Raw genomic sequence first — 65,180 nt, forward strand, 5'->3', positions numbered from 1 at the left:
GCCTCTCAGATTCCCTGTTCGTTGGGCGAGGACTTCATTGGCTGTGGCCCATCCTCTGCTGAGATCAGTTGCTTCTGAGCCCCTTGGAGTTTAGACCTTGTCCTGATGGCTCTGGGGAAGACAGAACCAGAATCTCTGGATGCTTTCCTGGGGGAAGGGAGCCTGTTTGCCTCAGGTGTCTTGTCTCCAGCAAGCCTGGCTGCTTGGGGCTCTTGCAGCTCTAGGATTTTGTGGAAATACAGCCTGGCATAGGCTGGCTCCTCTAGGGAAAGCCTCCCCGTGGCATAGGTGTAGGAGGGAGGGCAGAGGCCTGGATGGGGACTGATGGGCTGTGACCGCTGTGCTTTCAGGTAGAGCACGTTCTGATGGAAGGCGCCAGGGCTGCAGGCGTCGTCATTTCGGCTGTTGTGGATGGCATAAAGCCCAAACCGGTAACTGCCCAAGGCCTGCTAACCCCCCAGAGAGGAGGAGCTAGTGACACCAGCAAGGATGCCATGCCTCCTCCTTCCCTCCCCCTGTCTTCCTCTCTCAACGGCCCTCCTTCAGAAAATCAGGAGCCTCTAGAACAATCTAGAATATTTTTCCTCTAATATATGTGATAAGAGATGCATGGACTGGCAGGAGAGGAAGAACTACTGTGCTTTGCCCATCAGTTAAGAACCGCCCACAGTGCTAAGTACTTCCTATACTTATTTAAGTTTCCTCTCTTTGCAGGAAGGAGCCTTGTTTGCTTCTTAGGCCAACTCTAGTCTGCAATGCTGGGAAAGCTTCAGGAACATCATGGAGAGCTTCTGTTTAAACATTTCCAATAATGAAGAACTCTTTGCAGAAGTTCTTTCCATTCAGTGAAAATGTCTCCAGTTTCTTTCCATATAACAACCTCGCCCTTTTGGGCCCACAGTGTAGTTTGTGGGAGAGGGGAGGAAGGGATCGCTGTCAGTGCCAACTGTGCTTTAATCGGAGAACTCATTGCCAAGGACTATTTTATTTCTAAAGTTGTACATTAACTTTATTCTTTTTTTTTTTTGTCAGTCATGGAGCTTGAACTCTGGGCCTGGGCACTGTCCCTGCGCTCTTCAGCTCAAGGCTAGCTCTCTACCACTTGAGCCACAGCATCATTTCTGGTTTTCTGGTGATTAATTGGAGATAAGAGTCTCACGGACTTTCCTGCCTGGGTTGGCTTTGAACAGCGATCCTCAGATCTCAGCCTCCTGAGTAGCTAGGATTATAGGTGTGAGCACCCAGCCATTAACTTTATTCTTTATTGCTTAAAAATATCCAACTTAAAGTGTAATTGATAAGATCCCCCCTTCTAGTTTTTCTACCTGAGAATTAGCAGAGAATTTGAGATTTTTATTCTGATTCCAGATGAATACTTCAAACATTTACATGTTGACTTCTGCTGTGAATGAACAAGAGGATAGACTCATTTTTTAACATGTGTTGTCTACTATATTACTTATTAATTTGCTTACTTATTATTAGCATTACAGGAATTTGAACTCAGGGATTTGTGCTTGCTAGGCAAATAGTAAGCCACCCCATCAACAAGAAAGTGTTTTTTTCCTAGTCCTGAGACTTGAACTCAGGGTCTGGGTGCTGTCTGATTCACGTTCTAGTTCCAATCACTCTATTGTCATTGTTTATTTTGAGCCCACTACTTAAAGACAGGACTTAAAAACCATTTGTAGGGATGGGAGACACATTGAGTGGCCAAAGTGAGCTGTGTTGATTCTGAGCCCTTATTAATGTCCTTGAAGCATATGGGTGGAGCTGAGCCTGCAGAGAGCAGGATATCTGCGGTATGGCTAAGTGATCAACATCCATGCAGAACAGAGCACTGACAGGTAATGTAATAAAAATGTGCAGACTCGAAGCATACAGATCCATGATGAAAATGGAACAGCTATTCAAAGCATATTTTTTTCAGTTAGGGGAATTTTCTCACGTGAGAATTTAAGGCAACCTATGCCTAGGGAAGGTAAAATGGAGGCCAACTTCTGTCATGACTTTCACATTCTCTACATAAATACGCCTTTTCAAATCCTTGCTTTCTATGGAGTGGGGCAGTCTGTCCTTTCTATTTGGGATGACCATGCATACACCTGACCAAAGTGTTTACCCAGTCCTGATCTTCTCAGAGATACTTGGTCTTCAGTGGAATGACCGGGTAAATGAGAGGCTTAGTAAACCAAACATTTGGACAAATGTTTGTGAACCCAAAGTCAAATATTTGCCTGTTTCACTTGGACATTTCCCTTCCAGTGACATGCGGACTCCTGTGTAGGTTTAATAATTCACTTGACCTGGAAAGAACAGCTTTCCTTAGGATAACCATTAGACAGACAATGAGGCATTTATAATAGAGAAAGAGGACCCTGTTATAATCATGCTCAGATAACAGATAACAGCTCTAAACTCTTTCCACTCTAGGCTATGTAAGATGGTGGTCATCTTTGTGCATAAGTGAAGAAATTTAATGGAGGGGGGTGAGGGAGAGGGAAATGAAAGGGGGAAGGGAGGGAGATGAGTTAATATTTTAAAATACTGTCTCCATGTAAACATTTTAGCATGTAACATCACTGCTAAATACCCTAGATCTTTTGTTGATGGTACATCATCAAAAGAATGATGTTGGTGATCCTCAGATCTCAGTCTCTTTTTTTTTTTTTTGGTCAGTTGTGGGACTTGAACTCTGGGCCTGAGTGCTGTCCCTCAGCTCTTCACCTCAAGGCTAGAGCTACACCACTTAAGCCACAGTGCCACTTGTGCTTTTCTAAGTGGTTTATTGGCTATAAGAGTCTCACAGACTTTCCTGCCCAGGATGGCTTTGAATCTCGATCCTCAGATCTTGGCCTCCTGAGCTACAGGGTGAGCCACCAGTGCCTGTGTTCATAATGCCTGATGATTTTCTTCTTTCCTTAGCAATAATTTTCTGAGACCAACAGCTTATCTCCCTCCCTCCCCCTTCTTTCCTCCCTTTCTCCCTTCTTCCTTCCTCTCTCCCTCTTACCCTCCCTTTCTTCCTCCCTTTCTCCCTTCTTCCCCCTCCCTCCTTCTTTATACCACTTTCATTTTTACATTTTGCACTCACTTCTGTAAAATTATTTGTTGCCTAGTAATGTTGTTAGCCATCTTTTCACATATCAGTCCCTGCTGACATTCCTTAACTCAGAGCTCACTAAGGAGGTTGGATTCTAAATCAAACATTTGTCATTCAGCACATTTGTTTTTGTGCCCTTTAACTTGAGATTGTACTTGAGTTATCCCTTTTCCCCATTTTTTTCCCTTTTTTCCTTTTTCTCCTGGGGCTTAAACTCAGGGCCTGGGCACTGTCTCTGAGCCTCTTTGTGCTCAAGGCTAATGCTCTACACTTGAGCCACAACACCACTTCCATCTTTTCTGAGTAGTTTGTTGGAGACAAAGAGTCTCATGGACTTTCTTGCCCAGGCTGGCTTCCATCTGTGCAGGGTTATAATAGCTAAGCAGACAGGCAGGAAACATGGAGGGAGCTTTTAGATGGAGAAAATAGCCAATTCCCTTGGTCTCTGGTCATGGCTGAATAATCATGAACTCCATTGATGTGTTTTACATGATGTATCTTTGGCCTTAGATTAGCTATTCATGGTTAAGGAGGCAGGAATAGAAACCGTGTAAGGTTCTGAATGAACAGTTCTCTCCAAAGAATTTAAGACTTGGCTGAAGGAGAGGCACTGAGGAAGAGCTGGCTGGGCTGGGTGATTTGAGTGGATTCAGCGAGGTTTCATATTCCTTCTGCTCAGGCCTCTGAGATCCCCTTGTCCCTGCCTTTAGCTGGTTCCATCTAGAAGTGTCCAACACACATAAAACTTGTTTGATTGATCAGGAATTGCTTCTCAGCTATCAGGGAGACTTCCTTTCTTACTGGAGGAAACCTGTAGTGAACCAGTCTATGGTGGGCCTATGTTCTCAGAAAGAAGATGTCTAGATCTGCTATGGAACACAAGGGTGTTTTACTCACCGTGCACAAAAGGACAAGAGAATCAAGGGCATGTCTTTTGGGGCAAGGAAAAAGATCTATTCAGTAAGCCAGCAAGACTAAGAAGATGGTGAACCAGAGCATTAAGCACAAGATTTTAAAGCTCTTTTTTCTTTTGTAAAAATCTTTAGGAGGCTATTATGAAACTGGTATATGGTAACCTGCTTCTTTGCATTCAAACCAAACATAAATCTTGTGTATCTGGTTTAAATGATGAGCAAGGACTGTGTATCCAGGGAGTCATAGACTTATTTTTTTTATAACAATATGGATAGAACTGGGGAAATATAGATGAATATATTATTGTGATTATCTTGATTGGTTCATAGGATCCAATATCCCCAATTGACAAAACTCTTCATGCATGATAGCAATCTGCCAATTGAAGCTATCTTAACCTCGAAAGGGAAATCCATAAAACTCTGAAAATAATGTATTTCATGATGAATGGCTAGATCAGGGGCAAGGCAAATATGTTCACTCTAAGCAGTGTATGAAGAAAATTCTTTTTTTTTTTGGGTCCGGTTGTGGGGCCTGAACTCTGGGTCTGGGCGCTGTCCCTCAGCTCTTCAGCTCAAGGCTAGCACTCTACCACTTGAGCCACAGCACCACTTCCGGCTTTTTCTTTTTGCTTATGTGGTGCTGAGGAATTGAACCCAGGGCCTTGAGCATGCAAGGCAAGCGCTCTACCACTGAGCCACCTTCCCAGCCCTGTATGAAGAAAATTCTACAGAATCTCCAAATACACTCTTACAGGATGATAATTAGATATGTTCAGTAAGGCTTCCTATATAAGAAGTCAATGTGGTATTTCTATGTATTAGCTATAAACTATCTGAGCATCTTTAGAAAATAATTCCATAAGAACCTAACAACTCAGGAATAAAGTCATACAAAAAAAGTGAGACTACAACATCTTGGTAGGAGAGATGAAAGAGGATTTGAAATGTTAGCTTCCTTTATAAATCCCATTGGGTGTTGGTGGCTCATGCCTATAAGCTACTCAGGAGGCTGAGATCTGAGGATCACGGTTCAAAGCCAGCCCAGGCAGGAAAGTCTGTGAGACTCTTATTTCCAAAACACCACCAGAAAATCAGAAGTGGCGCTGTAGCTCAAGCGGTAGAGCACTTGCTTTGAGCTGAAGAGCTAAGGGATCAGGACCAGAGTTTAAGCCCAACTGACCAAAAAAATAAAAAATTCAGGGACAGTGCCCAGGGCCTGAATTCAAGCCCCATGATTGACAAGAATATAAATCATGTTGTGAATTAAATGCTATATTCATTGATGTATTTTCCAGACAACTATATTGTCTAAGAGATGACCTTCCTGCTTGCTACTTGTGACATGCTACAGGAAGCAGGGAATGCGCCGTGGCCAGCTGTGAATGTGTGCACACACTGTCCTTTCCATATTGAAGCCCAAAGGAGGCTGTTATCTCACTTCAGAAAGAACGGGAAGGGGCTGGGAAGGTGGCTTAGTGTAGAGCGCTTGTCTTGCATGCATGAAGTCCTGGGCTCGATTCCTCAGCACCACATAAGCAAAAAAAAGCTAGAAGTAGTAGTGTGGCTCAAGTGGTAGAGCACTAGCCTTGAGTTGAAGAGTTGAGGGAGAGCGTCCAGGCACAGATTTCAGGCTCCATGACTGACAAAAACAAAACAACACCCCCCCCCAAAAAAAAAAAAACCAACCTCAAAAACCTAGGAAGATATTGAGCCATTCGATTGGACTGTCCCAATGGGAAATCAGTAAGTTCCCTTTACATTAAGTCCAGCCCCTCCCAAATGAGGCCTTTGACACCGTCATCCAACACAATTACCAGCAAATACTTTATACCAGATGAGATACAGTGAACGTGGTAACAGAAGGAAAGCTTTCTGTGTCTCCCAGGCTGGCTTTTAACTTCTGGACTCAAGTGAACCCCTCATCTTTTTTCTGAACACCTCGCACAAGGACCCATGTCATTTCACTTAGCTAATGTTTGTTTTATGATAGTCTCCCCCCATCCCTGGTTCTGGGGCTTGAACTCAAGGCCTGTACTCTGTCTTTGAGCTTTTTATGCTCAAGGCCAGCACATACTATTTGAGCTACCTCGACTTCTTGGCTTTATAGTGATTTAATGGAGATAAGAGTCTGATGAGGGCTGGGAGGGTGGCTCAGTGGTAGAGCGCTTGCCTTGCATGCATGAGGCCCTGGGTTCGATTCCTCACCACCACATAAGCAAAAAGAAAAAAGCTGGAAGTAGCGATGTGGCTCAAGTGGTAGAGCGCTAGCCTTGAGCTGAAGAGCTGAGGGGCAGTGCCCAGGCCCAGAGTTCAGGCCTCATGACCAGACCCCCCCAAAAAAAAAAAGTTTGATGAGCTTACCTGCCTGGGCTGGTTTTGAACGGCAATCTTCCTGAGTAGCATGAGTCACATACACCTGGCTTCAGTGTATTTTCTCTTACATTTTTAATTAATTTTTTTGTTGGTCATGGGGCTTGAACTCTGGGCCTGGGCGCTGTCCCTCAGCTCTTCAGCTCAGGGCTAGCGCTCTACCACTGGAGCCACAGTGCCACTTTTGCCTTTTTTTTTTTTTGCTTATACATGCAAGGCAAGCGCTCTACCACTGAGCCACCTTCTCAGTCCTACATTTTTAATTGTTATTATGAAGGTGATGTACAGACAAAGGAATTGCAGTTATGTAAGTCAGGTAAAGAGTACAGTTCTTACATTTCTTTTTTGGACAATGTCACCCCTTTCCTAGCTTGCTCTCAGAAGATACTGATTTTTTTTTTATGTGATTATTGACCACTTGTAGTTTTTTTTTGCCAGTCCTAGACTTGAGCTCAGGCCTAGGCACTGTCCCCAAGCTGCTTTTGCTCAAGGTTAGCACTCTACTACTTGAACCACAACACCACTTCTGGCTTTTTTTGTGTATGTGGTACTGAGGAATCGAATCCAGGGCTTCATGTATGCTAGGCAAGCACTCTACCACTGAGCCACCTTCCCAGCTCCCATTTGTAAATTTTTGAATAGTATCTGTTCAGTTGACTTGTTTATTTTTTGATTGGATTGTTCAGTGTTTTTTTTTTTTTTTAGTTCTTTATATTTTTTGGATGTTGGGTGGATAGATGGCAACTATTTTTCTTTTCCTTTTTTTTTTTTGTTGGTCCTGGGGCTTGAACTCTGGGCCTGGGCGCTGTCCCTCAGCTCTTCAGCTCAAGGCAAGTGCTCTACCGCTTGAGTCACAGCACCACTTCTGGTTTTCTAGTGGTTTATTGGAGATGAGTCTCACGGACTTTCCTGCCCAGGCTGGCTTTGAACCGTGATCCTCAGATCTCAGCCTCCTGAGTAGCTAGGATCATAGGTGTGAGCCACCGGAGCCCAGTTGAGTTGATATTTTTGAATGAGGTTAGAGATAGGATCTAATGCTATTCTTATACATGGGAATATCCAATTTTATTGCTTATTACAAAAATTACTTTCTCCAATGTATGTTTGTGGCAACTTTGTTGAGAATGACATGAGATGGCAGTAGATTCCTAGGTTTTTTTTTTTAACATTCATTTTTTGCTAGTCCTTGGACTTGAACTCAGGGCCCGGGCACTGTCCCTGAGCTTCTTTTGCTCAAAGCTAGCACTCTACCACTTGAGCCACAGCTCCACTTTCAGCTTGTTCTGTTTATGTGGTACTAAGGAATCCAACCCAGGGCTTCATGCATGCTAGGCAAGCACTCTACCACTAAGCCACGTTTCCAGCCCCAGTTTTTAACATTTTAATCAGTTTTCTCATTTAGAACCAAGGCTAGTTTCTAGATATTTATGCAGATATTTCATGTTAGTTTTCTTAAAGAACTATAATTCTTTTCAAACTTTTTCATTCTATTACTTACACCACAACTCCACTTCCAGCTTTTTTTTTGGTTTATTGGAGATAACAGTCTCACGGACTTTCCTGGACTTTCCTGCCTGGGCTGGTTTAGAACTATGATCCTCAGATCTCAGCTCCTGAGTAGCTGGGATTACAGAGATGAACCACCAACACTTGGCTTCATTCATAGGGATTTTACATTTAGTACTTAGTATCCCAATTGTAATTTTAAATGTCCTCTTTTCCATTATTTATCTTATTTATTAGTTTTCCAGACTTTACCAGTTGCCATGAAAGATTCTTTTAATTAGTCAGCAGCCAGTTATTGGAATTGGTTAAAACCGTGTCACCTTGATGAAAGTGTCTTTCTGTTTTGCTTTTCTGGAGGCTTGTGTCCTGTGACAAACACAAAGAAATTAACAAAGCAATAAACACACTCATGAAAAGTCATAGAAAATATACCTACACACATGCATAATTTAGAGTGTGAAGATCACCACCAGCTTGGGTTAAAGCTGTGGATTCTGCCAGGAAAACACAGCAAAAGGCCTCCCACACAGGTCAGGACTAGGAAAGATAGCTTTGCTGCCCTAAATTCTAGGGCACTGGCCAAAGGGGTCTTTGGAAAAGAAAAGGGATGCATACAATATTTTAAAAATCCTTTCCCACTATTAACTTAAAAAAAAAATCACTCTCTTTCCTACACCTCCCTCCTTTTCCACTCCCTCCCCCTCAGGGTTTTCATTCTAGAAGGCAACACATACCACCTGAGACGTATTGTCATTTGTGAGAGGGGTTTTAGTTCTGTCTCCAGATTCTCGAGAGACCAAGACTGTCCTCAGGCCTTTAATACTTGGCAGTACCATGAGTTCACTGGGTGGAAGGGTGCTGGGTTTGGTGTGTGTCACATTAGGGCAGGCAGGAAAGAGGAGACCTAATTTTCTCCTGTTTTATCACTAAACTTACTGGTACAGGCTGCACAGAGGTAGCCTGTGTGGGTCTCAGTGTACACATGAGGCCATTGTTCAAAAAGGATGAGACCATTCCAAAGGCACTGAGTGCTGGAGAGAGCCTGGAGAGAGCCTGTGGCTCCAGGTTCCATCTTGTCTTCTCACCACAGAGCATTAACACACAACTTCTGTAGGGGTAGCTACTGGTGTTACTCACTCATTTTCGATGTCTTGGATGGAGTCAGGCAGAAGCTGGTTTCTGGTCTCAGGAAGGAGGAGGACCGCAAGGCTGGCCAGGAGGGAGAAGCCTCCATAGATGAACCAGGGCCAGGATGCAGAATATATCGTCAGCATCATCAAGAGGGGAGCCAGGGCCGACCCAATGCTCCCAGTAAACCCAATGATTCCTGAAGCTGTTGCCCTTAGAGCACAGACAATACAAAAATAAAAGTCAGGCACCTGGGGCTCACGCCTGGAATCCCAGCAACTCAGAAAGCTGAGATATGAGGATTACTCTTCGAAGCCAGCTTGGGCAGGAAGTCCATGGGACTCTTATCTCTAATTACTACAAAAGAGCCAGAAGTGGAGTTGTGGCTCAAGGGGCAGAGTGCTAGCCTTGACCAAAAAGAGCTCAGGGATAACACCCAGGTCCTGAGTTCAAGCCCCAGGGCCAGCACCAACCAACACAAACTCATACTTTGTGACTTACCAATTTGCATCAATCATGAGAGATATCACAACTAAGTATTTAGAATCAGAATGCTTAGAATACAATTGTGCATTTGAAATATGCTCTCTTATTTGCTAGCATATTTTCTCAAGTTGAGAGACTTTTTTGTGTGCTGGTCTTGGGGCTTGAACTCAGGGACTGGGTACTGTCTCCGAATTATTTTTTGCTCAAGACTAGTACTCTACCATTTGAATTACAGCTCCATTTCTGGCTTTTTCTGGGTGACTAATTGAAGATAAGAGTCTTATGGACTTTCTTGCTCAGGCTCACTTTGAGCCATGATCCTCAGATCTCAGCCTTCTCAGTAGCTAGGATGACAGATGTAAGCTACCAGCACCAGGCTGACAATTCTTTGTCACTTAAAAAATACTATATTACTCCTAGCTCCTACCTTATTAGTGACTCATAATATAAAAAGAGATGTATATTAATGGTACGTAAGTGGACTTAATACCAGGAAAGTATTTGGAAAACTTGGGCTATCATATTTTTTAGAAAAATCACAAGGGAAGGCACAGAAATGGAGCTACAAAGGGCAAACAAATTCAGCAGTACTCATTAGACACTATATTGAAAATATAACTTCTAGGTAGAGACAGGAAGGAGAAACGGGGAGAGTGTGGGAGAGGGGTGACATTGTCCAAAAAGAAATGCACTCCTTACCTTACTATGATCACTCCATATCACCTTTATCATAGCAATGAAAAAACACCAACCACAACTGATTGCGTTTGCTAACTACCCAGTACTGGTTTTCTTCCTTCAGTGAATCCATGATCTGAGAAAGGTCTGTTTGGATCCTAACAGGAAACACATGAGGTTCTGTACCTGATTACGGTGGGGAGTAGTTCATTTGAATGCGTCAGACAACAAGTAATGGAAGCATACAGAAGGCATCCTCCTAACGTTGACAGAATCAGGCGCAGGGCCAGCATTTCTGGAGAGAGGAAGAACCAGGAGAGTCAGGAAGTCCCAGCTGCTGGAATCCGCATTCGCATCACCCTTATTGGAGTGGGCACCAGTATAATATACACAGTAGAGAAGCTATATAGAAGCAGTTCCTGCAGCGGCTAATAAGGTAAGACACGAGACATCTGCTTATTTTGATAATGGTAAAGCAAAGGTTCTAAATAAATGTATTCATTCTTCTTGCACCTGGATAAAGATGGAGTGAGATATTCAGAACTTCACTATCTTTTCCTTCCTTCCCTCCCTCCCTCCCTCCCTCCCTTCTTTCCTTCCTTCCTTTTGTCCTTTTCTATTCTTTTCTTTCCTTTTTCTTTTTGTTGGTTGTGGGGCTTGAACTCTGGGCCTGGGTGCTGTTCCTCAGCTCTTCAGCTGAAGACTAGCGCTCTACCACCTGAGCCACAGCACCACTTCCAGCCTTTTCTGTTTATGTGGTGCTGAGGAATCAAACCCAGTGCCTTATTCATACAAAGCAAGCTCTCTACCACTGAGCCACCTTCCCAGCCCTTTTTCATTTTTTTTTGTATGTGTGCAGGTCCTGGGGCTTGAACTCAGGGCCTGAGCACTGTTCCTGAGTTTCTTTGCTTAAGGCTAGCACTCTACCACTTGAGCCACAGCTGCACTTCCAGCTTTTTGGTGGTTAATTAGAGATAAGTTTTACAGATTTTTCTTGCTGGCTTTGAACTGTGATCCTCAGATCTCAGCCTTCAGAGTTGCTAGGATAACAGGCATGGACCATTGGTGTCCAGCTTTGTTTTTTCATGTCAAGATAATTCCAGAAACCAGGGTTGCATTTGTGTTGACCTAAAAAGGAGACCCATGAGTGGACACACAAAGAATTCAGGAAGGAAATTTGTACCTAAAGCTGGAGGAACAAGATAAAGCTGGACAGAGGAAATGCCAGCATGCTAGACTCTACCCATCTGCTTTGACACGTGTGACTAACATAAATTTTAGACAGCAATTTGTCCTATTTATTTATTTATTTTGTCAGTTGTGGGGCTTGAACTCTGGGCCTGAGCCCTGTCTTTGAGCTCTTCAGCTCAAGGTGAGCGCTCTACCACTTGAGCCACGGCACCACTTCCTGTTTTCTTGTGGTTAATTGGAGATAAGAATCTCACGAACTTGGGCTGGGAGGGTGGCTCAGTGGTAGAGCGCTTGCCTTGCATGCATGAGGCCCTGGGTTCGATTCCTCAGCACCACATAAGCAAAAAGAAAAAAGCTGGAAATGGTACTGTGGCTCAAGTGGTAGGGCACTAGCCTTGAGCTGAAGAGCTGAGGGACAGCGCCCAGGCCCAGAGCTAAAGCCCCATGACCGGAGGCACCCCCCCCCAAAAAAAAAAAAGAATCTCAGGAACTTTCCTGCCCAGACTGACTTTGAACCTTGATCCTCAGATCTCAGCCTCCTGGCTTTTTCTTCTTTGTTTTCTTTTCTCTTCTTTCTTTTTTTGGTATGGGTCCTGGGGCATGAACTCTGGACTTAGATGCTGTCCCTGAGCTTTTTGTTCAAGGCTAGAGCTCTGCCACTTGAGCCACAGCTCCACTTCTGGCTTTTTTGGTGGTTTAGTGAAGAGGCTCAGAGACTTCCCTGCCTGGGCTGGCTTGGAACGGCAATCCTCAGATCTCAGTCTCTTGAGTAGTTAGGAGTACAGGTGTGAGCCACTGGTGCCCTTCTTAGGCCTATTTCTTTTCTTTCTTTTTTATTTTCTTAGGCCTATTTCTTATAGAGGTGATCTGAGGGAAAGGAGAGAACGTTTTCCTTTTTTATCCTGTGTGTTTTCCTCACCTTGAGGCACAAAGATGTTGGCCAGAATGGATATCCCCGCTAGGGACGTGAAAAGGACTTGACTTATTCGACGGCCCAGGTGATTCATTGCAAGAAATGCTACATAATTGGCTGGTAAATTCAGTACACCAAAGAGAATCTGCAGGAGGAAAACATTACTCCCCAAGTCCTGGAGGTTGAGAAACAGGCCAAAAAAGGACACACATATTGCACATCTGTAGTGAACAGAGAGAAAGAAGTTTAAAATTGTACAACTGATTGTCGTATTGGCCCAGGCAGCCAGCTGTTGCTGTTAAAATAGAAATGTATGCTGGGTGCTGGTGGCTTGTGCCAGTAACCCTAGATACTTAGGAGGTAGACATCTGAGAATCACAGTTCTAAGCCAGTCCAGGCTTAGATAAGAGTCTGTGAGACTCTTATCTCTAGTTAACTACCAAAAAGCTGGATAGCTGGATGTGCAACTTTGGCTCAAGTGATAGAACACTAGCTTTGAGCACAGAAGCTCATAGACATGCCCAGGCCTTGAGTCCAAGACTCAGGACCATTGGACAGATGAACGGACACACACACACACACAAATATATGTATATATAAATGTATATCTTTATATGAATGTTCCTTTATAAGTAGTAATGTTAGGTTTGCCATACAATGGTTCTCATTGTTATGGTTTTGTTGTTTTGAGGGGGAACATGTATTGTGGAGGATACATTTGATCTGATTTTGATCTTACTGATGGTTATTTACATATGGAAGCATTGTTGAGCCGTACTTACTTTTCCTTTGCTATTTTGCCTTCATTACAGTGGACACAAACAACAAAGCTATCATGGTCTACACCTTAATTGTAGTTCTTAGAATCGACTGCTGGTGATCCAGAAAACTCAGCATAGTGAATTCTGTGTCAGTGCTTCAAAACCCTCTCACCGCTGGGCACCATTGGCTCATACCTATAATCCTAGCTACTTAGGAGGCTGAGATCTGAGGACCACAGTTCAAAGCTAGCCCAGGCAGGAAAGTCTGTGAGACTCTTTTCTCCAATTAACCACCAGAAAACCAGAAGTGGCACTGTGGCTCAAGCAGTAGAGTGCTCGCCTTGAGCTGAAGAGCACAGGGACAGCGCCCAGGCCCAGAGTTCAAGCCCCATGACTGACAATGCCCCCCCCCTAAAAACCCACAACCCTCTCACCACCTCTAACCCAAGCGATACATATTGTACCCTTGGAAGGGAGACATAGCGTTCCCTCTCTGCTGTTCTCATAGGAACTGTGTGAGGCCCACCTCGTAAAACACAGGAGGCAGATCCGCTTACACAGGTTGAGGTTGTAGAACAGATCACTCAGAGCACGTTTCATCTGTGCGGCCTCCAGCTCCTCCTTCATGGTGGATCTCAAAACCTGCGATGGCCATCACAACAACAAACTTGAAATTGTCTCAAAATGGTGGACACTGTAGGGAACACCAGGCACCCATGGTGGACAAGATTGGTGACTATTATTTCTGCCCAGTGGGATGTGTAGACATTGAAGAGTCATACAATTGGTGTAAAATGTGAACACAGTAAATTCTGTCACAAAGTCAAATGACCAGGAGACAATAGAGAAGAAAAGAGAGTATAGGTTTGTTTATCTAGCTACAAAGAAAATGTCAGCTGGTGGCTCACACCTATAATCCTAGCTACTCAGGAGGCTGAAATCCTAGGATCATGGTTCAAAAGCCAGTCTGGACAGGAAAGTCTGTGAGACTCATCTCCAATGAACCACTCCAAAACCAGAAGTAGAGCTATGGCTCAAAGTGGTGGAGTGTTAGCCATGAGTAAAAGAGCTCAGGGAAAGCACCCAGGCCCAGAGTTCAAGCCCCAGGACCAAACAAACAAAAAAACAAACAAATTCCAAAGTTCCTGCTTCACACCCAATCATGAGGATTGTGTGTGGCTTACAGGGAGAGGTAATCACTTCAAGAAGGCTTTCAACTGGGGGACTGAATACAACTCCATGTCATTGATTTCTGAGCCTTGAACTAACCAGAGATGTTGCCCATGTCTGTTTAACAGGATCACAGAAAACATCTGATTTTTTCAGTTATAGCATACCCAGAAAACTGAACAATTTTCACCCAAATATTTAAGTGCCAGAAATGATTTCCATCTTATAAAACATGAAGATCTTGGATTGTCTGTATTACACACAGGGCAGACTCCATTAACTACACAGTCCAAAGCTGGTCCTTAATTACTTTGCACACAATTTCCAATTTAAGTATATTTTTCCTCATATGTAGAAGATAGACCTAAATGATATACATATATACACACATATATGTGTATGTACCTATATAATATATACATATGCACATATAAAATATATATATATATGTATATACATATACATAGATACACACATGTATCAATGTATATCTATGCACACATATATACTCATAGATCATGTTTGTAATTGTAGGACTATTTGAGGGCATTAGGGTGTCAAGGAAGGATAAGAAGAATGATAAAGTGAATAAAATCAAAATACATTATATCTCTGTGTGAAGATGGCATAACAAACCCCACTGTAAGCTGTTGGATTAGAGAGTTAAGGGGAGAGGTAAGAGGACAGAGAGGATTCATGTGATTGAAATACAACATATGCATGTTTGAAATGTCATGAAGGGTCACCTTTGAGCAACCAACATACACTTAGAAGCCAATGAGAGGGGTGTAAAACAGGCACTGTTCAGGGGTGGGCCCTGTGGGAGGGGAAGGGGCTACCAAGGAGGGTAAAGGAGAGCTGATATGGTGGAAGCCCTTTACCTACATGTATACATTCAAGAAGTGGGGGTATTGAAGGAGTGTGGTGACGCATGTGATTGGTGGGGTACAGTACGCATGCATGGAAAGTGACAATGAAGCCCTTGTGTACAACTAATGTATGCTAATAAAAATGTGAAAATCAAGGATAAAATCATGGCGGGGGGGGCAGCATGTACACACTTTATGGCTAGGTGAAAGGAAGGACATTATGTTAAGTGAAACAAACCAGATACAGAAAGATAAACTGCCACAAGATGTCACACTCATCTGTGAAATCTAAAAATATTGACTTCACGGGGGGGGGGGGTGGAATATGCTGGAAGTTACCAAAGCCTGGAGTCATGAAGGGAGTATGAGGGTATTGGGGAGAACTTGGTCAAAGGATGCATAATTATAGTGAGATAGGAAGAGTAAGTTCCAAGGAGGCCCTTCCACAGTCATATGACTGTTACCAATGTCAATTACTGTGCTCTTAGCAAATGTAAAAGAAGTGGTGTTCTGTGCTCTCACCACAGAAAGGATATGTGAGGGAATGAATTTAATTAGCTAGATTTGACCATCCCACCATATAAATCTACACACACACACACACACACTCACACTCACACTCACACACACTCACACTCACACTCACACACACTCACACACACACGCACACTCACACACACACACACGTTTCTAAACATGTTGTTGTAACAAAACAACATTACCTATCAATTAATAAACAATGAAATAAATATAAAGCCTATAATCCTGTGCTGGAATTTTTGGAGATTAAATTCAAAGGAGCAAAAGGAAGAAAAAAAGAATCAAACGTTGTTTCTTTGGAATAAAATACATGTCCAGTATTCTTTACTGATAGTACATTGAGCTTCTGGACACCAAGTAATACATATGTGTGTGTGTGTGTGTGTGTGTGAGAGAGAGAGAGGGGGGGGAGAGGAGAGAGGGAGAGAGAGAGGTTAAGTCTTTCCTCTATCTCATAACGGCTGCTGTCCAGCCCACTCACCTCCACAGTTAGCGTGTCTCTATAATTCTTCACTCCATTTATGCGCGCAGCTCTCCACAGCTCCTTTAAGGCTTCCTGGGGTTTGTTGGTGATAATCAGCCACCGAGCAGACTCTGCCAGACACCTGATCAAAGACGCCATGGAAGTGCAGCCAACTCTTACCTGCTCATTTCCCCATTACCTTTAACCTGTGGGCTCCATTTCTCTTTAATATCAAATCCATCACTTTCTCAGTTACATCAGGAAGTATCACTTTATGTTGTTTGTTACCATAACGAGGAAATGGAAACAGAGATCTGCAAAGGTCTTGGGCTCCTATCGGAGTTGGATACAAATTTACTGTGGAGATCAGGAGCTGGAGTCTGAGGGACACCTACTGGTATAGACTTTACCAACTTCCTTGCAGGAGCAAAAACATAAACATTCATAGTTATAAGTGAACCAATTCTGCCTTCTTTTTTTCTGAAATAAGAACCTCCCACACAGAGAGACCAAAGGAGGATACTCTTAGGTTAGGAACAAAAAGGCACAAAAACCTATGTGCATCTGATCCTACATATTGAAATGAACTCCAGGAAATAGAAGCTAGAGGTTTATTAGTTTGTAGCAACAACCTTTTTGTCTTGTTTATTTATTTATTTATTTTTTTGTCGGCCGTGGGGCTTGAACTCTGGGCCTGGGCACTGTCCCTCAGCTCTTCAGCTCAAGGCAAGTGCTCTACCACTTGAGCTACAGGGCCACTTCCGGTTTTCTGGTGGTTTATTGGAGATAGGAGTCTCACAGTCTCTCCTGCCCGGGCTGGCTTTGAACCGCGATCCTCAGATCTCAGCCTCCTGAGTAGCTAGGATCACAGGCGTGAGCCACCAGCGCCTGGCTTGTCTTGTTTATTTATCTCTGTCCTTGGGAGGGTAAGGCGGGGACATAGATGTGGAGGGACAAATGCAGCAGTGGTACTCACTACACACTATGTAGAAAATGAACTGGACAACATGTAGGTCGAGACAGGAGGGAAAAACTGGGAGAGACTGAGGGAAAGGGTGACATTGTCCAAAAGGAAATGTATTCTTTACCTGACCTACATAACTGTAACCCCTCTGTATACCACCTTTATAATAATAATAAAAATTAAATAATAATAGGGGCTGTGAAGGTGGCTCAGTGGTAGAGTGCTTGCCTGGCATTCATGAGGTCCTGGGTTCAATTCCTCAGCACCACACAAATAGAAAAAGCCAGGAGTGGCGCTATGACTCAAGTGGTAGAGCACTAGCCTTGAACTGAAGAGCTGAGGGACAGTGCCCAGGCCCAGAGTTCAGGCCCCACGACCACCACCACCACCACCAACAAAATAATAATAAAAAAGAACCTACAAATTATTTTTGTACATTGTTAGATGATGGACTGGAAATCACTTCTGTTCCTAGCAGTTGGGAGGTATCTGGCTACAAGAGCAAGCAAAAATCTTCTTAGATTTTTTGTCTGTGTGATGGGACAGCAAGGCCACAAAGTTGGTAGATCTGTTATGAGGATTAAATGATGTACTAGATAATTCTACCAGCGGTACATTCTGCTTGTCACTATATTATATCTTAATTGTTTCTCTGGAAGTTCTTTTTTTTTTTTTTTTGGTTGTGGTAATTGAACTCAGGGCCCGGGTGCTGTACCCAAGCTTTTCTACTCAAGGCTATTTCTCTACTACTTTGAGCTACAGCTCTACTTCTGGTGGTTCATTGGAGATCAGAGTCTCATGGACTTTACTGTCTGGGTTGACTTCAAACTGTGATCCTCAGATCTCAGCCTCCTGACTGGCTAGGATTACAGGTGTGAGCCATCAGCGTCTGGCTTTCTGGAAGTTATTTCTAAGCAAATAGTAATCTCATGATGACTTGACCTTGTTGAAGTACAGCATATTCCTTCTTGAGGAACAAAAGGGAGGATCCACACAATAGATGTAAACTGTCCAATTTGACCCAAATTTTAAATAGGGGAAACTGTGCTGCTCTTTCACTGAATGGGTCTGGTGGTAATTTTCTTCTGTTTCTCATGTGTATCACTTCCAAAGTGAAAATCACTAAAATATTCTTCACTGAGTATTTCCTTGCAAAGCCATATGGAAGATGCAATTTAATCTTCAAAATATTTTTCTCTGTGAAGGGAAACACTTCGTCTTATCATCTTACCAATGAAAACGTACTAGCAAGGGTGGTTAGAAAGATCGAGGAAAACAGGAGAGGGTACATTGCTGGAGTCTATTTTTAGGGCTACTTAGAGTGCACTTAGATAAGTTTTAATATTAATTATATATTTACATATATACTATTTTAATTAGGTAGTTGTTCTAAAGAGTTTCAAGTCTAGAAATCAGGTTATGAGTACAATGCATCTTGACCAATGTCATTCTTTTTTGGGGGGGGGTCCAGTCATGGGGCCTGAACTCTGGGCCTGGGCGCTGTCCCTCAGCTCTTCAGCTCAAGGCTAGCGCTCTACCACTTGAGCCACAGCGCCACTTCCGGCTTTTCTTTTTCCTGCTTATGTGGTGGTGAGGAATCGAACCCAGGGCCTCAGGCATGCAAGGCAAGCGCTCTACCACTGAGCCACCTTCCTAGCCCTGAATGTCATTCTTTTAATCATCCTCCCCATGGTTCCCTCGCCCATCCCTACCCTCAAGTTATGTAGTTCAGTTTTTACATAATGTAATATAATATGAATATAATGACTGCATTTGCTTACCCTTTCTCCCTCCAATATGTCCTCACTCATTGCCTTCTATGTAACTGTATCATATGGAATGTTTGGGGGGTACAATAAGACTTAAATTACTTGTTATTTATCAAAATATATGAATGTAATGGGATAAAATACATGCTATGCCGTTACTAAATAAAATGCAGAAATCTCAGTTCAGTAGAAATTTCCTGTGAACACTGGATAGTTTTCAGTATGATGTCTATTGCAATATCTGGATATAAGTTTATCAAAATATTTGTTGGTTATCTTTTTTTTTTGGGGGTCTGGTCGTGGGGCCTGAACTCTGGGCCTGGGCACTGTCCCTCAGCTCTTCAGCTCAAGGCTAGCGCTCTACCTCTTGAGCCACAGCTCCACTTCCAGCTTTTTTCTTTTTGCTTATGTGGTGCTGAGGAATCGAACCCAGGGCCTCAAGCATGCAAGGCAAGCGCTCTACCACTGAGCCACCTTCCCAGCCCTTTGTTGGTTATCTTACATTGAGATTTGCTTCATTGTTTTGATTTTCACATGACAGCTCTACTTGATCTGCTTTTAAAATGATACATAGACACGTCTTGGGCCCATCTTGATCAGGTATTGCTTAAGGATCAGATGAAGTTCTTGTTTCCTAGTTCCATCAACATCCTTATCACAAAACCCCATAAGACAAAGAAAGGAAGTTCATACCTTTTAGACATAAATAAGAGAAACATTGGTACTGATATCACCAGCTGGAGGATGTACCAATTTCGAATAAGAAAAGCCACGCTGCCCAGGACTATCTGTCCAAAACTAGTGGCACAAACTGCCAATGCTATTCCCAGGGCTTGGAATTGGGGGTTTATCCACTCTATAACTGAGAGACAACATGAATCACGTCTTGACATCAAATAAAGATGGAATATCAAAGGTCAGATTCAAGGTCAGTGTCCAGGATGGAAGGTTTGACTTACGGAGCATAGGGACAATTGTCATTAGGCCGGAGGTTGATGTCCCAACCAGGGAGCGCAGGAAGCAGTAAGCTATGAAGTTAGGAGCAAAGGCTGCACACATTTCAAAAACAGTCAGTGTCAACAAACAACTCACGATAACTAACCTCCTCCCAAACCTAAGAGAAAGGAAAAGACTAGATTATGGAAACAATAAAGGCATCTGTATTAATTAGCACAAAAAGAAGGGCACTGAAGTGATTGAGAATCAAATAATCAGCAGCAGATATCCTCAATAACAGCTCTGTACACACAAGCAACTCTGTGTCTGGAAATAGAGATTGGAGGTTTTAAAGCTGCTTCTCTGCAAATGGTTTGCCTGGCAATCTGGGGCCTGGGCACTGTCCCTGAGTTCAAGCCCTATACCTGGAGTGGAGGGTAGGGGTGGGGGTAGGGCTGTGTGTGGAGGAATTATCTCTTGGACTAGATGATTTATGTTGTAATCTCCTTCTCCCTCTCTTTCTCCCTCCCTCCCTCCCTCCCTCCCTCCCTCCCTCCCTTCCTTCCCTTCCTTCTTTTTTGTACTGGTACTGTGACTTGGACTTAGGGCCTGGTTGCAGTCCTTAGCTTTTTCAGTCAAGCCACAGCTCATTTCTGGCTTTGTTCTGGCAAAATGGAGATGAAGATCTTATGGACTTTTCCTGCTAGCTACCTTCAAACTGATTCTTTTTTTTTTTTTGTCTGTCATGGGGCTTGAACTCTGGGCCTGGGCGCTGTCCCTCAGCTCTTCAGCTCAAGGAAAGCGCTCTACCACTTGAGCCACAGCGCCACTTGTGGTTTTTCTGGTGGTTTATTGGAGATAAGAGTCTCATGGACTTCCCTGCCTGGGCTGGCTTTGAACAAGATCCTCAGGTCTCAGCCTCCTGAGTAGCTAGGATTTACAGGGGTGAGCCACCGGTGCCCGACTCAAACTGAGAATTTTAGTTCTCAGCCTCCTAGTATACAGGATTATGGGAATGAATGTTTTTCAATTCACTAACTTTTGTTGTGTGGTACTGAAATCGGAGCCTGCTGGGCATGTGTTCTTGGCCCACCACTCCAGCCCTTAGTGACTGATCCCTGTGCTTGTTTGTTCCCATCTTCTGTGGAATCTCCATAGTCAAAAGTTCAATTCTGTGATTGCAGTTTTCATCTCTAGATGTCTGGTTAGCTCTTTTATTAAAATAATTCTTATCTTTTTTGATATTATCATTTAAAAATATATTACTTTCTATTTCTCTTAGTTATTGTCCATGTTTTTGTTCATTTTTGAAGCATATTTAAGACATTTCTTTTAATGTGTTTGCCTATTAAGTGTTTGGGTTTGCTTGGAGATTGTTGCAGTGGTATTTTCTCTTTGAATGAATCGTATTTCCTTTTTTCTTTTCATTATTTCATGCTTTTGTAAATCCGGTCACTTGAGGACCATAATGTGGAAGTTCTTGAATTAAGATTCTTTATAGTTAGCTGGATTTTCTGACTTTTTATTTTTTTGTAGGTCATGGGGCTTGAACTCTGGGCTTGGGCACTGTCTCTGCGCTCTTCAGCTCAAGGCAAGCGCTCTACTGCTTGAGCCACAGCGCCACTTCTGGTTGTCTATCCTTTTTTTTTTTTTTTTTCACTGCTGGGGATCAAAGCTAGGCCCTCAAGTGTGAGGTAAAATCTCTACTCTTGAGCTCTATATCTCCAGCCCAAAGACTACCTTCGTCATGCGCCAGCACTGAAACCTTTGTTCTTTTATATCAGTTTTTTTCTAATGTTCTAACACATACTTTTTGAATGCCAGATCTTTCAGTTTTTTGCATCTTGACTTTTTTTCTGTGATGCTCCTTCAAGGCTCAACTTATTTTGCTCTGAGGCTAGAGCTCATCCTGATATACAAAGCTAAAAGGCTCAGTGTTTTTATGAATATGCCCCTTATATGGCCATACATATGACGCTCTACATTCCTGCTTAACTCTGATGACTTTTTTGTGTGTACCAGTCCTGGGGCTTGAACTCAAATCCTGGGCACTGTCCCTGAGCTTTTTGAGCTCTCCCACTTGAATCACAGTCCCACTTTCAGTTTTTTGGTGGTTTTTGGAGATGACGTCTCACAGACTTTCCTACCCAGGCTGGCTTTGAATCATGATCCTCAGATTGAGAGGATCTTGAATAGCTAGGATTACAGGTGTGAGTCACTGGTGCCCAGCTCTAATGGCTCTTGAATACCTTAATTCCCCAGAAAGTGACACTCAAGCCTTTCTTTTGGCCATCAGGTGTTACCTATCTTCCGTCCAAATCTCTTGCCTTTGGTGCTCGTGGGAAGTTATTCATCGCACAACTTTTAGGAGTGTTGCCTGATACACTGATGCTTAGGACCCAATTCTTTCTAAACAGGACTAGATGTTTGGTGTCATTCCTTCAGATGTCTGTCAAGTTAGAATACATGTGCATAGCAATTGCAAATAAGATCTCTTGTTCATATTTGGAGGAAGGAATTGGGTCTGAGCTGATACTTCAAGACCAATGATTGTTACTGGGATAGGATGCGGCTTGACAAGCTTAAGGAAAAGATGCCACAGCATTTCCTCCCCCCCCCCCCCAATTTGAGGATGAGTCCCCTCCCCCTACTTTGAACTTGACATTCATTTGGTTGCTGTAATTTGTTGGCAGTTTTTCAGGTCACCAACATAAAGTTATACCATTTCTACTTGTTTTATGATCCTCCTATCGTGGAAGGAGAGTTTTCCATTTCCTACATTCAAAACATGTTTTTATATGCTTAAAGTACATTGTTAACTATAAAAAGTTAATGATAAATTACTGAAAGTCTATGTGATCAAGAGTGGTTAAAAACCAACAAAGGAATCAAAATAAAAATATCCTATATTCTAATTATTCCCCTCCAAAATGAAAAAAAAAAGCAGAATATAGGACCAAATAAGAGAAGTTTAGTAAATCAAAATACAAGCAAAATGATAGAGCAAATACAACCATATCAGAAATTATATCATATATGAATGGACTAAAATCTCTAATGAGAAAGTAGAAATTATTAGATGGAACTACAACACAAAGACCCAAATTTGAGCATAGTTCATTGGCTAATTGAAAGTAAATGGAAAAAAAAGAACATGTAATTAGAACTGTTCTCTCACATTTTTTTCTACCACTTTTTCCCCATCCATAATCCTTCTTACATATTGATATCCTTAACAGGTACCTAGATTGCATGAAAAACAAAAGAGTTGGATAATGGAGAGTGATAGAGAGGATTTGTTTAATTGGACATACATTGTATACGTATAGTATGGAAATTGTAATTGGGAACCCTCCTTAGACAAGTAATGTATGCTAAAAAATCTTAATGACATTAAGTAAAAAATAAAAAGGAGTATGTAATACAATCTGTGTATATTTGCTCACAAAATATTGCTTTGACTAAAGCAAAAATAAAGAGGATGATGTGATTTCCCGATACACCACTAATGTATGCAAGTCTATGGCCTCAATGGTCTAATTGGCTATTCCATCCATCATATCTGGATGATTAAGAATAATGCCCATTCCCTGGGCACCATGGGCATTCAGTGCAGTGTCTGGGAGGGACTGAGCATAGTATTCCTGGTCAAGAGTGATCAAGCTATTTTTCAGTTCTGTGCATTCAAATAGAATCAGCCTGATGCAGTGATACATTTTTGGCCTCATTACCACAGTTAACTGTCATCTTAAAAAAAACTTTAAGTTGTAGCAACTTCTCTCTAAACCCTTTCTACAAACACCCCCATGCCTTGTGGGGATGACATTTCGTTTCTTCACACAGGACTCAATCTTCTAAAAATAGCACTCTTGACACAGGCCAGGAATATTTCCATGTGTGTTTGTCTTTCCCCAGCGGCAAAGGGAAGGATAATTGGCACCAACTACCATGGATGAACAAGTCACTCACAGGCTGGTGAAAATACCCACTCATAGAACTGAGGATCAGATACACTTACTTGTCTGATAAACGGCCATAGAGTATGCTTCCTGTTAGCATTCCAGCCATGAATAGGAATTTAGCTACTGAAATTAGTGACTGAGAGTCACACACCAAGTCCCACTGGAAGAGAAGGAAACCAACACAGGACAGTTTATAACCCTTCAGTGTACCTGATTGAAATCCCTAAACATAGCCTATGCGTTTCATTAACGTACGAGTTTTATTACATCTGGCTCTTACCATCTTCTACAGCGTCTCTTTTCATCATTATCTGATTTCTTCCTCAGTGGTACCCGGGTTTGCTTGCTAGGATGGTTCTCTACCACTTGAGTCACACCTCTGATTCTGTTGCTTTTGACTAGTTATTTATCTAGATAGAGCCTTGTGAACTTTTCTGGCTGTCTGTGCTGGTCTTCAATGACAAGCCTGTTGTTCCCAGACTCCAGAGTTTGAGGCCGGACCAGCCCAAAAGTTCACAAGACCCTCCCCCCTCAACCAAGAAAAAGCTGGGAACATAGGGGTATGTTTGTCATCCCAGCTGTGTGTGAAATGTAAATAGAATTCAGACCAGTCTAGCCTGGAAAGAAAGGCAAGATACTATCTGGGTAATGGTGGCTCACATCTGAAATCCTAGATACTAAGTAGGTTGAGATGAGAAAATCATGGTTTGAAGCCAGCCTAGGCTAAAAAAAAAAAAAAATCCATCTTCAACTCTCTAGCAAAATTCTAGAATGGAGGTGTGGCTCAAGTGAGCACCAGCGATGAGAAGGAATGTTGAACAAGAGTTAGAGACTTTGCCGGGCGCTGGTGGCTCACGCCTGTAATCCTAGCTACTCAGGAGGCTGAGATCTGAGGATTGCGGTTCAAAGCCAGCCCGGGCAGGAGAGACCGTGAGACTCCTATCTCCAATAAACCACCAGAAAACCGGAAGTGGCGCTAGCTCAAGTGGTAGAGCGCTCGCCTTGAGCTGAAGAGCTGAGGGACAGCGCCCAGGCCCAGAGTTCAAGCCCCATGGCCGACAAAAAAAAAAAAAAAAAAAAGAGAGAGACTTGAGGTGAAACCATAGTACTGATAAAAACAAAACAAAAACAACCTAAAGCCACAAGGGCTTGGGGCATGGTTCAGATAGAACAACAGCTCTCTATAGGTAGTACAAAAGCCTAGGTTCAAATCCTTGTATCCTTCTCTATAGTTTATAAATGTGGATTAATAATACAAAGTGAAAAAGCTGTGGTATTTCTGTATGTGCATATAATGTATTGTAATCATATTCATCTATTACTTCCTTTTTAAAATTTAGTTTTGAAACTTACCTTTAAACAATTGTACAGAGGGCTGCGATTCAGCAAATCAGTTGCGTCTTGAGCCATGTCATTCCTTCCGTGATTCTCCCCAGCCTTCCCAGCCCTCACCCACACTCTTGAGTTTTGTTTTTTATTGCTTAAAAAAAAAATTCTTCTTCTCCTCCAAAGTTCCGATCAACCAGAAACTTAAAAATATCCATGATATTTCCAATTTAAAACCAAGCTGGATGCTATTGGCTTTGTGTAACATTTGTATCAAAGCCCATGCACTAATTGTTTAAGCTATGGTTCTCTGAAGAATGAGAGCTCTATGAGTGTAGGGCCTCCTATGTGAACTTAGCAGATTCATCAACTATCTCTCTATCTGGTATTTAATATTGAAGCTAGAAGACTAAAAAATAAGTCTCTACCTTGTGATGAAAGGTTTGGAGCACTTTCATTACTTGTGTTATTTCTAAGCACAATTTTCTAATTTCTAAAACGAAGCTTCCTACCTTGGTCACGATGGTGGAGACGAAGGAGCTACGGTCATACACCCAGCCGTCCACACAGGGCTCTGTTGCTGCCTCACTCAGGTTCCAGAAGGTGCGGTTCAGGTGGAGGAGCTGCCATTGGGGATGGACAAAGCGCCGGCACTTCTCTGGCCTGAGGTTGGAGTCGAGTGGGATGGAGATTCTCAGGAGGTCCTCCTGGCTGAGGAGCCCAGTGCCATTGTCAGAGAGCGTGTCATTGTCGAGGATGCGCACCCAGCAGCGGTGCTCAGGCACGGCTGCCGTGAAGTTCTCCAATAGAACATGAATGAAGGCCAAGAAATTACACATCATAAGAAAAGCCACTTGAAGGATCTGGAATCTTCCCTGGCTGCCAACTTGCTCCAGAAGGTCGTGAAAGGCCATTGAACAATGACTATTCCCAAGAGGAGGCAAAATGTGAGTAGATAATCTCAAGGGGAAAAACGTTTCTTTTCTCTGAGGCTCACCACAGGGGCTTGACCCCGGCTGCACTGGTTCACTGGGAGGCCCAGCAGAGTCCTGGAACTTGTTTCCCCCACATACTTGGAGTTAGGTAAGTTGTATTTTTACTTCAGAGTCACAAAGAAAAAAGATTTGGTAATACTTAAAATAATTCAATCTGTTAAAGATTTACTTTTCTGAAAAGGTTCATTGACTCCTACGGGATGAACCCTGGTTACCTGTGGACTTTGATGTGAAATTTTCTGTACCCAAACTAGTGTAAATTGACTAAGGGATTCTTTAGGCTATACACAGAAAAGTGATAGTGCTGGATCATACTGTACAGAGTTCTAGTTTTAGTTTTATTTTTTTATTTTTTATTTTTTGTCGGTCATGGGGCTTGAACTCTGGGCCTGGGCGCTGTCCCTCAGCTCTTCAGCTCAAGGTGGTAGAGTGCTTGCCTGGCATTCATGAGGTCCTGGGTTCAATTCCTCAGCTGCTTATGTGGTGCTGAGGAATCGAACCCAGGGCCTCATGCATGCAAGGCAAGCGCTCTACCACTGAGCCACCTTCCCAGTCCCCGAGTTTCTCTTTAATAGGATAACAACCCTTACTCAGGACACTACCTGGCAGTGTCAAGGCCATTCTGTTACTGCAGGCAACTGGAGACTTCACTTACACCACCCTGACCTGCCCAACACAGACCTGGACCCTGAAGACTCCAGCCCCAGCGACTCCTCGACTGCCCCCATGTCAGTAGGAAGTAACCAGAAAAAACCACGATGCCCCTCAACTGTTTATACTCCTTCAGGGTTTCAAATGATGGCAATCTGCCTTGTTTCTTATAACTCCATGTTGCTTACTTCTCAGCCCATTCTTTTTATGTAGCCAAAGACCCTATATGAAAGACTTGCCTCTCCCTTCTTGGCCAATTCTTTTTTTTTTTTTTTTGGTCAGTCGTGGGCCTTGGACTCTGGGCCTGGGAGCTGTCCCTCAGCTCTTCAGCTCAAGGCAAGCGCTCTACCACTTGAGCCACAGCCACTTCCGGTTTTCTAGTGGTTTATTGGAGATAGGAGTCTCATGGACTTTCCTGCATGGGCTGGCTTTGAACTGTGATCCTCAGATCTCAGCCTCCTGAGTAGCTAGGATTACAGGCGTGAGCCACCGGTGCCTGGCTTTGGCCAATTCTTTCTATGTATGCAAAGCTGGAATATGAAAGATTGACTCCCATCCTGTTTTCCCAGGTGCATACAGATGCCAGGCAAGCCACCAAAGATACATGCAGACTCTGTTGCTAGCAGAGAAATCTATCTAAGCCCACATTGCATTGTGGGACCAGTCAAAAAGTCCCCCCACCCTTCTACTAATGGCTTATTCATTAATCTCTGCCCCTTGCTCAGACCTCAAAAAAACCCCACTCTTAACCCAGCTCTTTGCACAGTCTCTAAGCCCACAGGAAGACAGTGCCCCTTGCTGCTCTATCTCAATAAACAGTCCTTGCCTGTGGAAGATTGAGTCTGGCCTGCTTCCTTCCTTTCTCCTCCATTTTCCTAACCAGTGTGACCTATACACATTGAATGGGATGTAAGGATAGAAGATGGAGTCAGCTACGGATTCTCATCATTGTGAAAAAGAAGATACCTGGTAAACAAATGAAAAGCATAAAGTGTTTATTTTGGAACACAGTTGCCTAAGTTTTTGTCTATCATCCTTGATTTTATTGGCTCCATTCCAGGGTGAAAAAGCACTACCATCACGCTAGAACATGTGACAGAAGTTTCTTTAAATTTTTTTTTAAAAAAAGTATTTGTGGGATAGGGAGGTGGTTCAGTGGTAGAGTGTTTGTCTTGCATGCATGAGGCTCTGGGGTTTGATTCCTCAGCACCACATAAGCAGAAAAAGCTGGAAGTGGGCCGGGCGCTGGTGGCTCACGCCTGTAATCCTAGCTACTCAGGAGGCTGAGATCTGAGGATCGCGGTTCAAAGCCAGCCCGGGCAGGAGAGACTGTGAGACTCCTATCTCCAATAAACCACCAGAAAACCGGAAATGGCGCTGTAGCTCAAGTGGTAGAGCGCTCGCCTTGAGCTGAAGAGCTGAGGGACAGCGTCCAGGCCCAGAGTTCAATCCCCATGACCGGCAAAAAAAAAAACACCAAAAAAGTATTTGTACAGAGGGCATCAATTCCACATGTCAGTTTATGAGTATAACACATCTTGATCACAGAGACTTCTTTCAATGGCAGTATTCACTTCAGAAACTGTGCTTTCCTTAGTCCCAACTTGATAGGAGTCCTAACTTTCTATGTTTTTTCAAGTCTGTCTTCATTTTGCTCCTGATTTTCATTGAAAGCCTGATGGAAAGCAGCCAGTGACCATACCGCAGCCCAAATGGTGTGGTGATTAGAAATTTCCTGTACTAGATTAATTTCTACATCACCTTTAAACTCCACCTTTTCGGGCCCAATTCCCAATAAAATCCTTCTAAACTGAAATCTCATAAGCAGACCCTTTGCATTTATGTTGGAATTCTGGTCTTCAGGGCACCCACCAGAGTAGCTCATTAAGCTGAGTTTACAGTCGAGGGATTCTCTACGTGACATTTCCCAACCACTTCCAATTTTCTCCGCAGGAGGAAGGCAGCTAAGCAACTTATATTTAGTTATGGCAACAACTTCACATTTCTGGCACCTTTTTTTTTTTTTTTTGCACTTCTAGGACTCACAGGAGGTTTTATTTTCATCTCAGCAGTTCAGAGGTCTCAATCTACACTCCTTGGCTTTATTGATTGTGGCTAATAGTATCACAAACAGTGTGATACACATTACTAGCTTTTGATTTTGATTTGTAATGCATTAGCTATTATAATTTAGATGTTTCTGCTTATCTCACCTTCTTTCAGTCTGCCTCAACCTTGATGCATGTATCTCAAGTTCTTTTTTTTTTTTGGGTCCGGTCATGGGGCCTGAACTCTGGGCCTGGGCGCTGTCCCTCAGCTCTTCATCTCAAGGCTAGTGCTCTACCACTTGAGCCACAGCACTACTTCCAGCTTTTTTTTTTCTTTTTGCTTATGTGGTGCTGAGGAATCGAACCCAGGGCCTCATGCATGCAAGGCAAGCGCTCTACCACTGAGCCACCTTCCCAGCCCCTGAGTCATCTTATAGTTAAGCTCTTAAATGTTCTTGTCAGTTGATGGCACTGCTGGGAGGTGGTGGAGCCTTTAGAAGCCCATCAAGGAAGTGGGGTCATTGAGATTCTATTCTTGATGATGATACTGAGATTCCAGCCTTTTCTTCTCTCCTTTTTGCTTCTTGGGTGCCATGAATTTCACAGCTTACTCCACTATGTGCTCCCGCCAATGTTTGGTCTCACCACTAGCCAAATAGAACTAGGCCAAGTGATTATGGACCAAAAACTCTGACACAAAATTACCCCCCCCAGTAGGTTGTGTATTTGTTTTCTGTTATTATTATACTCATAAAAATCTATCTGATGAAGGAAATTTCAAGAAAACATGGTATTCAAGCAATAGCAAGGGCACTGCTGGCAGATACTAAGAGTGAGAACTGGGAATCATAAAGGATGTGAAAGATTTTGGAGTGTACAGCATTCCACTATGTGCTCCAGTTATTGCACAAGGAGCCATAGGAGTTCATGTCTAGCCTGCTCTGTTTCTGTCACCTTTTAGCTCATCCCTCTTTTTTTTTTGGGTCCAGTTGTGGGGCCTGAACTCTGGGCCTGGGCGCTGTCCCTCAGCTCTTCAGCTCAAGGCTTGCGCTCTACCACTTGAGCCACAGCACCACTTCCGGCTTTTTTCTTTTTGCTTATGTGGTGCTGAGGAATCCAACCCAGGGCCTCAGACATGCAAGGCAAGCGCTCTACCACTGAGCCACCTTTCCAGCCCCTCATCCCTCTTTTCTGTTCACATATTCTTCCCTTTTAGAATCAGGAAGTTCATGTTGGTCCTGTCTCACCATGGTCTCTTAGAAATATGTAACTTTTTACTTTTTGATTTTCAAAGGGGCTCACAGCCAAGAATTTGCCTAGCGTTTCAGTAGGAAAGTTTAGACTTAGACTTTTGAGCAATACAGGGACTGTTTACTCTATGAGGACTCAATGATAAACTTGTGAGGTAAACATGAACTTTAGGGTCCTGGGTGGAATGTTAAACTCATCAGGGGTGTCCTACAAAGACTCACGAGTTACAGGCTCGGCTTCCAGTTGGTGGCATTATTCTGATATGGTAGAAACTTAGGAGACAGTATTTTGCTGAAGGAGGTTTGGTCATTATGTAATGGAGATTCTGGTCCATTCTCCGCTTTCTGTCCATCATGAAGTCAGTAGCTTAGCTACATTTGATGCTCTCCTTTTTCATAGGGCAAGATAGTTGATTTTTTTTTTTTTTTTTTTTGCAAATGACAATAGTAAATTAACCCAAAATGTCTATGGATCCAGTGACCTCTGAGGCCAGGTTCTTCGGCTTCATACCACAAACTTGCATTTCAAGACTACCTATTTGAAGTGATATAGGTGGCTGAACACAGGTTATTCTGAACTGGGAAAGGATCCCAGACTGTGAGCTTAGCCCTGTCCAAATTTGTAAATGCACAGAGAAGTTTCTTTGTTTCATCAGAGGACATTTTGATAACCTTTTTGGCAAAGTGGAGCAGCTGTTTTTTTTTTGTGCTTTTTTTTTTTTGCAGTTGATTTTGTGTGTTCCTCCAAATAACTTGCTGCCTGAAGATAAACGCCAGGAGAGCCGGGCGCCGGTGGCTCATGCCTGTAATCCTAGCTACTCAGGAGGCTGAGATCTGAGAGTCGCCGTTCAAAGCCAGCCCGGGCAGGAAAGACCATGAGACTCCTATCTCCAATAAACCACCAGAAAACCGGAAGTGGTGCTGTACTCAAGTGGTAGAGCACTCGCCTTGAGCTGAAGAGCTGAGGGACAGCGCCCAGGCCCAGAGTTCAAGCCCCACGACCGACAAAAAAAAAAAGATCTGTAAAAAATTAGATTTTATATGTTTGCTCTTTTATGTGTTCCACATCGTTTGTGATCCACTCTCCTGAAGCATCTATGTACTGCCTTGAACTAGCCTTGGAAGAATTTGTTCATTAGTGGCCTCTGATAGGTGGGATGGGATTCTTGATTTGACTCATGGCTTTGTGCAGGTGTGCCTTGATCCTAAGTCCTTTGTGACACTGGTCTTTGTGGGTTGAGGTGAGAACACCTGAGAAAAGCGTTAAAACAGGCGACTCTTTATTAACCACTCATTGCTCCAGGGGCCTGCCAATGCAGGGTGCTTGTGCTCAGCCGTAACTCTCCTTACACGAGGACGTTGGTAACTTGCTGGAAGAAGGAGACCCTCCCAAAAGGCAACTCTGAGTTTTGGTAGAGAAGTTGGCTTTGTTTCCAAAGTAACTTTCCAAAGACAAGGCTTTGACTATATTGCAATCTAGCAGGAGAAGACCTGGGACAACAAAGAAATAGATCCCACTGGAAGAAGAAAGCAAGCAGGTGGTATACCCCAATCATGAAATGGATAGGTACTAACTTGGGTTGATACCAATAATTTTTTAATGCTTGAGTTAATTGGAATCTGCCTTGTATTTAACATTTACCTTTTGCTGTTGTTGTTGTTGGTTATGGGGCTTGAACTCTGGGCCTGGGCGCTATCCCTGAGCTCTTTAGCTCAAGGCTAGCATTCTACCACTTGAGCCACAGCGCCACTTCTAGCCTTTTCTGCTTATGTGGTGCTGAGGAATTGAACCCAGGGCCTTATGCATACAAGGCAAGCACTCTACCACTGAGCCACCTCCCCAGCCCCTTAACATTTACTTTTTGACACTCATAAGCATCAACTATTTAATACCCTCCAGCCACCCAAGGAAGAGGAGAATGGTAATGATCACTCTTAAGGTATCACTTTGCCCTCTGCACCATCCCAAAGAACAGAATTTGGAGTTTTTCCTGTACGCATACCAGGAATAAGAATATTAACATTAGCAATTCAGTATTAATTGGTTTTAGCAAAAAATATACCAGATGCTTTGTGAATGTGACAAAGGTGACTAACTTGGAACTATTTTTTCAAGTTGTCACAAAAGTGGCTTTAAAAATTTGACCCCATCCACATGTTTTTAAGCCTGCTCTATCTTCTTGTTATAGTTTGGATCTGGAATATCCTCCAAAGTCTCAGGTGTAGAAACCTTGTTCTCTTGTTAGAGGAAGTAGGTCAGTATGTGTGTGACTTTTTTTTTTGTCTTTTGTGGGACTAGAACTCGGGGTCTAGGCACTGTCCCTGAGCTCTTTTGCGCAAGGCTAGTGCTCTACCACTTTGAATCCCAGTGCCACTTCCAGTTTTCTGGTTGCTAATCCCAATCTTATCTCCAGATGTGAGTCTCATGGACTTTCCTCCCTGAGCTGGCTTTGAACTGTGATTCCCAGATCTCAGCCTCCTGAGTAATTTAAGATGACAGATGTGAACTACCAATGCCTGTTGTGACTTTTAAGGGTACATTTTGTTCGGGGACTCTTCCTCATTGTCTCATTCTCTCTCTATCCCTCCTGGTCACTATGAATTCAACAGCTTTCCTCCAGGACACTCTTCTGCCCTGAGGTACTACCTCACCCAGAAATAAGACAGCCAAGGGACTGTGGCCTAAAACCCATGAATAAGACTTTCCTTCAATGAGTGTTCTCATAGGTATTTCTCAGGGCAGAGCAAATGGAAACCTGAATAACCATATCACAAGCAGAAACAGAATTGATGCATACAAACATATTTTCTATCAGGATTTCTTTCAATGAATTTTGGTTTCCTTCAAATATCTTACTGTGATATAGGCATTTTACATATACTAATTTAGAATCAAAATTTCAAATGTGGTTCTTATTTTCTTGTATGTCAAAAAATAAATCAGCCAGGCGCTGGTGGCTCAGTCCTAGCTACTTAAGAGCTGAGGTTCAAAGCCAGCCAGGGCAGTTATATTCATGAGACTCTTACGTCCAATTAACCACTACAAAGCAGAAGTAGAGCTGTGGCACAAGTGGTAGAGAGTTAGCCTTAAGCACAAAAGCTGAGGGCCAGTGGCCAGGCCCTGAGTTCAAGCCCCAGGACAAACACAAAGAAACAATGAATCTCTAGAAATGATCCTGACATTGTTTTCTTTATGCTGTTCTTTCAGTAGAGGTCAGTTACTGGAATTCCTTAAAATTGTGTTACTTTGATGAAACTATCTTCTTGCTTTGCTTGTCTCGAACCTTTGTTCCTGGAAAAGAAACAGTAAAAACAGCAAAGAAACACATAAATTAAAGGACATCAAGAAAACATGTTATCTTTTGCATTCTTTAGAGGAAACTTGTGTTTCACCATCCAGCTTTGACCAAAACTATGTCCCCTGTGTAAAGATTTGAGACCAACTTCCCTGAATGTTCTTAGGAAGGCAGTTCTGATAAATATATTTATATGTTAATATTTATGTTAATTATATATAATTATTTATAATACTTATGTTAATTATATTTATATTAATATCACATGCATAGTTATAGCTTATAGTTATTTACTGCAATTTTATACATCATGGCATTCTCCAAAGGGTTTTATTTTGGAAAAAGGGAGGTACACCAAAGTTTTAAAATCCTCCCAATTCTTCTTCATTTTAAAATGCCTTTATCATTCCTTTTTTTTATCTTTTGAAAATACCCTCATTCATAGTTAATATCACAGGCAACAGAATAAATCTTTCCCATAAGTGACACTGTCATCTGTTGAAGGCCCTGAATGCAATCTCTCCCAAGTTCTCCGGTTCCAGGGCAGACCCAAAAACCTACAGGAACTGTCAGCAACAGGCATCTTAGCAGCGCTCCCTCGGCTGAGGAGTGCTTGTGTCTGGAGAGTGAAGTATGGGATTGGTGGTATCCACGTTTTTGCAATACCTTTGGGTTCTGGTGTGTAATTTAGCAAGTGTCATGGATAGCAAACCTGAAGTCACTGACGCAATGGATGTGACACTTCCTAAACCAAGGACATTGACCACTTGGAAAGAACCTTCCACTGCCAGCCTGGGAGACTCTAACTCTGAATGGTGTTTGCCTTTCTCACCACAGAGCTCTAGCACATGATTCCCCGGGGAACAGCCAGAAGTTTAACTCACTCATTTTCCACATCTTGGATGGAGTCAGGCAGAGGCTGGTTCCTGGTTTCAGGAAGGAGGAAGACCGTAAGGCTACCAAGAATAGACAAGCCTCCATAGATGATCCAGGGCAAGGGAGCAAAATAAACCACGAGAATCATCAACAGGGGAGACAGCGAGGACCCAACGCTACCAGCAATTCCAATGAATCCTAGAGCTGTGGCCCTTAGAGCACAAAGCACAATACAGAAATAATATGTTAAAGATATACTCATGAGCTGGGCGCTGGTGGTTCATGCCTATAATCCTAGCTACTCAGGAGGCTGAGATCTAATCACGATTCAAAGCCAGCCCGGGCAGGAAAGACTGTGAGACTCTTAGCTACAATAGAACATCAGAAAACCGGAAGTGATGCTGTGGCTCGAGTGGTAGAGCACTTGCTTTGAGCTGAAGAGCTGAGGGACAGCACCCAGGTCCAGAGATCAAGCCCAATGACTGACAAAAAAAAAAAAAAAAAAAGATGCCCTCATGGCATTTGAAACATGTGACTTATCATCTTACATACACTATGGGATATAGCAATGCAGGGAGATTGCAGACTGACTTTTACAAATTTTTGCTTTTTTGGTTAGCATTTTCTCAAGTTCAAAGAATACATAGACATTTGTATGGCATTTAACAATATTATTTTTGGTGCCTATGTTTTGGGTGACTCCAAAGATTGCATGAGGTATAGATTAGTGACATATGAGTGCCTTTAACAGTACTGTAGAAAACTGGGCATTGGTGGCTCACGCCTGTAATTCTAGCTACTCATGAGGCTGAGATCTGAGGATCGTGGTTCAAAGCCAGCCTGGGCAGGAAAGTCCGTGAGACTTTTATCTCCAATTAATTACCAAAAACTGGAAGTGGAGCTGTGGCTCAAGTGGTAGAGCACTCACCTTCAGCTGAAGAGCTGAAGGACAGCACCCAGGCCCAGAGTTCAAGCCCCACGACAAAAAAAAGAAAAAAGTACTGTAGAAAAACCTAGCTGTCACTAAACTTCAGTTGTAACTGTTTCATCAGAATGGATGGATGTTGATAACTATTCAGTCCTTTTTCTCTTCCCTCATTCAATCAGTGAGCTGAGACTAGGCTGTTGGATCTGACAGGGAACGGTTTTGTACCTGATTATGGTGGGGAGCAGTTCATTTGCATGGGCAAGAGACGCATTAACAGAAGCAAACACTAGTCCTCCTCCCAACGTTGACAGAACCAGGCGGAGGGTCTGCATTTCTGGAGAAAGGAAGACCAGGGAGAGTCAGGAAGTCTGAGATGCTGGACTCAGCATCCCCCACAGCACTAGTGGGACACAACCTTGATGGAATGTGGACAAGTGCAAAGCACATAGTAGAGAAACTGTAAAGAGGAGACTTCCTATATGGCAATTAAGCCAGGAAATATACCTTACCAATATGTTTTGGGGTTTGATGAATAAAGGGCTCTGAATAATGGTATTCACTCTCCTTGTAGCTCTGACATTTGCCAAAGAAGGAAAGCAAGATGAATTCAGCAGTTCTTTTTTTTTTTTTGGTCGGCCGTGGGGCTTGAACTCTGGGCCTGGGCTCTGTCCCTCAGCTCTTCAGCTCAAGGCAAGCGCTCTACCATTTGAGCTACAGCGCCACTTCCAGTTTTCTGGTGGTTTATTGGAGATAGGAGTCTCACGGTCTCTCCTGCCCGGGCTGGCTTTGAACCGCGATCCTCAGATCTCAGCCTCCTGAGTAACTAGGATTACAGGCGTGAGCCACCAGCGCCCGGCTAGGAGTTCTTTTAAATTATTTTTGTCCTGTGTCTCCCCTGCCTTTTGAGCAGAATGTAGCAATATCATGTGGGAAATTTTTTTTATTGTGAAAATACCACATAGAGGGGTTACAATTACATGGGCAAGGTAATGAGTACATTTCTTATCAAGCATTGTTGCCTCCTCCTTTGTTTCCCCTTCCCATCCCTTCCTATCCTCCCCCCCCCACCATGTGGGAAATTATTAAGTATCCAAGTACTCTAGGGGTTTAAAAAATCATGGTTGAAGTACATTGCTAACCCAGGGCTAATATTAGTGGAGTCTGACACAGATGGACAATCTTGAAGGAATCCTCAAGATTGAGTCTCAAGACTTAAGAATAAGACCGAAGAATTCCTCATTTAGGAAACAATGTCAGATTTTGGAAACAATTGAAGGAATTAAACAGTTTTTCAGTTTAATTAAAAAATCATAGGAGAGCTTTAAACACTGGAATGGACTTTGACGTAAAGCAGAAAACTGATGTCACTGCTGACAAATAAAAAGACTTGAGCTGGGCTGGGAAGGTGGCTCAGTGGTAGAGCGCTTGCCTTGCATGCCTGAGGCCCTGGGTTCGATTCCTCAACACCACATAAACAAAAAGAAAAAAGCTGGAAGTGGCGCTGTGGCTCAAGTGGTAGAGCGCTAGCCTTGAGCTGAAGAGCTGGGGGACAGTGCCCAAGCCCAGAGTTCAGGCCCCACGACCAAATCCCCCCCCCAAAAAAAGACTTGAGTCCCTCAATTTGGGATATTGCAAACACGTGACTATACTGCAAATGTAGAAAAGCATGTGCTTGTCCCCACAGGCCCGATTTCAAGCCTGCAGAAATGCAGAAGCCAGCTCTATAATGACTGTCTAACAAAGTAGTAGAACCAATCTTTTCTGAAGAGTTGTGGACTGCAAATTTAGAAAAGCATGTGCTTGTCCCCACAGACACAGACATAGACATAGACATAGACATAGACAGACATAGACACAGACATAGACATAGACAGACATAGACATAGACATAGACAGACATAGACATAGGTCCATTCCATTTGTGGGATTGATTCTAAGAGTCTTTAGTAATGAATATATTAATATATTATGACTTCTGCATAAATCTTTATCTAATGATAAAGAATGTTCCTTTTTTTTTTCTTGTCAGTCATGGGACTTGAACTCGGGGCCTGGGTGCTGTCCCTGAGTTCCTTTTGCTCAAGGATGGTACTCCACCACTTTGAGCTCCAGCACCACTTCTGGTTTTCTGGTGGTCTACTGGAGCTTAAAGTCTCATGGACTTTCCTGCCTGGGCTGGCTTTGAACCTTGATCCTCAGAGTAGCTAGGATTACAGGTGTGAGCCACCAGTGCCCTGCTTGGAATGTTTATTTTCTTGCATGAGATTCATGAGTGGCTATATCAGAGTTCAGGAAATATAGCCACTGAAGACAAAGTAATAAGACAAAGCTGGAAAGAACAAATGACAGCATAGTCTAATCTGAATAGGCCACAAACACAAGGCTCAACAAGCTCGCTATAAAATGTGACTGACAAATGAGCAAATGATCCACTGACGACCTAGAGTAGCTTGGGAATAAATGACATACTTTTCACATGAAGACAATTATATCTTAGAACAACAACAACAACAACAAAAATCCTGACTTTTGGCTTTCCGCCAAGTACCTCAATGTCAAAATGTATCCCCAATGCCTAGATTGCTCTTAGGGAATTGTTAGAAAAAAACTTCTTTTTCTTATGATTTCAAAAGAGTGTCACCTAAACAAAGTCAAGTAAGGAGAAGATATTTCTTTCCCGCTCTTCGTGTTTTTCCTCACCCTGAGGCACAAAGATGGTGGCCAGAATGGAGATGCCCATCAAGGCCATGAAAAGGAATTGACTTATTTGGCGGCCCAGGTGATTCAGCGCAACTAATGATGCACAATTGGCTGGAAAGAACAGGACACCAAGGAGAATCTGAAGCAGAAAAATGTTACTACTCAGGTGCTGGAGGTTGAGTAGTAGACCGAAAGTGCATGTCCAAGTTGTAAATCTGTAGTGAACAGAGAGGAAAAGCACATGTCAGAAGGTTTAGAGAGTTCTAGAGGTTGGCACTGGCAGTTTTAGTCATTAAAATACAAAGGCATACTTATTTTCCATATTTTCCCTGGTAAGTGATCATATTATAGTCATTAAAAAAGTAATCCCACGATATTTGGGAAGGTATAGGGTCTTGTTGATGACACATAATGAGTTCTTTCTAGGGTTTTAGATCTTCTGAGTGAAAAGTTTAACTTTATGTATAAAAAATTTGTTAAGCCATATCTCTTTTTATTGTTATTATAAAGGTGATGTACAGAGGGGCGACAGTTAGATAAGTCAGTATGTTTCTTTTTGGACAATGTCACCCCTTTCCTCCTGTCCCCACCCACAAGCTGTATAGTTCATTCTCAACATAGTGTCTAGTGAGTACCACTGCTGCCTTTGTTCACCCTTTGTCCCTCCATTTCAGTACCCTCTGACTTTCCCAAAGACAGATAAATGAGAAAAGTGACAAAAAGAAAACAACAACAACAGCAGCAAAGCAAAAAACCTCTTGTGTCCATTTCCTAGTGTTCATTTCGATAAATATTACTTTATATGATCAGAGACACATAACATTGTGCCTTTGTGTCTCTCTCCTCAGAGTATCCTCCTTTGATCTCTTTGTGTGTGAATGTCTAGAGTCCTTCTGTATAATTTATCATTTCCTTGGGTATTTTAGGTCAGTTTCTGCATATGAAGCTACATTTCTTGTTTCTTTTTTGGTACTGGCAATCGAACCCAGGACGTTGCACTTGCTTGGCAAGTGCTTTGCCACTGAGCTACATCCCAGCCCTGAAGCTACATTTCTTCATGTGTTTTACTGTTTGAAAATTTACTTCTGTTAATGGAAATAAATGAATGGAGAAACTCAGAGCCCAAATCTGTACCATGACTCAAATTCTCAGCTTTCAGTCTCCGAGGAAGAGTTTGGCAAGGGGATGTGAAAAGTATCAACACCTCACTGTGTCATTAGTTCTGTATCAGTGTTTTTAAAGCCCTCTGGATACATCTAGTCAGAGCAACTGTGTGCAGTCTCTGGTGTCTTTTATTTCTAAATCTACCACACACAGACTTGAGCCACTGAACATGAGAAGTACAAATCATGCCTCTTGAATTGGTAATGGGGCGAAGCCTACCTCACAAAGGCCAAGAGACAGATGCGCTTACGCAGGGCGGGAGCATGGAGCAGGTCGCGCACAGAAGCTTTTTTCTTTGCCACCTCTAGCTCCTCCTTCATGGTGGCTCTCACCACCTTCAACCACAAGAACAACAAGAAACTGCTCAGTTGTCAGAAACTGGTAGGCATTAGAGGGAGCACCAGGCCCTCACAAGGACAAATTCAATGCAAAGCCTTTCTGTGCAGTGGGAAAATGTAGACATCAAAGACTTTGAACTCTCAAGCTCTTGTGACCCTGCCCTCTAGCCATGACCCTGCTTATGGCCACCTCAGTGGACATTGTGACATGCCTCCTGCCTCTCCTCAGATCATCATGGTGTCCCTCTTCAACTCCCCATTGGAGTTGATCAGGTTTGTTGAGATTTTTTTTTCTACTCTTTCTTTACTCAGTTTCTTAATAGTATTAACTGCCTTTGAGGCTGCAAGTCTGGGACGTGAGTCTGCTTGCAGTTGCTGGCTTTCTAACAAAGACTTCTGATTCAACCTCTCAAAATGTGGCTTCTGGGGCTGGGAAGGTGGCTCAGTGGTAGAGCGCTTGCCTTGCATGTCTGAAGCCCTGGGTTCGATTCCTCAGCACCACATAAGCAAAAAGAAAAAAGCCGGAAGTGGCACTGTGGCTCAAGTGGTAGAGCGCTAGCCTTGAGCTGAAGAGCTGAGGGACAGTGCCCAGACCCAGAGTTCAGGCCTCATGACCGGACCCCCCCCCAAAAAAAAAAAAACAATGTGGCTTCTTTGTATCTTTGGATTGAATTCCTATATAACAACATCAGAGAAGAAATAAAGTGTTGGGAAGTGTAACACAGCAGGTGAAGGAAGCTCGGGAAATTCTCCAGTGAGGAAAAACTAAGCAGGAGACAGAGAAGGGCTACAGAGCATTGGAAAGAGTATGTTGGCTAGAGAAAAAGAGAAGGAGTGAAACATAGTATGGTCCAAAGTGTCAACTATATTAAAAATTATGAAAACTGTAGCAACTGGACTTGATTCTCTACTGATGCTTGTGGTAGAAATTGGTTTGTCAGTTTCAGGAAAGAGATTAATTTCCTGATAGTTATGATTGTAGAATTTTTTTTTTTCCGTTGTGGGGCTTGATCTCTGGGCCTGGGCACTGTTCCTCAGCTCTTCATCTAAAGGCTAGTGCTCTACTACTTGAGCCACAGCTCTACTTCTGATTTTCTCATGGTTTATTGTAGATAAGAGTCTCATGGACTTTCCTGCCTGAGCTGGCTTTGAACTGTGATCTTCAGATCTCAGTCTCCTGAGTAGCTAGGATTACAGGTATGAGTCACTGGAGCCTAGCTGTGATTGTAGATTTGAATTCTCCTTTTTGAGGGAAATCTGGGATGGTATGTCCTATCAATGTGATGGTTCAAATGAATTCTGACAACAGAAGTGAGGGTGGGTTTGGTGCAGGACAATTTATACTCCCAGCATCACCTGGAATTACACAATGACTGTGCTACTTGCTAGGTAGGTAGAGACTTTGAAGAAGAAAATGGAATATCTCAATGCTTAAATATAATTGCTAGTAAAAGGATGAAAATGATATAGAAAAATAAGCAAAAGGACCAGAAGAACAAGAAAAGAAGGTATTTCTTTTTTTTTTGGGTCCGGTCATGGGGCCTGAACTCTGGGCCTGGGCGCTTTCCCTCAGCTCTTCAGCTCAAGGCTAGCGCTCTACCGCTTGAGCCACAGCGCCACTTCTGGCTTTTTTCTTTTTGCTTATGTGGTGCTGAGGAATTGAACCCAGGGCCTCATGCATGCAAGGCTAGCACTCTACCACTGAGTCACCTTCCCAGCCCCAAAAGAAGGTATTTCTCACCAATATTTCGTTGGCCATTCAGGCTATCACAAATGTGCATATCAAACTACTGGTAGAGCTCAGGGCTCTTACTAGTAAATACTTATTATAAATTATTAGCTTTGGTATCATTCCACCTCTGCAAATGAAGCAATGGTATAAAAAACATTAAAAGAATTTCATGATGAAGGAATTTAGGGAAAAAATGTCACTCGAGATAAGCTTTTAGACTGTGAGGCATGACCTTTCTAGTCTGGCATTACAATACAAGCTACTTAGACATCTTAGATTTCTCAGGAACATGTTTTCTCAGCCTGAGAAGAAAAATCCACAAGAATGAATCTTGAAAACAGGAAACTAGCCTGGGAAGGTGGCTCAGTGGTAGAGTGCTGGCCTTGCATGCACGAAGCCCTGGGTTTGATTCCTCAACACAACATAAGCAAAAAAAGCTGGAAGTGGCGCTGTGGTTCAAGTGGTAGAGTGCTAGCCTTGAGCTGAAGAGCTGAGGGGCAGTGCCCAGGCCCCACAACTGACAAAAAAAGAAAAGAAAGAAAGAAAGAAAGAAAGAAAAAGAAAACAAGAAACTAATCAGGATGCAGCTGTAGCTAAAGTGGTAGAGTGGTAAATGAAGAAAGGAGCATACAGAAGAAGCATGAAAGACCAGTCCTAATGCTAGAACCATTCCCCCTCCCCCTCCCCCACACCAAAAAAGAATGCTTTCTTAGTTTGCAGTCCACAACTCTTCAGAGAAGACTGGTCCTACTACTTTGTTAGACAGTCATTATAGAGCTGGCTTCTGCATTTCTGCAGGCTTGAAATCGGGCCTGCGCACTGTCCCTGAGCTGCTTTTGCCCCAGGCTAGCACTCTACACTTTGAGCCACAGCTCTACTTCCAGCTTTTTTTTTTTTTTTGTAGTTTATTGAAGAGTCTCACTGACTTTTCTGACTGGGCTGGATCCTCAGATCTCAGCCTCCTGAGTACCTGGGATTCACAGGTCTAAGCCACTGGTACCCAGCTCTTTTCAGACACACACACACACACACACACACACACACACACACACACACACACACACATATAGTCTTTAAGTAGTTTAAGTAGTTCCACAAATCTGTTTATAAGCAGAATGCATCTTGATGACTGTCACCCCTTTCATTGTTTTTGTCCATCCCTCCCAAGCTTCCCCTAGCCCTCAATTTTCTTAGTTGCATAGGATATACATTGAATATGATAACTGCATTCCCCCCTTCATTCCTCTCCCTCCCTCCCCTTGACCCTCCTGCATCTTTCAAGTGCCAGTTTCCTGGTATTCGTTTTACTGGACAGTGAGTTAGTTTTCTAAGGAATTACACTGTTCCAATTCTCCCCTGAAAATACCCTACTTCAGTTAATTCACTTGGGTGTATTTACATACAACTTTGTGTACTTGTACATTTATAAATTAGTTACAGCTTCCAATTATGAGAGAGAACACAGATCCTTTTCCTCTCTGGCTCTGAGTTACTTCAATAAATATACCGTTTTTTCCAGGTCCATCCATTTCTTTGCAAATGATGCAATATAGTTCTTTCTTTTTAAAAATTATGATAAAGGTGATATACAGAGCACTTAAAGTTACATAAGTCAGGTAAATAGTACATTTCTTTTTGGACGATGTCACCCCTTCCCTCACTCTCCCAGTTTTTCTCTCCCATCCCCATCCACAAGTTACATAGTTCATTTCCCACATAATGTCTAGTGAGCACCACTGCTGCATTTGTTCGCCCTTTATCCCTTTATTTCTGTGCCCCTCTTACCCTCCCAAAGACAGATAAATGAACATGCAATACAAAAAGAAAACAAAAAAGCAACAAAGAAAAAACCTTCTTGTTTCTACTTCCTGCAGTTCATTTAGATCAGAGGCACATAGACACTGTGCTTTGGGTTCCTCCCCTAAGAATATTCTCCTTCAGTCTCACTGTACATGAATGCCTAGAGTCCTGTATCTTTTATTATGTCCTGGCATATTTTAGGTCTAGCTTTCACACATGAGAGAAAGCATGCACTGTTGGTCTCTGAGCTTGGCCTACCTCACTTAACAGGATTTGTTCTAGGTCCATCCATTTCCTTGCAAATGACATATTATTCTTTCTAATGGCTGTATTAAAGTTCCATTGTATATAGGTACTACATTTTTTGATCCACTCAACTATTGTAGGGTATCTGGGCTGTTTCCATAACTTGGCTTTTGTGAATAGTGCAGCAGTGAACATGGATGTGCAAGTGTCTTGATAGTATCCTGGTTTGTGATGTTCAGGGTAGATGCTAAAGAGTGGTATGGCTGGGTCATAGATAAGATCTACCTTTAGTTTTTTTTGTGGGGGGGGTCCGGTCATGGGGCCTGAACTCTGGGCCTGGGCGCTGTCCCTCAGCTCTTCAGCTCAAGGCTAGCACTCTACCACTTGAACCACAGCGCCACTTCGGGCTTTTTTCTTTTTTGCTTATGTGGTGCTGAGGAATGGAACCCAGGGCCTCAGGCATGCAAGGCAAGCGCTCTACCACTGAGCCACCTTCCCAGCCCTCTTTAGTTTTCTGAGGCACCTCCAGACTGCTGCCCAGAGTGGTGGTACTCGAGTTCCTTTTTCCCCCATCCCCACCAATGTTTATTGTTGTTTGCCTTAATGATGTTGGACAATCTAACTGGGGTGCGATGGAATCTCAGTTGTTTTGATTTATATTTCCTTTATATTCCTTTATGGCCAGGGATGATGAGTATTACCTCAAGTGTTTCTTTTTTTAATTAATTAATTTTTTTATTTTTGTTGATCGTAGGGCTTGAACTCTGGGCCTGTCCCTCAGCTCTTCAGCTCAAGGCAAGTGCTCTACAGCTACGGCCCCACTTCTGGTTTTCTGAGTGTTTATTGGAGATAAGAGTTTCATGGACTTTCCTGCCCAGGCTGGCTTTCAACCCGATCCTCAGATCTCAGCCTCCTGAGTAGCTAGGATTACAGGCGTGAGCCACAGGTGCCCGGCCCTCAAGTGTTTCTTTGCCATTCTTACCTCTTCTTCAGAGAAGTCTCTCCTTAGTTCCTTTGCCCACTTAGTGATTGGTTTATTAGCTTTAGGAGGGTTAGTTTCTTGAGCTCTTTGTATATTTTGGATATTAGGCTGTTGTCTGATATATTGCTGGCAAAGATCTCCCAGTCTGTTGGCTGTCTTTCTAGCTTAGTAACTATGTCCTTTGCTGTGCAGAACTTTTTATTTTGATGTAATTCTATTTGTCAAGTCTCTCTCCTATTGGCTGTGCCCCTGGGACTCTTATTAAGTTTCTGCCTATGGCTTATTGTACTCCCTGCTGCAGTAATTTCAGAGTTGCAGGTCTGAGGTCTTTGATCCACTTTGAGTTGATATTAGTGCATAGTGGCAAGTAGGGATCCACTTTTAGTTTTCTGCATATGGATGCCCAGTTTTCCTAACACCAATTATCGAAGGGGCTACCTTTTTTATTGTATATCTTTGGCTCCTTATCAAATATCAGATAACTGCAAGTATATGGTTTTATTATTGGGTTTTCTAGATTGTTCCATTGATCTTCAGGTCTATTTTTGTGCCAATATCATTTTTAAAAAATTTTATTATTATAGCTCTGTAGTAGAGCTTGAGGTCTGGCATTGTGACACTATCAGCATTATTATTATTATTATTTTGCCTAGAATTGCTTTGGCTAGTCAAGGTCTTTTGTTGTTTCATATGAATTTTCGGATTTTTTTCCCCTATCTCGGTAAAGAACATCATTGGGATTTTGATGGGGATTGAGTTAAATTTGTAGATTTTTTTTTTTTTTTGCAGTATGGCATTTTCACAATATTAGTTCTATCTATCCATGAACATGATGTTGTCGTTGATTTCTTTCTTCGCATTTTTATAGTTTTCACTATAACAGTCTTTTGCTTGATTAGGTTTATTCCCAGATAAATTTTTTGAGGCTATTGCAAGTGGAGTTGTTTCACAGATTCCCCTTTCTGTTTGTACATTGTTGGTATACAGAAAGGCTTTTGACTTTTGCCGGTTAATTTTTTTTTTGGGTCCGGTTGTGGGGCCTGAACTCTGGGCCTGAGCGCTATCCCTCAGCTCTTCAGCTCAAGGCTAGCACCTTACCACTTGAGCCACAGCGCCACTTCCGGCTTTTTTCTTTTTGCTTATGTGGTGCTGAGGAATCGAACCCAGGGCCTCAGGCATGCAAGGCAAGCGCTCTACCACTGAGCCAACTTCCCAGCCCTTGCCAGTTAATTTTGTATCCTGCTACTTTGCCAAAGTCATCTATAAGCTCTAGGAAGTTGAGGATGGAGTCTTCTGGGTCCTTTAGATATAGGATCATATTATCTGCAAATAGGGATAGTTTGCCTTCTTTTCCTATGTGAATCCCTTTTATATCTTTTCCTTATCTTACTGCTCAGGCTAGGAATTCAAGAACTATATTAGAGGAGTGGAGAGAGTAGACAGCCTTGGTTTGTTCCTGATCTTAGAGGAAATGGGTTTAATTTTTCCTCATTCAGTATGATGTTGGCTGTTGGTCTGTCATATATAGCCTTTATTATTTTGAGGTATTGTTCCTTTTATTCATTGCTTCTCCAGAGCTTTTTAACATGATTAGATGTTGGATTTTGTCGAAGGCTTTTTCTATATCTAATGAGATGATCCTATGGTTCTTGTCTTTGGCTCTGTTAATGTGATTTATTACATTTATTGAGTTAATATGTTAAACAAACCTTGCATCTTTGATAAAACCCATTTGATCATAATGTATGAATTTTTTTATTACTTGCTGAATTCTGTTGGCTGGCACTTTATTGAAAAGCTTTATGTCTGTGTTCATCAGAGAGACTGGTCTATAGTTCTTTTTTCGTTGGATCCCTTCCTGGTTTTGGGATTATTGTGATGTTGACTTCATTAAATGAGTTTGGAAGTGATCCTTCTGCTTCTATTTCATGGAAAAGTTTGAGGAGTACCAGTGTTAGTTCAACTTTAAAACTCTTATAGAATTTAGCTGTGAATCCATTGGGACCTGATTCCTTCCTTAATTTTATTGAATGGTATAGGCCTGTTTAAGTGGTTTATATCTTTTCATTTCTGCTTAGGCAGTTTGTATGTCTCTTGGAATTTATCCATTTCTACTAGATTTTTATCTTATTTGAGTTTAGGTTTTGAAAGTAGTCCTTCCTAATCTTTTGGATTTCTTGGATGTTTATTGTAGTTTTCCTTTGGCATCTCTAATTTTGTTGATCTGAGTCTCTTCATCAACTTAGCTATTGGTCTGTCAATTTTGTTGATTTTTTTTTCCTGCTTTTTGTTTCATTCATTTTATGTATAGTTTTTTTTTTTTTTTTGTCGGTCGTGGGGCTTGAACTCTGGGCCAGGGCGCTGTCCCTCAGCTCTTCAACTCAAGGCGAGCGCTCTACCACTTGAGCTACAGCGTCACTTCCGGTTTTCTGGTGGTTTATTGGAGATAGGAGTCTCACGGTCTCTCCTGCCCGGGCTGGCTTTGAACTGCTATCCTCAGATCTCAGCCTCCTGAGTAGCTAGGATTACAGGCGTGAGCCACCAGCACCCGGATTGTATAGTTTTTTTTTTTAAAGTCTCTATTTCATTAATTTCTGTCCTAATCTTTGCTACCTTTCTCTGTCTAGTAGTTTGGGTTTGGTTTGTTCCTGTTTTTGTTTTTTCCTCGTGGCTTTAGTTGCATCATTAAGTTATTTTCTTTTGCAGTTTCTGTTTTCTTTATGTGCACACTTAGAGGTATAAACTTTCCTCTCCAGGCTTGGAAGGTGGCTCAGTGGTACAACGCTTGCCTTGCATGCCTGAGGCCCTGGGTTCGATTCCTCAGCACCACATAAGCAAAAAGAAAAAGGCCAGAAGTGGCGCTGTGTCTCAAGTGGTAGAGTGCTAGCCTTGAGCTGAAGAGCTGAGGGACAGCGCCCAGGCCCAGAGTTCAGGCCCCATGACCGGACCCTTCACCCCCCCCCCAAAAAAAAAAGCACAACTTTCCTCTCAACACTGCTTTTGCAGTATCTTAGAGGTTCCAGTATGATGTGTTTTTATTTTCATTGAATTGTAAGGAATTTCTGATTTCCTCCTTTATTTCTTTGGTGACCCATATGTTGTTCAGCAATGCGTTATTCAGTCTCCATGTGTTGAGTGTTTTCTGCAGTATGTTTTGTTGTTGAGAACTAGTTTGGGTCATTGTGGTTAGATAGGATACAAGAAGTTATCGTGATCCATTTGTATTTGCTCAGACTTGTTGTGTGTCCTAGGATATGGTCAATTTTGGAGAATGTTCCATGGGCTGCTGAGAAGAATGAATTGTGTGGCTGTTGGGTGAAATACTTTGTAGATGTCTGTTAAGTCCTTTTGGGGTCATTTAATTCAGAAGCTTCTTTTCTTTGGTTGATATGTCTTTTGGTGATAGTAGAGTGTTAAAGTCTCCCATATTTTTTTGTTTTTGTTGGTCGTGGGGCTTTAACTCTGGGCCTGGGCACTGTCCCTCAGCTCTTCAGCTCAAGGCTAGCTCTCTATCACTTGAGCCACAATGCCACTTCTGGTTTTCTGGTGTTGAGTCTTACGGACTTTCCTGCTTGGGGTGGCTTTGAACTGTGATCCTCAGATCTCAGCTTCCTGAGTAGTTAGGAGTGAGCCATTGGTGTTCAGTGTCTCCCACTATTTTTGTGTTGGGTTGATCATGTTCTGTAAGTCTAAGAGTATTTGTTTAATGTATTTAGTTGCTCCACTGTTTAGTGCATAAATATTAAACACTGTGATTTCCTCTTTGTGGATCATTCCCTTTATTACTATGTAATGACCTTCCTTGTCTCTTTATACTGATTTTAATGAGAAGTATATTTTATCAGATAACAGTATGGCATCCAGCCTTCTTGCAGGATGCATTTACATGAAAGATCTTTTTCCATTCCTTTACTTGGAATTTGTGTTTATCTGTGACTATAAGAGGAGTTTCTTAGAGACAACAAGTTGTTGGATTTTGTGTTTTGATCCAATCTGCTATTCTACATCTTTTGGTTGGGGAGTTGAACTTGCTCATGTTTAATGTTACAATAGAGAAATGTGTTGTGTTTCCTGCCACTTTTTTTCCTATAGCTTGTTTCTTTCCTCTTGTGTTTACTAAACGAATTGATTAGTATTAAATGCTGTGTTTCCTTGACTTTTGATTGTTTCCTTCAAATGTATGTATGCTCTGCTTTATTATCCGTTGTAATGCTGGTTTAGTGTTCATGAATTCCTTTATTTTTTATTTGTTGTGAAAGGCTTTAGCTTGTCATTGATTGGGAATATTAGTTTCACTGGGTATACTGGTTTGAGTTGGCAATTGTCATTCAGAGCTTGAATTATACCACTTCAGGCTCTTCTTGAATTCAGTTGGTATGGAGAAATCTACAGGAATTCTAATCTTTCTGTTGTAATAAAGTTCCCTCTTTGATTTTTCTGCATTTAAAATTAATTCCTTGCTTTTCTATTCAATTTTTATTGTTATTATAAAGGTGATGTACAAGGGGTTACAGTTACATAAGTCAGGTAAAGAGTACATTTCCTTTTGGACACTGTCACCCCCTTCTCTCACTCTCCCCCAGATTTTTCCCTCCTATCCCCTAATTCTTTGTTTTTTAAGTCAAAGTTATCACAACAATGTGTCTAAAAGTATTACTTTTCAGACCTTGTCTGCTAGGAGTTCTATGTGCCTCTGTCAGGTGGGTGAGATTCTCTTTCTTGAGACTGAGGAAGTTTTCTGTTATTATTTTCTTAAATAGGTTCTCAGTGCCTTTAGTTTTTATTTCTTCTCCTTCATTTATCCCAATTATGCATAGATTCATTCTTTTGTTCAGATTTGCCAATTCTTGGATGTCTTTGGTATGTTTTGAATGTTTTTTTCCGTGTCTTTGATTTTTTTGTTCTAATTCCTCTGCTTTATCCTCAACTCTTGATACTCCTGTTTTCTACTTCACTTATTCTATTGGCTATGCTTTTAACTGTGCTTTGCAATAGGGATATAGAGCCTTTCCTATTTCCTAGCTCTGACATCGACAGAGTGCTAATTTCACCTTTCATTTCCTTCATATTATATGCTTTCCTTTTCTTCATCATTTCCTCTCTGTATTCTTATATTTGTTTTTGGATCTATTCTTTTATTTCATCTGCCAATTCTCTCATTATTGCTCTAATGGTTCCTTTGTTCTCCCTCCCTTTTTCGTTGCTCTCACTAGAGTCCTTCCTTGAGTTGTTTTTTTTTGTTGGTCGTGGGGGCTGAACTCTGGGCCTGGGCGCTGTCCCTCAGCTCTTCAGCTCAAGGCTAGCAAGCACCCTTCCACTTGAGCCACAGTCCCACTTCCGGCTTTTTTATGCTTATGTGGTGCTGAGGAATTGAACCCAGGGCCTCATGCATGTGAAGCAAGCACTCTACCACTGAGCCAACTTCCCAGCCCCTGAGTTGTTGGGTTTTGAGAATGGCATGTTGTCTTAATTGTTCATGAATTTCATAATCTTTTGCTGTGATTTATTAATGGTGTTTGTGTGGTCTTCTTCCTGGGTTTTGCCAGTGTAATAGTTTTCTCTGTTGTAGTGCAGCTGCAGTCTTGCCAGGCTGGCTGCTCCAAATGGAGATCTGTGTTGAATGGAGATTGCTTGAGCAATGGGCTGCTCCAAGCAGAGATCTGCACTAATCTGTGAGCTGCTCATTGCAGCAGTTCCCAAAGTGGAGGTTATTGTTATTATAAAGGTTATGTACAAAGGGGACACATTTACATAAGTCAGGTAAACAGCACTGAATGTGGTTTTGTTCTGAGTGGGGTTCTTTACTGTGTAGATGGCTGCACAGAGCTGCAGTCTACACAGAGCTGTAGGCTGTGATGGGACCTGGTTATGTGTACTTATCTTCCTGAGTTATAAGTTTTGATGTTTTCTGAATAGCACTAGACTCTGACTGCTTGCTTTTCCCTGGCATCCACTCTTCAGCATTATTTCTAGGTTAGCATTTTATATTTCTTGCTGAGCAAACAGAGCTCTGGTATTACCTTCTCTCTAGTCCTCTATCTTGTATCTGAAATCCTGTGTGATATTCTATCAGTATTCTTGGATATGGCACTGAACATCCCAGACAGCCTTGTACTATTGAGCACAAACAACTGATATTCTAATGTGTTTCTAAGCTATGGTGTTTGGCAGGTTATGTGTATTAAATACATACCCACAATATGATAGTATTTATCTATATGAAAGGATGAAATTCTGTCACTTTTAACAAGATGGATTAACCTAGGTAAAATGAACCTAGTACAGAAAGATAAATACCCATAAACTCATTCATCTGTGGTACCCTAAAAGACTGATCTGTTACAAGTAGAGACTATTGCCAGGCTCCAGCGCTCATGACTATAATCTTAGCTACTAAAGAGGTTGAGATTTGAGAATTGAGGTTCAATGCCAACTGGCCATACCAACTTAAGATACTCTTATCTCTAGCCAGCAATAAGAAAGTTGTATGGTTCTAATGGTAGAACTTCAGTCATGAGTGAAAAAGCTGAGCAAGAAAGAGACCCTGAGTTTAAGCCTCAATACCAACATAACACAGACAAAAGGATTAGAGAGTATGGTGCTGCTTACTAGATGATGGTGAGTTTTAAAGAAATGATATGAGATAGGCTGATTTCAGTCAAAGTACAAATGATGACAGTAAGATAGGAGAAATAAATTTCGAGAGATCTATTGTATAGTGATACACTGTATTTGTTAGAAATATAGAGAATGGATCTATATACTCTCACCACAAAAAGGATATGTGAATAATGCATTTGTTAATTATCTAGCTGAAACCATTCTATTATGCACTTACATGTAATTGCATATATGCATATATTGAAAGGTAAAATTATATATATGCAAACAGAAAAATATATATTCCAAAACACATTATGTTGACAAAAACATACAATGTATTTTTCAATTAAAAAGAGAATTATGAGACACATACAATGCATTTTCCAACTAAAAGGAGAATTATAAGCCAGTGCCAGTGGCTCATGTTTATACTCTTAGTTACTTAAGAGGCTGAGAGCTGACAATTGCTATTTTGAAGAAAGCCTGGGAAGGAAAGTCCATGAGATTCTTATATCCAATTAACCACTCCAAACAATGCTGGAAGTGGATCTGTCGCTCAAGTGGTAGAGCACTAGCTTTGAGAAAAAAAAGTCAGGCATAGTGCCCAGGCCTTGAGTTCAAGCCCTAGAACCTGCGCACACAACAAAGTGAATTATGGTGGAGGGGGCAAAGTTGCTCAGAGTACACTCTGTGCATACATGGAAATACTACAATAAAACCCCCTCACACTACAAATGTGCGTAAAGTCAAAACATTTGAAAAATGAGTTAAACATAAGGAATAAAATTCTATGGAGGAACTTTTATGAAATAGATTCAAGGAGGAAAGTAAGGCAATGGATAATGATAGGCATCCAAATCTTTTAGCATATTGCACTTTTGGATACCAATACAGACATATATACGTATGTATGTATATACATATGTATTTACATATATATGTCAAGTTAAGTCTTCCCTCTGCCTCATAACCAGCTGCTATCCATCCTGCTCACCTCCACAGTTAGCGTGTCTCTATAATTCTTCATTCCATTTATGCGCGCAGCTCTCCACAGCTCCTTTAAGGCTTCCTGGGGTTTGTTGTTGATAATCAGCCACCGAGCAGACTCGGCCAGGCACCTGATCAAAGAGGATGATGGAAATGCAGTCAACTCTCACACGCTCACTTCCAGTCCCCCTTTAACCCTCAGATTCCTTTATGTTATGTTATGCCTTTATGTTATTACTTAAAAATTTAATCAGTTGTAAGGACGTGAGAAATATTTATTCATAATTTGATCTTTTTTTCTTAAAGATCCTCAACTTATTTTTTCCCCTAAGTGTCTCATATGGGTTTGAAACCACTCCTGAGCCTAGCAGCTTTTGGCCACACAGTCAAGTTAAATATGCCTCAGTTTCAATGAGGGCAGAGAAATACAAAGTTCATAGATGTGTTACATTAGTTTAAACTAAGGAGTACTTGCTGTTTGGACTCTTCTCCCTATACTAATTTAGTCTGTAATCACTTCTGAGGGTCATTCCTAACTCAATAGGCCTTCTGTCCCAAACCAACATCATGGTTTATAAGCCTTAAGTCTTATTTGGTTATTTATAATGCTGGTTCTGGGGCTGAACTGAGGACTTGGACACTGTCCGAGAGTTTTTTTTCTCAAGGCTAACACTCTACCACTGAGCCATAGTTCTACTTCAGGCCTTTCGGTGGTTAACTGGAGATGAGAATCTCACAGACTTTCCTCTTAGAGCTGGCTTTAAATTGCAATCTTCAGGTCTCAGCCTCCTGAGGTGCTAGGATTATAGGCAGGAGCAAGTTACACCCAGGTACACAGGAGAAGATATGTTATCAGACATCTCTCATCCCAAGATCCCTTAAGAAAGAGGAAGAAAGCTCATACCTTGTGAATAGAAGTAAGAAAAAGATGGGTATAGACAGCACCAGCTGAAGGATGTGCCAATTTTGGACAAAATAAGCCAGGCCTCCCAATAATATTTGTGCTAAACCAGCAGAACAGAATGAAAGGGTCACCATCATGGCTTGGAATTTGGGTCTTGTCCATTCTACAACTGAAAGACAACACAAACTGAATATTCATCTCAAACCAAGGTAGAGCATTAAGTTCACATTCAAGGCGGGGAAAATGCACATGGTGGGAAGACGTACTTACGGAGCATGGAGCTGTTCGTCAGGACACCCGTGGTGGACATACCAGCCAGGAAGCGCAGGACACAGTAAAGGAGGAAGGTGGGAGCAAAGGCTGCGCATGTGTCAGCAATGGCCAGCTTCAGCAAACAGCTGATGATAATTAGCCTCCTTCCAAACCTGAGGAAAAGGCAAAGCTTAGATGGTGGGAACTGGAACAGCTGTTGCACAAAGAAACAAAAGAGAATTATTTTAAAACTATAAATAATCAGAAATCAACAGCAGATATTTCAAAAGCCATGTTTCTTGTTTGTAAACCTGACCTGTGTATACTACAGGTAACCATTTCAAACCATGAAAGATGAGTTATAATTCTGGAACGTTTAGTACCTTTAATACAAGTATTTAAATACATAGATTTAGCCTAACAGAGAGTCTACACAATATATAAAGTATCAAGTCAGGTGCCAGTGGCTCACATGTGTAATCCTAGTTACTCAGGAGGCTGAGATCTGAGGATCATGGTTTGAAGTCAGCCAGGGCTCAAAAGTCCTTGTGAAACTCTTATATCCAATAAACCACTAAAGGGCTGGGAAGGTGGCTCAGCGGTAGAGCGCTTGCCTTTCATGCTCGAGGCACCACATAAGCAAAAAGAAAAAAGCCGGAAGTGGCTCAAGTGGTAGAGCGCTAGTCTTGAGCTGAAGAGCTGAGGGACAGCGCCCAGGCCCAGAGTTGAGGCCCCACGACTGGACCCAAAAAAAAAAATCAATAAACCACTAAAAAACCAGAAATGGAATGTGGCTCAAAGTGGTAGAACACTAGCCTTGCACAAGAGAGCTCAGTGATAGCACCCAGGCCCTGAGTTCAAGCCCCACAATGGAGCAAAAACAAAATTATCAAAATCAAATGTTGAGGCTGTACATTTCTTTTCTTTTTTTGTCGTGGGGCTTGAACTCTGGGCCTGGGCGCTGTCCCTCAGCTCTTCAGCTCAAGGCTAGCACTCTACCACTTGAGCTACAGTGCCACTTCTGATTTTCTGGTGGTTTATTGGAGATAAGAGTTTCACGGACTTTCCTGCCTGGGCTGGCTTTGAACTGCGATCCTCAGATCTCAGCCTCCTGAGTAGCTAGGATGACAGGCGTGAGCCACCAGCGCCCGGCGAGGCTGCACATTTCTTGATTATAGCAATGGGAACACTGGTGAAACAACATGTGGAATTTGCTGATATGTAATGTAAGAACTATTTGCTGCTGAATTTAGATGTGTTGGTGGTCTTGGCCAGCATGCTACTTCCAAGTACAGGATGTAAGAAAGCCCCAGTTTAAATAGAACTCATAGAAAGTTCTCAGTGGAAAGAGCCAAAGAAGATGGGGGATGAAAGAATACAAAAGGAAAAGACCTAAAAAAAAATAAAATAAAAAACAGAAAAATGGAGTTCCCATTTCTGCAAGACTTCTGTACCAGATTCTATACCTTTTTGTTTCTTGTGGCAGCAATTGGTAGTAATCTGATTGGTCAATTATAAAAGGAGGCTCAGCCACATTGTAAAGGAGTCCAGTGATAAGCACCAGACAGCAGCTCTAAATTTGATTCCCAAGTACAAATATAGAAACCAATATATATCCTAAACACATAGTGGTGCTGGGCACTGGTGGCTCACACCTATAATCCTGCAGAGCCAGCCTCGGCAGAAAATCCCCTGTAAGACTCTTATCTCCAATTAATTACCAGAAAACCTGAAGTGGCACTGTGGCTCGAAGTGGTAGAGTGCTAGAGTGAAAAAAACTCAGGGACAGTGCCCAGGCCCTGAGTTCAAGCCCCACGAACAATAAAAAAGTTATTTAGTCTTCAAAAAGTGATTAATTTTTTTTAAAAAAGGAACTTCAGGCATTCAAAGAATCATGGGTCAAGAGCTTTCTCTTGTGCATCTGCCACTGTCTATTTTTTATTTTTCCTGTCAGTCACGGGGCTTGACCTCAGGGCTTGGGTACTGTCCCTGAGCTCTTTTGCTTAAGGCTATCTCTCAAACGCTTTGAGGCACAGCTCCACTTCTGGTTTTTCTGGTGGTTAATTGGAGATAATAGTTTCATGGACTTTCCTGCCTGGGCTGGCATCGAACTGTGACCCTCAGATCTCAGCCTCCTGAGTAGCTAGGATGACAGGCATGAGCCACTGGTAGCTGGCAGACTTAAACAAATTTTGAGGCTAGAGATACCCCAATGTGTAAGCTCAAGATCTCAGTGTTTTTTTGTCTTAGTGATTTTTTTTTTTGGGTCCGGTCGTGGGGCCTGAACTCTGGGCCTGGGCGCTGTCCCTCAGCTCTTCAGCTCAAGGCTAGCGCTCTACCACTTGAGCCACAGTACCACTTCTGGCTTTTTTCTTTTTTCTTATGTGGTGCTGAGGAATCGAACCCAGGGCCTCATGCATGCAAGGCAAGCGCTCTACCACTGAGCCACCTTCCCAGCTTCTTAGTGATTTTTGAACGTGTCTTACCTAGTCATATGTGTAACTTCATACATCCACACACATATATAGCAACTATCTTTTTTGGCGGTACTGCTGCTTGAACTTGGGCCCTTGTGCTTACTGGGTTGGTGCTCTACCTCTTGAGCCATACTTCCCAGACCAGCTTGTGCTGGCCATTTTGGAGATGAAGTGTCAGCCTCCAGATCAATTACAATCCTCCAGATCTTGAGTAACTAGATTTATAGACCATCAGGCAACTTTTCAACATCCCAATAATCCAAAACCTTTTTGGACTTCTAATATATTACATATATTCACCCCCAAACCCTTGCTCTAGGGGTAATAAGCCTTTATTCCACTTGAACATGTTAGGATAAATGCCTGTAGAATTAAAATAGGAAACACACAGGAGAGGCTGCAATAGTAAAACAATAAAAATGAAGTGATAAAGTAAATACAAACATGTATTTATGTATATATACATAACATGTAAAGACTAAAACTACAGTGAGAATTTGAAATAAATATCTGAGTTGGAACATGGCTTTTTGAAGCTGGCTAATTTTACTGGCTAATTGAAACACAATGCAAAACAAGCATACTGTACAAATTAATTATAAGACTAGGGTGATTGGAGAGACCATACTATAATAAATACATTGCTCTTTTTGGTGGCACATGCTTTTAGTCTCAGCACCCAAGGACCCGAAGTAGGACAATCATGAGCTCAAGGCAAGTGTGGGCTGTACAGTGAGACTCCATCTCAAAACGTCACTGCTAGAAAATAACTAATACAAGATTTAACTGTGATTAAATGGAAGAGCTTATATGCTACAGTCAAATTTTCATTCATATCAACAAAATGATTCAAAGTACACAAAAACAGAGAACTAAAGGAAAAACAGTTCTACATAGCAGGAGATTTTTAACATCATTTTCTCAATAATCAATAAAACAAGCCGAGAACATGTCACAACAGTTAGAACACATTAATGAACAAAATGCCCACTCATAAGATTTAAAGATATTTACATAGCACTGATCTCATAACCAGGAGAAAAAGTATTTGCTAGATCTGAATGTGTTCTTCTAAATTTTAGACTTTATAAATTAATAGTTAGTGTGACAGTATTAAATGTTGGGAGCCAACAGTAAAGCTCAAAGGTCATCTTGACCCCTGTGATCGCTTGAAGGCACCTACAAGGAACTGGCTTACTTGACAGACACCAGATGCCCGGGATTGCTTTGCTATGTCTGCAGTTTGTTTTACTGTCAACCAGTTGACCTTGTCTTGTTTTTATTGCAGTCTGTTTTTAACAGGAATTTTCCTTGTTTTCCTGGACTATAGTAACCTTATGCTACTTCTTGACTTCTAACAGAATAAATTAGGGAAAGTTAAAAATAAACGGTGCTTTGTGGGGAAGCCAACCTTGAAGAGCTGAGCTGTGCCCGCTGGGCGTGGGCATCTGGAGCGGGTGACCTTCGGCCGAGTGCCGGTGGCTCAAGCTTGCGTCCCATATAAAAAAACAAAAAACGGTGCTGCAGTCTTGAGCTGCAGACCTCCCGACGCCATCCTTTGCTCGTGTCTTTTTTTTTCTCATCCTCGCCCCCTAAATCAGGATTCCCTTTCATTGCTGGCAGGCTCTGGCAATTAAGAAGAGATGTCCTAGCCAGGTACCGGTGGCTCACGCCTATAATACTAGCTACTCAGAAGGCTGAGATATGAGGATCATGGTTCAAAGCCAGCCCAGGCAGGAAAGTCCATGAGACTCTTCAATAAACTACTCAGAAAAATCCAGAAGTAGAGCTGTGGCTTATATGGTAGAGCACTTGTCTTGACAACAAAGAGGTTTAGGGACAGCGCCCAAGCCCTGAGTTCAAGCCCCAGGATGGGGGTGGGGGGAGTGGGGGGCGGGGAAGAGAGGTCTTGCCCATTGCTAATGGTGCATGCCTGCCATCCTCACTATCCAAGAGACACAGTTGTGACACATTCAGATCTCATAGATTTTAGTTGCTCAACAGTTGACATTATGTTGGAGGATGGAGAGAGACATCTTGTTCTTCTCTTCAGCTTCAGAAGACACATAACTGTGTGGTGGCAATTATTATCTGTCCATTTCAAAGGAGATACTTTTAGGCACAGGATCTACGTTCTTTTACTGCAGTTGACATTGGATTATTTAGAAAGCTGGCCTGGTTAAAGCAAATTTAAATAAAGGGGACGCCATAAGTTCCCAACACACCAGCAATGGCATATTGCTATGTACTCCATGATACCATATTGCCTTGTACCTTCATGTTTGAGCCACTAAGACAGAATAATGACCATTCTCTAGAGACTACCAGAATCCAGGGAAGTGTCCACGAGGAACTCAGCATGGTGCTTTTGCCCAAGGGAGACAGTGCTGTTTTTCATTTTAGCATATTTAGGATGATTGTGATGTGGCAATATTTTTTATTTTTGGTGTTGGTCCTGGGGCTTGAACTCAGGGGTTGGGTGGTATCTTTGAGCTTTTTATTTTTATTTTTGCTCAAGGCTAGCACTCTACCACTTGAGCCATAGCCCCATTTCTGGCCTTTTGGTGATTAGCTAGAGATAGAATCTCATGGTCTTTCCTTCCTGGCTTCAAACCAGGACCCTTATATCTCAGCCTCCCAAGTAGCTGGGATCACTAGCACTGGTATCCAGCAATACATCTTTTACTATGTTCCAGTAGGGAACTTCCCTATCTTTTAAAACCTCATGTTAGGGCTGGGAAGGTGGCTCAGTGGTAGAGTGCTTGCCTTGCATGCATGAGGCCCTGGGTTCGATTCCTCAGCACCACATAAGCATAAAAAAGCCGGAAGTGGCGCTTTGGCTCCAGTGGTAGAGTGCTAGTCTTGAGCTGAAGAGCTGAGGGACAGCGCCCAGGCCCAGAGTTCAGGCTCCACGACCAAAAAAAAAAAAAGTTAAAACCTCCTGTTATAGCAACTTCTTTCTAATTCTTTTTTTTTTGTTGTTATTGTTGGTCATGGGGCTTGAACTCTGGGCCTGGGCGCTGTCCCTAAGCTTTTCAGCTCAAGGCTAGTGCTCTACCACTTGAGCCACAGTGCCATTTCTGGTTTTCTGGTAGTTAATTGGAGATGAGAGTCTCATGGCCTTTCCTGCCCAGGCTGGCTTTGAACTGTGATCCTCAGATCTCAGCCTCATGAGTAGCTAGGATTACAGGCATGAGCCACTGGCACCCGGCTTCTTTCTAATTCTTTTCTATAAACATTCTCACTTATTATGGAGATATCATATTTGTGTCCTGTATACAGTATGCTATTTTGCAAAATATTATTTAGGACATTCACGGAAAATTCCCATTTGTGTTTACGGATCCCTTAAGGTAACAGTACATCTGGGACAGTGTTATTGTGAGTAACAACTTATTTGTTTATTTATTTATTTGTTGGTCATGGGGCTTGAACTCAGGGCCTGGGCCCATCCCTGACCTCTAGAGGCAGCGTTCCACTACCTTGAGCCACAGCTTCACTTCCTTGAATAACACCTTTATAACAAATGGCTGTTTCATAAGCTGATAAAAACACAGTATTCACTAGTAGAGAGGATAGACACTCACCTGTCTGTTAAATGGCCATACATTAAGTTTCCCATCAACGTCCCGGTCAGTGTTAAGAATTTACTTATTGAATTCAGAGACTGAGAGTCACACACCAGGCCCCACTGAAAGAGAAGGAAATCAGCACAACAGGGCTTATAATCTCTCAGAGTAATCTGAGCAAAGCTTCCTAACATGACCTAAAGGTTCATGTTTCATCCGAGTACTCTCTTCCCACATCTATCAGTGCTCCTTTTCAACATTACCCATCTTCTACCATCAGGTCTTAACTGAAACAGAACTTTCTCCGGGAAGCTGCCTTTAAACCTGTAGGTTATACTATGGTTATACTAATGAGCTTTTTGTTGTTGTTGTTGCCAGTGTTGGGGCTTGAACTCAGGGCCTGGGCACTATCCTTGAGCTTCTTTTACTCAAGCCATAGCTTCACTTCTGTTTTTCTTTTCTTTCCTTTTTGTTTTTGAGTAGTTTATTGGAGATAAGAGTCTCACAGACTTTCTTGCCCAAGCTGGCATTAAAATGTGATCCTTAGGGCTGGGAAGGTGGCTCTGTGGTAGAGTGCTTGCCTAGCATGCGTGAGGCCCTGGGTTTGATTCCTCATCACTATATAAGCAGAAAAAGCTGGAAGTGGCGCTGTGGTCAAGTGGTAGAGTGCTAGCCTTGAGCTGAAGAACTGAGGGACAGCACCCAGGCCCAGGCCTAGGGTTCAGGCCCATGCCACACACACACACACACACACACAGACACACACACACACACACAAATGTGATCCTCAGATTTGAGCCTCCTGAGAGGCACTGGCAAGTGGCTAACAAGCTTTTAAACCCATACTAAGTTCTCTTTAAACTTAGCTACACACTACCTTCATTGTAGGGCCTTGAGGCATTAACTAAATCCCAAATATCACAGCTGACTGTCATATAAATGCACAAGCGACACAGCGTGGACATTTCAGACTTGGCCAATCTCCAAGACATTTCTAATTTTCAATCAAAGTTGAATATTTACTGACTGGACATAGCACTTGTAACAAAACACAAGCATTGTTTGCTTACACCTTTGTCTTACCAAAAAATAAAAACAACATAAAATAGGAGTCTATCTACTGTCCAGTTCACCAGACTCATTGAATATGGTTACTAACAATGTAATCAATATTGGCTGAAAGAAAGAAGATTTGCCTTAAAGTGTAGAAAGGACTTGTGTTATTTTTAAACACCCAAATCCTGAGCTCGCACATGAGAAATGAAGCTTCCTACCTTGGTCACGATGGTGGAGACGAAGGAGCTGCGGTCATACACCCAGCCGTCCACACAGGGCTCTGTTGCTGCCTCACTCAGGTTCCAGAAGGTGCTGTTCAGGTGGAGGAGCTGCCATTGGGGATGGACAAAGCGCCGGCACTTTTCTGGCCTGAGGTTGGAGTCGAGTGGGATGGAGATTCTCAGGAGGTCCTCCTGGCTGAGGAGCCCAGTGCCATTGTCAGAGAGCGTGCCATTGTCGAGGATGCGCACCCAGCAGCGGTGCTCAGGCACGGCTGCCGTGAAGTTCTCCAATGTGAGATGACAGAATGTTATACTGCTGAAGATTGTAAGGAAAGCCAACTGAAGGAACTGGAATCTTCCCAGGCTACCAACTTGATCCAGGATTTCCTGAAAAGCCATTGAATACAAATAATTACTCTCAATAGGAGACAAAATGATTAAATCTGTATACTCTCAAAAAAAAAAGAAAAGAAAAGAAAGAAAGAAAGTGCCATTTCCATCAGATACACCACAGCAGGGCATAGAACGAGTGTGCCCTGGCGATTTGGCGCCAGCTAGATAGCTGTTGTTCTTAAAGCTATTCAAGAGAATTTTCTGCTGATTTGCCTTCTTTAAGAATGTGTTACCAGTCTACTTTGTGTAAAATGTTATACCAGGTTATATCTCACATTCAACAGTGGACGTTGATCTCTAGGTTTGAGGAAAACGAGCCAGAAAAGCACTGCTACAGAGGATTGGATTTTCTTCAGTGGAAAGGAGAATTTCTATTTAAGGAGTTTCTAAATCAGTAAGAAGTAAGTACATATCTAACTTACTCTTCTATTATAAATGTCTTACATAAATCCATATTTACAAATATGGGTATGTATGTTTTTATATATATTTATATATGTAGGTTCATATATACCTATAATTACAAATGTGTATATGTAGGTTTAAATATGTGTAGGTTTATATACATATATGTAGGCTTATATATGTACATATGCATACATATGTGTGTATATAGCACATATCTGTGAGGATACATGATGTACAATGCAGTATGGAATGGAAGAACTAAAAATAAAATATGGGAGCAAAAGTCACATTGATGAGGACTAAACTATCTTCTAAAAATTATGCCTCCAAGGAAGTTTAGAATAAGCATTTTGTTGGTAAGTTCTAAATTTTATCAGAAGAATCCATGGAAAAAAATCTCAAGTTGAATAAATGGAAGTGAAGTATGGTGTTCTCCTTTCTGGTTTATAACTGACTTTGTGCTGCTGGTTGAACTGTAGCAAAAATTCCCACTGAAACTGTTGCTGAGGGTGTGAAGAGCAGCTTGTGATGGACAGCGAGCTGAGTGCCAGCCTCACCCAGAAGTTTACTTTTTCTTCCTTCTAGATAAGAATTGTGAGGATCTTTCTGTTCTAGTAGTAAAAATTCAGTAAGCTGAAAATGCTCTGTGACTGTGTGTGTGTGTTTGTGAGTGTGTGTGTCATGTGGGTACCACAGCTTGAACTCAGGGCTTCATGCATTGTTTTGCTTTTTTCTTTACTTCTGGTGCTTTAAAACTTCTAGTCTGGCCTTTTGCTGGTTTGTTGGAGATGGAATAGTACAATCTACTAGCCAGGCCCACACCTATAACCCTAGCTACTCAGAAGGCTGAACCTCAGTAACCAGAATTACAGGTATGAACCTGGCTAAGACATGCTTTTGTTGGTTGTGGGACTTGAACCCAGGGCCTTGGGGTTGTTCCTGAGCTCTTTTGCTCAAGGCTAGCACTCTGACACTTTGAGCCACAGCACCACTTCTGGTTTTCTGGTGGTTTGTTGGAGATGATAGTCTCATGTATTTTCCTGCCCTGGCTGGCTTTGAACCATGATTCTCAGATCTCAATCTCCTGAGTAGCTAGGATTACAGGTGTGAGCCTTAGGCCAGTGCCTGGTCTAAGACATGTTTTAAGGAGTTTCTGTGGCAGTGAGAAAGAAGTACATCAATAATTATACTCTTCCATATAAATTGTTTGCATAAATCTGTATGTATGTGTATTTATATGCTGGATATCTCTGTGGTTATATATGCATACATAATATTACATTCATGCACTAGTTATAATAGACTTCTATATATATAGTTATATATATATGTATATATGTGTGTGTGTGTGTGTATATATATATATATATATATATATATACATATATAAATTTCCCAAAGACTCCATCTGCTTCCACTTTTCCTGGCATCCTCCCTTAAGCTGGTGTGGGGAGCCGGCGCGAAGGCGCCGCCCACTTCCTTGCAGTTTTGAGGTAACTCCCTATTAGGCAGTGCTTGGCAGGACGGTGGGTCCTGGGCTTTGTGCATGCGCGAGCCAGGTAGAGTCCCTAGCCAATCCCGTGGCACCTGGTGACGGCGAAAGGCAGACGACCAATGGGAAAAACGGTTCCTACTCCCTATATAAACAGCCATGCTTTGGGTACACGCTCTCGCACTCAAGCTCTCCCATCAATTCAAAGGCTCTCCAATAAAGCGTGATCTGAGAAGACTCCTGGTGTGGTGGTCGTTCTTCCTCGCTGGCCGAGAAGGCGTTCGCCGCAAGCTGGCTTTCCCTGTGTGAGCCCTCAACCACCTGTTGATCAGAGGATACACTGAATTTTATCTGTCAGCCATCTGCCATGTTCCTAACACTTGACTGGCTACCTTTGGGATAGACTCTCATTAACTTTTTGACTCAGATTGGCCTCAAACTAGGATCAGTGCACTCTCAGCCTGCGTATTAATTTGGGCTACAGGTGTGAGACACTGGTACCCAGCTTACAGATTATTTTTTTTTTAACAAAAATTAGAAGTGCTGGCTTAAAACTTTAGAACTTAGGTCATGAACACACCTGTGGCTAATATATTAGAAGCTTTCTCCCTCTGTCTCTCTGTCTCTGCCTAGCATGGCTAATTATATTGAATATATCCCTTAGGAGAAATCCTCATGGTCTGTGTATATACTATCCAATGAGGGCTCTGTGTAGGAAATAAATGCTGTGGCACTAGTGAAGCCTTTATGTAACTATCTTCTGCTAAGAGCTTCGTGGGAATTCTCAATGCACAGAAACCATGTGAGATAATACAAAATGCTTGCTTTTTAGATGATTTGTTTTTGTTTTTGTCCGTAGTGAGGTCTGAACTTTGGGCCTGGGCACTGTCCCTCAGCTCTTCAGCTCAAGGCTAGTGCTCTACCACTTGAGCTGCAGCACCACTTCCAGCTTTGTCAGATGATTTGTAGCTAAGTTGGAATTTGATCTCAGCAATGAGGTACTATCATAATAAACATTAAAAAGTATTTACAATTCAATGATGAAATAGACAAAAGGCAAGAACATAAAGTTTCCAAGAAAATAGACATATGATCAAGAAAACCCATATGAAGTCATTAAAAATTAAAGCTACATAATAAGCTGGAATGTAATTGCTTAAGCTTTCCAGAAGACTAATTGTGCTAATTATCAATGAGAGGATATCAAGGAAAGGGCAGCAATGAGAGGGTTATGAGAGGGCAATAAAATCAACATTGATTACCTGATGTTGAGATTACCAAAAGATACATGCCATAAGCTCTTGAAAACACAAAATGGTGTTATTATCAGAAACTTTAAACTGTTTAATTCAATGAGCAATCGTTCTACATGAGGAATGAAACAACAGCAAAATAATTCAGACAAAGGCATTAAATAATGTGTGCAGATGTGTGACATGACAATTTTAGTTTCTACCAGCAACAAAACTTTATTTTGGGCTTCCTTTTCAGTCCGGATTGGTGGGAATGCAAATTGATTAGTTTGGTAGATTATTTCTGCAGCTCTTTTACAAGCAAAGACATATGGATTCCAGAGACAGCAAGAGATAGGATGGTGTAAGACAAATGCCATTGTTATCAGCTCTCTGGTTAGAAATTTCCAGAAAACTTACCTGAAATTTGGTTCCGCCTGCTCAGCTCTTAGCAATTACACTGCTTGAAGTCCTCTGCTTCTGTTGAAGTTGAATACTCTGGTACTCAACTTATGTACCCTGTAAGCTTTAGCTTTTGACAAAAAAACAAACAAAAAAGACGACGACGACGATGAAAAAAAAAAAAAAAAACAAAAAGCAAAATAACCTCATGGGCTGGGAAGGTGGCTCAGTGGTAGAGTGCTTGCCTTGCATGCATGAGGCCCTGGGTTCGATTCCTCAGCACCACATAAGCAGAAAAAAAAGCTGGAAGTGGTGCTGTGTGGCTCAAGTGGTAGAGTGCTAGCCTTGAGCTGAAGAGCTGAGGGACAGCGTCCAGACCCAGAGTTCAGGCCCCAGGACCGGACCCCCCCCCAAAAAACCCCCAAAAACCAAAAAGATGATGACGAAGTAATGTGGAATGTAGAAGAGACAAAGGGAGACGGGCCCTGGTAGCTCAGGCCTGTAATCCTCGCTACTCTGGAGGCTGATATCTGAGGATCTCTGTTCAAAGCCAAACTGGGCAGGAAAGTTCATGAGATTCCAGAGAGTTCCGGGAAGATGGCGGAGGAGAAGCTGGAGTCTAAACAAGCTCTCGCATAGAAGGCAGTTTTAGAGTTCCAGTGAACAGTCCTAAGCCAGAGAATCACACCAAGTATGCCATCACAGGACAGAGAGTCAGACCAGAGAGGGAAAATCCAGGCAAGGAGACACATCTGAGCTCTTGTCAGCAGCCGCCGCGGCGGTGGCAGCGGTGGCGGCGGCGGCGATCGCAGGAGCCATACCTGAGCCACAGAGAGTCTGGGACGAAGGATCCAGACATAGCAGGTGAGCAGATTCTATTCAACACCAGCAAGAACCGACAAGGAGTGGACATCTTCATCCTGCAGTTTGCAGACCAGAGACAACCCAGGAACCAAGACTCGGTGTGAGTAGAAGCCTGACGTCCTCACTCCTTCTCAGGGAGCAGAGGAGGGAAGGCCAGTACCTGAGATCTCCACCTTGGATACTGACAAAGCTTGGTGGAGCTGCTAGCTCCAACTCAAGCCTTGGAATAAAATGAGTCATTTAGCAGGTCACAAGAACTTAA

General features: G+C 42.3%; 2 protein-coding genes across 7 annotated transcripts in view; one reads left to right on the forward strand and one right to left on the reverse strand.

Annotated features, from left to right (window-relative positions):
- Positions 1-822, forward strand: part of Hrasls5 (HRAS-like suppressor family, member 5) — a 24,599-nt gene extending 23,777 nt beyond the window's left edge. The window contains exons 6-7 of the mRNA XM_013020914.1: positions 351-431; positions 715-822. Of these exons, the coding sequence (XP_012876368.1) occupies positions 351-431; positions 715-738 (105 nt within the window). The 3' untranslated portion in view covers positions 739-822. The remainder of the gene's footprint in view (positions 1-350; positions 432-714) is intronic.
- Positions 823-8,139: 7,317 nt separating this feature from the next.
- Positions 8,140-60,718, reverse strand: LOC105989183 (solute carrier family 22 member 9-like). 6 transcript variants are annotated; one of them, XM_013021035.1, is made up of 11 exons: positions 26,044-26,136; positions 25,565-26,004; positions 23,783-23,886; positions 19,788-19,942; positions 19,522-19,690; positions 16,114-16,237; positions 13,580-13,695; positions 12,299-12,513; positions 10,375-10,483; positions 9,034-9,237; positions 8,140-8,262 (listed from the first exon to the last, which is right to left on the reverse strand). In XM_013021035.1, exons 2-11 carry the CDS (start codon positions 25,964-25,966, stop codon positions 8,202-8,204), a joined length of 1,659 nt encoding a protein of 552 aa, XP_012876489.1. In that variant the 5' UTR covers positions 25,967-26,004; positions 26,044-26,136; the 3' UTR covers positions 8,140-8,201. The 6 variants fall into 6 exon arrangements, with proteins under 6 accessions (XP_012876489.1, XP_012876491.1, XP_012876492.1 ...); XM_013021037.1 differs by lacking the exons at positions 25,565-26,004; positions 26,044-26,136 and adding an exon at positions 60,125-60,711; XM_013021038.1 differs by lacking the exons at positions 19,522-19,690; positions 19,788-19,942; positions 23,783-23,886; positions 25,565-26,004; positions 26,044-26,136 and adding exons at positions 52,553-52,721; positions 52,823-52,977; positions 58,869-58,972; positions 60,125-60,707.
- Between the last annotated feature and the right edge of the window lie 4,462 nt (positions 60,719-65,180).

Source organism: Dipodomys ordii, unplaced genomic scaffold (assembly GCF_000151885.1).
Source record: "Dipodomys ordii isolate 6190 unplaced genomic scaffold, Dord_2.0 Scaffold54, whole genome shotgun sequence".
In the NCBI taxonomy this organism is placed as follows: domain Eukaryota; kingdom Metazoa; phylum Chordata; class Mammalia; order Rodentia; family Heteromyidae; genus Dipodomys; species Dipodomys ordii.

Excerpts from the sequence above, each read along its gene's own strand:
- LOC105989183 (XM_013021037.1), bottom strand. The coding sequence starts at position 60,526 with ATGGCTTTTCAGGAAATCCTGGATCAAGTTGGTAGCCTGGGAAGATTC. Across the intron at positions 16,238-19,521 it reads CTCTTATTTATGTCTAAAAG|GTGTCTGGCAGAGTCTGCTC; the intron begins GTATGAACTTCC and ends GTCTTTGATCAG. Across the intron at positions 8,263-9,033 it reads ATCCAAGACATCGAAAATGA|GACACAAGCCTCCAGAAAAG; the intron begins GTGAGTAACACC and ends TGTTTGTCACAG.